The following is a 72,089-nucleotide window of genomic DNA, read 5'->3' as shown; positions in this document are numbered from 1 at the left end:
GATTCAATGCCATCCCCATCAAGCTACCAATGAGTTTCTTCACAGAATTGGAAAAAACTGCTTTAAAGTTCATATGGAACCAAAAAAGAGCCCGCATCTCCAAGACAATCCTAAGTCAAAAGAACAAAGCTGGAGGCATCACGCTACCTGACTTCAAACTATACTACAAGGCTACAGTAACCAAAACAGCATGGTACTGGTACCAAAACAGAGATATAGACCAATGGAACAGAACAGAGTCCTCAGAAATAATACCACACATCTACAGCCGTCTGATCTTTGACAAACCTGAGAGAAACAAGAAATGGGGAAAGGATTCCCTATTTAATAAATGGTGCTGGGAAAATTGGCTAGCCATAAGTAGAAAGCTGAAACTGGATCCTTTCCTTACTCCTTATACAAAAATTAATTCAAGATGGATTAGAGACTTAAATGTTAGACCTAATACCATAAAAATCCTAGAGGAAAACCTAGGTAGTACCATTCAGGACATAGGCATGGGCAAAGACTTCATGTCTAAAACACCAAAAGCAACGGCAGCAAAAGCCAAAATTGACAAATGGGATCTCATTAAACTAAAGAGCTTCTGCACAGCAAAAGAAACTACCATCAGAGTGAACAGGCAACCTACAGAATGGGAGAACATTTTTGCAATCTACTCATCTGACAAAGGGCTAATATCCAGAACCTACAAAGAACTCAAACAAATTTACAAGAAAAAAACAAACAACCCCATCAAAAAGTGGGCAAAAGATATGAACAGACATTTCTCAAAAGAAGACATTCATACAGCCAACAGGACACATGAAAAAATGCTCATCATCACTGGCCATCAGAGAAATGCAAATCAAAACCACAATGAGATACCATCTCACACCAGTTAGAATGGCGATCATTAAAAAGTCAGGAAACAACAGGTGCTGGAGAGGATGTGGAGAAATAGGAACACTTTTACACTGTTGGTGGGATTGTAAACTAGTTCAACCATTATGGAAAACAGTATGGCGATTCCTCAAGGATCTAGAACTAGATGTACCATATGACCCAGCCATCCCATTACTGGGTATATACCCAAAGGATTAGAAATCATGCTGCTATAAAGACACATGCACACGTATGTTTATTGCGGCACTATTCACAATAGCAAAGACTTGGAATCAACCCAAATGTCCATCAGTGACAGACTGGATTAAGAAAATGTGGCACATATACACCATGGAATACTATGCAGTCATAAAAAAGGATGAGTTTGTGTCCTTTGTAGGGACATGGATGCAGCTGAAAACCATCATTCTTAGCAAACTATCACAAGAACAGAAAACCAAACGCCGCATGTTCTCACTCATAGATGGGAACTGAACAATGAGATCACTTGGACTCGGGAAGTGGGACATCACACACCGGGGCCTATCATGGGGAAGGGGGAGGGGGGAGGGATTGCATTGGGAGTTATACCTGATGTAAATGACGAGTTGATGGGTGCTGACGCGTTGATGGGTGACTTGATGGGAGTTTAACACTCCTCTGTGGGTACACAGTACAGTCAGAGCATAATTCTAATCCAGATGAATATGTTGTACCCTAGAAAACTAAGAAAATACTAATGTTAATGTTCTGAAGAGCTAAGAACATGCATAAATGTAGACATAGGAGGCAACTGTCTATAAAGCGTGATTTGAAAAAGGCCCTGCCACAAAATCCTTCCAGTTCCTTCAGTTTCCTTCTTTTCCTTCCTTCTCTTTCCAAGGTCTTTAGTCCTACTGCTATTACTTCATTCTACAGGTTAAGCATTACTCTCTTTAGACTCTTGGAAGGAATAGCATCTCAGCATGAATGAGTTTATCACATTAATACTAACAGGCATTATTTGAAGAAAGGAATCCCCAAATGTGAACCATTTTCCTTAGGGCAGCTCTGATATAGTGCACTCCATTCAGGAAACCTGATCTAACCTGTATTCTCCATCTCAATTCGGAAGCAGCAAGTTTAGGGTAACTGACATAGGCCTAGATTCACATCACAGCGTTGCCACTTCCTAGCCACATGACTTTGGGCAAATCACTGATTCTGTTTCCCTATCTATAAAATGGGGCTAACAATATTTCTAGTTTAGAGAGCTGTAATGATTAAATGATTTGATGCACACAAAGGGTTTACTGCAGTTCTTGACACCTGACAAGTATTTAAGCAACACTAGCTGTTTTATTCTAGCTTCTGTTGACTTCAGTGAAGGATAAGACCTAGCTTCTCACTCGCTCAATGGGAGCTTTATCAGTGTGGTAAAAAATAATCATAATCATAACCATACCATTAACATTTATACAGCTTTAACTTTTTAATAAGAACTTCATAAATATTTTTGGTACTCCATAATTGAGGTAAACAAATAGCTTATATTCTCTACTTCATGTATGATGAAACTGAGGCCCTTTGTCAAAGGTTTAATGACTTATCCAAGATCACATCTTCAGTGAGCAAAAGCACAGACTAGGTCTAGATATTCTGGCTCATGACTTTTCCATTCAACTAAATTAACTCTAAGGGACCTAGATCTGAACTCTCATAATTGTCTAGTTCTTTTGCTTGCAGCCTTTACCTCTTATGTACTTTTTCTTCCTCTGCTAATGGCCTTCCCTTTTCTTTCCTCAATACAATCACCTTGTCTTTTCTATTTTAAGAAAAACACATAAGTGACTTAGGCTTGCCAGTAACTTTTTTATGTTCAGCATAATGTGCAATCACAAATATGATTTAATTCATTGTTATCCATTTCTTGATCAATTTCAAGTACTTGATACATAGCATGAACACTATGCATACAAAAGTATCCTTCACCAATGTGGAAATAGAAAGCCTGTCCAGGAAGGAAATGGCTCATAATTTTCAATTGATAAAACTGAGTAGCAGAAAATGACTAAAAAGTAAAGGTTTTCCATTGTCCGCTTTTTTTTTCCTGTTTTTTTTATTCTTTTTCACCTTTTTTCATTTTCTTTCATTTGTTCTTTTTACTCTCAGAACACCAGATTAGGAAAGAAAGTCAGGGCTAGCCTTGGGTTTCAATTGTCCTGTTAATAGCATCTGGGCCTTGTTACATAGTTTTCCTTTATGGCACATAGAATCATATTGCAATGTAATAGGGGTCACAGTACTATTTTTTCCTTAATTTTTTATTTTCTTGAAGGTGAGGTCAAGGAGTGCTGATAAGTAATTCACATAGGAAAGAGCCAAAGACAGAAAAGTTTAGGATCATCAGTTATCAAGGAGGGAAATAGAATATGATCATTTTCTTTCTCCCACTTTCCCCCACATCAGTGGAACTAAAGCAGGCAGATGTTGTCCTTCACTGGTCTCTGCTAGACAGATTTCATGACTGTACGACTTTGCTATGTCTCACTTTTAATCAACCAACCAACATTAATCAAACTTTTGGAAGCATCCTTATCAGTGCTGCATAATCCAGCTCTGTGATTTACTGATTCTTTCAGCTCCTGTTTGTCTCTTGTTTGGCTTTCATGTAGGGGAGCAGAGATCAGTCACTCTAGGAGATATGAGTTGTCCCTCCAGCTCCCATGTATTGCTGTCACTCCACCCTGCTGCCTGTCCCCACATACCTGCAAGATGTGTTTCTATTAACCAACACTGAGAGAGTAATTGATTTGCAGGAACCCATTCTTCAGTTCCATTTAGGTCACCTAATCTGTCTGCTGTTCACTGTCCAAGGGAATTAATTTAACATACACAAGTGTGACAAACTCCCCAACATTCAATATAGTTACTAGCTGTCTTGAAGTTTTTGGGGCATTCAGTCATTGGCTACCCAAGGAGATCCAAGAACAATGAGAGAACTCTTCCAAGTTGTTTTGTTTTCTCCTTTCCCATCTCTCATATTTTTAAAATAACCTGATGGGAAAGTATTTAATTTGTGTGTCTGAGAACTATGCATTATTATGATCAAAGGGAGATAATATAGAGTTCCGATTTAAATCAAAAGCAAACCTTTAATGAATGCCACATTATTATGGAATTATGAACTAAACAGTGTGTGCCTTAACAGTGGCTGGCATATTTCATGCTTTGTGTTTGCTGCAAAAAACATTTTGTAAATTTGTAGCTTTTTCTGATTCCCAAGGTTCTCTACAAAGAATCACAGTGATATATATTTGTAATGTGTCCAATTAGGTTTTCCAATAATATTTTATTTGGAAGATATTCCCAAATTAAATATATACTCTGTCTATGTATGCCTGAGATTCTCAATGCTCCCTTACTGGACATTGTTCAAACAACAATCTGTTTATTTTATATGAGGGTGAATGCAATAATGTTTCTTAAGAGAAAAAAATAAAGACAAAACAAGTAAATTGTGATTCACTCAGTTCCCTAAAGCAGACACACCATGTTTTGACAGTCCCTGTCTGGCAACATCTGGCATCTCATGTATAGTAAAGAGTAGCAAGATGCACTGTGAATTAGCTTAAAGAGGAAATTATATTTGTTTCATTTGCTTGAGGCATTTAGCAAAGTCTTCATCTGCATTATTTTGTCAACAAAATTTGAGTTTAAAGAGAAATATACCAACAATATTTTCACCCCAATTTTAGGATTCATTTTCTATAGGTCACAAATGAAAAGAAATTTCTTAAACTTAGATGTCATCACACCCACTTTTAAACAATAGAATAAGAGGCAGGAACCATAGGTTTCTGTTCCAGCTCTGTCAGTTTCCAGCTGTAAGGCCTGGGGCAAGAAAATGTGGCTTTTTTTGCTACAGCCAGTGGCTTCAGTCAAATACAGAAAACTGATGCCTTTTTACTTTCAAATTATACAAAATCTTTCTCTTAAAAAATAATTATTGCTCTTTTGTTTTTCCTACTGAATCATTTAAGAGTAAATTGCAAAAATTATGACTCTTCACTTCTAAATATTTCAGTGTGTATTTCCAAACAACAAGCACAGATTTTTACATGATAATGGTACAATAATCAAATTCAGACATTTAACATTGTCCCTTTGTTCTTGCCCTTCTTGCTACCGGGAATACCCTTCCTTTCCTCCGACATTCATCTTGCAAGGTCCATTTTCTTCACAAAGCCCTCTCAGATTCCTCAATGCCACACCGAAGAATAATGAAGTTTTAAAACATTGAAGCAAGAAAGAGAGTTTACTCCTTTGCTTCTGTCATTTTCTAGCTGCATGATTTTAGGAAAATAATCTTATCTCTCCAAGGCTATGTTTCTTTATCAATTAAATAAAAATAAATATTTACTGACTTAGGCTTACCTGGAGATTAAATGAGATCATGTATATACAATATTTAGCATAGGTACACAAGAAATCGTACTTCTATATTTTTATTAGAATTTCTCTTTTCCCTGAAATCATGTAGGAGTGAATACTTTCTACTTTGTATTTCAAGCATTGGTGAAATTATTTATCTCCTTACTTATCTCCCTTATCTCTGACAATAATCACTTATGTGTGAGTCAGAATTTTCCATGTGCAATTGGTAGAAACCTAACTCAAATTGGCTTTAGAAATAAAGGGAATTAATTCATAATTGAAAACTCTAGGAGAATCCAGGGTCTCAAAAATGTCAAAAGGAGTTGGTCTCTATTTTTCTTTCTGTGTATGTATGACTGGGCATGCGGGTTGCCTTCAGTAGCTCTATTCCTATATCTGACTAACTACAAATCCAGTGGAATGAAATGGATTCTTTCCGATAGATCTAGCAAAAATTATGGAGTTAATTCCTAGACCAATTTGCCCATCCCTAAACTAAATATCTATGATTTAGGTGGCAGGGATTCTGGTTGGTCAGATCTGGGTCACGTGACAACTCTGCTTGTTTCAGAGTGATGTCATCCCTGCCAGACCCACACAGACGGAGACTGAAAAGGGGATCTTTACCAGAAAAAATCAGTATGTGGTTACTATAAAAAGAAGGAATAGATGTTGGTAAAAAAAATAATAATAATATTATGGCATTTTGTAAGCCATACTCTACCTTATAAATATAGAAGGTATCATAGCCAATATCCTTAGTCTCCTGCAATCAGTCTCATCCTAAGTGGCCTTCAAGACCACACACATGCTGAAGTCAAAATCCTGTATAACCATGGAGGGAAATACTGCAAAGCAGCTATCTTGAATATCAGATCACATTCAGTTTCCTCATCTTCCATATCTGGTCAAAATGGAGTAAGGGAGACCCGATTCACTCTCCGGCCTGAAACAACCAAGAAAGTCAAATAAAATATATGAAGTGCAAATTTTTAAGACACTGGATTTCAGGCAAAAAATGACAGTGATCCCTGAAAGATGGCAAAGAAATGAGATGAGCCCTATGATTGTCCAGGTTACTGTCATGAGACGGTTTCCAGGCCACAAAATAGGGAAACGAAACTCTGGTAGAACATAATCTCTGTGTTGAGGAAAGAAAGCTGAGCGTCCAAGGAGAACAAATTGGTGGAGTCTGCAAAACAAAATACCAGAGAGGAGAGAGCTGCAGAGAAAGAACTTTGGGGAACTGCAGAAGATACCCTCTGAATATTCAGTAGAGTACTCAGCAGTGTATGCATATAAGGAAATTACTAGAGAAAAAAAGATTAAATAAAACAGTGTTCATAGATGGCTAGAATTAGTTCCTGTTACCACCAGATTGGAAAACTTCACAATTCACAGTCAATAAGGTACTTACTGACGACTGAGCTTGACTTATTGACTTATTGAGCTTGCCTCAGTTGTAGGGAATAATGAGACTTGAATCTAGACTACAAATTAAATGTCGCTCTGGTTCCCTAATAAATCTTACAACAAATACCTGGAATAATAAAAATCATTCCAAGTAATTTAATTATGGCCCAGAATAAAACTTAAGAATATCTATAGAAATTCAAAAATATACAGCATCCAAAAAGGTAAAATTCACATTTGACATCTAACCAAAAATTAGCAGTCATGAAAATAAGAAAATACATGCCCTAAGAAGAAATCAACCAATCAAAAGTAATACAAAATTGAAACAAGTGTTAGAATTAGCATACAGGGATGTTAAAACAGTTTCTATAACTGTATTACATATATTAAGTAAGCTAAGTAGAGACATGAAATATATAAAAAGGCCCAGGTCAAACTTCCGAAGATGAAATCTACAATGCTTCAGATTTAAAATTCACTGGCTGGGATTAGCAGCAAATTACAAAATTACAAATCTCATAACAAAAAGTTAGTGAACTTGAAGACAGAGTAATATGAAAAATTCAAAATGAAACTCATACAGGAATAAATAATTTGAAAGAGTGAAAAGAAACATCAGCTACCTCTGGGACAACTTCAAAAGACCTAATATATGTGTAGTTACAGTATTCAAGAGAGGAGAGGCAGAACAATATTTGAAGACACAATGGCTAAAAATTTTCTATAGCTGATGAAAATTATAAATTCACAGATCCATGCAAGAAGTTCAATGACACCCAAATATAAGAAACATGAAGAAAACTAACTACATTGAAATATACCCTAATCTAATTGCAAAAAAAAAAAAAAAAAAAAAAAAAAAAAAAAAAAAAAAAAAAAAAAACACAAAAAAAGTGATACAGAGAAAATCTCAAACTCGCCAAGAGAAAAAAAACACACAATACATACAGAGGAACAAAGATGACAATGACAGCATTTTTCTTCTCAGGAATGATGAAAGCAGAAGACATTGGAGTAACATCTTTAAAGCACAGAAAGAAAAAAAAAAAAAAAAACAGCAATCAAGCTTGTTTGGATGTGTATCCCCACCCAAGTCTCACGTTGAATTGTAATCTTCAATTTTTGTACAAGGGCCTGGTGGGAGGTGACTGAATCATTGGGGAAGACTTCCTCCTTACTGTTCTTGTGATAGTGAGTTCTCATGAGATCTGGTTGTTTAAAAGTGTACAGCACCTGCCCCTTCTCTCTCTTCCTCCTGCTCTAGCCATGTAACATATGCTGCTTCCCCTTCACTTTTCACCATGATTACAAGTTTCTTCAGGCCTCCCCAGAATCAGAAGGCTGTACAGCTGGCAGAACCATCAGTCAACTAAACCTCTTTTTAAAATATAAATTACATAGTTTCAGGTATTTCTTTATAGCAGTATGAGAATAGATGAATACAGAAAATTGGTCCCTAGGAGTGGGACACTGCTATAAAGATACCTGAAAATGTGGAACTAAATTTGGAACTGGGTCATGGGAAGAGGTTGGAACAGTTTGGAGGACTCAGAAAGACAGAAAGATGAGGCAACATTTTGAAATTCCTAGAGACTTATTGAATGGTTTTAACCAAAATGCTGATAGTGATATCGACAGAGATAGGCAGGCTGATGAGGTCTCAGATGAAGATGAGGCATTTATTGGGAACTGAAGGTCACTCTTGCTATGCTTTAGCAAATGGACTGCTATCTTTGTGCCCCTGCCCTAGGGATCTGTGGAACTTTAAACTTGAGAATGACGATTTAGGGTATCTGGCGGAAAACATTTCTAAACAGCGAAACATTCAAGATTTAACCTGGCTGCTTCTAACAGTGTACGCACATATGCAGGAGCAAAAAGATGATCTGAAACTGGAACTTATATTTAAAAGGAAAGCAGAGCATACAGTTTTGGAATATGTGCTGCCTGACCATATGGCAGAAAAGTAAAATTCATTTTCTTGGGAGGAATTCAAGAAAACTACAGAAATTTTCATAAGAGGAGCCAAATGTTAATAGCCAAGACAATGGGGGAAATGCCTCCAAGCCATTTCAGAGATCTTCGTGGCAGCCCCTCCCATCACATTCCCAGAGGCACAGGAGGGAAGAATGGTTTTATTGGCCATGCCCAGGGTGCTGCTGCCCTGTGCAACTTTGGGACATTGCTCCCTGTGTCCCAGACACTCCAGCTCTAGCCATGGCTAAAAGGGCCCCAGATATGTCTCAGGCTGCTGCTCCAGAGGGTACAACCCATAAGCCTTGGTAGCTTCTATGTGGTGCTAAGCCTGCAGGTGTGCAGACAGCAAGAGTTGAGTCTTGGAAGCCTCCAGCTGGATTCCAGAAGATGTATGGAAACATCTGGATGCCCAGGCAGAAGTCTGCTGTAGGGGCAGAGTACTCAGGGATAACCTCTACTGGAATAGTAAGGAGGGAAAATGTGGAGTTGGAGCCTCCACACAGAGTCCCCACTGGGACACTTCCTAGTGGAGCTGTGAATAGTAGATCCTTGAATAGTAGATCCACCGATGGCTTGCACTGTGTACGTGGAAAAGCCACAGGCATTCAACACCAGCTGTTGAGTGCAGCCATAGGAGATAAGCCCTGCAGAGACATAGTTGCAGAGCTGCCCAAGGCCTTGGGAGCCCACCTCTTGTATCAGTGTGGCCTGGATATAAGACATGGAGTCAAAGATTATTTTGGAGCTTTAAGATTTAATGACTGTCCCAATGGGTTATGGACTTGCATGGAGCCTGCAGCCCCTTTGTTTTGGCCAATTTCTCCCTTTTAGATCGGGGTATTTAGCCAATGCCTGTACCCCCATTGTGTTTTGGAAGTCACTAACTTGTTTTTTATTTTACAGGCTCACAGGTGGAAGGGACTTGCCTTGTCTCAGATGAGACTTTGGAGTGTGGCCTGTTGAGTTAATGTTGAAATAGATTAAGACTTTGGGAACTGTTGAGAAGTGATTATTATGTTTTACAGTGTGAGAAGGACATGAGATTTGGGAGGGGCAAAAGGTAGAAAGATATGGTTTGGATTTGTGCCTCCCCACCCAAATCTCATGTTGAATTGTAATCCCCAGTGTTGGATGAGGGACCTGGTGGCAGGTGACTGGATCATGGGGGAGGACTTCCATGGTTTGGACTTGTATCCTCGCCCCAATCTCATGCTGAATTGTAATTCCCAATGTTGGATGAGGGGCCTGGTGGGAGGTGTGACTGGATCATGGGAGAGGACTTCCACCTTTCTGTTCTTGTGAGAGTGAGTTATCATGAGAGCTGGTTGTTTATACGTGTATGACACCTCCCCGCTTCTCTCTGTTCCTCCTACTCCAGCCACATAAGACCCGTGCCTGCACCCCCTTTGCCTTCCACCATGATTGTAAGTTTCGGGAGGCATCCCCAGAAACAGAAGCCTGTACAGCCTGCAGAACCATGAGCCAATTAAAACTATCTTCTTTATAAATTACCCAATTTCAAGTATGTATTTGTAGTATGCAAGAATGCACAAATACAAAGCCATAATACTATACTAAATAAAATGTTTTTCAAAAATGAAATAAAGGCTTCTTAACATATATAAAAGTTGAAAGAATTCATCACCATCAGACTTGAGCTATCAGCAACATCAAAGGAAATGATTTGGGCAGAAGGAAAACAATACCAGATGGAAATATGTACCTATATAATGGAATATAGAGCAGTGATAATGGTAACAACATGAAAATATATATACACACATATGTACATATATATACGTATATATACACACATATGTACATATATATACGTATATATACACACATATCTTATTTAAATGTCTTTAAAAGATAACTATCTTTAGACAAAATAATTAAAATGTAATGTGTTATCGAAAACATATGTAGAAGTAAAATATATGACAATAGCAATAAGGCTGGGAGAGAGAAAAATGAAAGTAAACAAAGGCAAAGTTCCTATACTGTACATGAACTAATACATATTTTAAGGTAGACTGTGATAAATTATAGCTAATAAGGCAACAAAAGAGGAAAAATGCCATCACAAAAATGCTCAATCCAAATGAAGGCAGAAAAAAGTGAAAATGTACAATTAAGAGATGGGACAAATGAAATACAAACTAGAAGGTAGATTTAAGCCTAACTGTATCATTAGAAACATTAAATGAGAATAGTCTAGTCTTTTAATGCTCCAATTAGTCATAGTCTTTTAATACTCCAATTAAAAAGCAGAGGTTGTCATGCTGGATAAAGAAAAACAATACCCGAGGATATACTTACAAGAAGTTCACTGCAAATATAAAGCCATAAATAAGTTAAAATGTAAAAGGATGGAAATCGGTATACAATGCTATAATTAATCAAGTGAAAACTGGAGTGATTAATACCACACAATCGATGCTGGGAAAGGAAGTAAAAATGTTATTTTCACAATGTTTGCTTGTATATATCAGTAAACAAATGAACATGTTGAATCCATGCAGAAGCTAATAAAATTTTACAACTGAGTCTCTGAAAATAAATAAAATGAAAAAGTTGATGTGTTGTTGTGTGTGTGCTCCCACCATAGCCATTTTCAAGCTGCCTGATGTCAACCAGCTCACATTTTTTGAAAATTTAAACATAGAACATCATGAGCCAGTCCTATTTACCACTGATTCCAGGCTATCAAAATGTGAGCCTATAGTCATCATATCCTGCCAACTTGCTCTCCTTTGAAGCAACTATATTTAGAACTTAGAATACAGTTGCTTCAAAAATGAGTTGTTTAGAATTTAAACACTGAAACATTAAAAAGTACACAAATGATCCATGGGCTTTGAATGTATATGGCCTAAATAAAATAGGATTTCTAACAGCATTCTCCACCCTTCCTCCTTATTAAATAATTCAGCCATTCTTTTGGCCTCAATAAATCTAGATACCTGCTGCACAAATCAGTAGAAATCAGGACATTAACATTTCATCATGGAAACTATGTAGGCCTGCAGAAGATGAGAGGACAGGCCTTTGCGGATGTTCAAAGTGATTCTATTTGTTAACTTCTTAAGAAGAAGTTAGTGTGAACGTCGTAAATTTTATTAATTTGCAGGTCATATCAATTCCTTTTGGTCTTTTATAACAGACTGAAACTAATTTGTAACACAGATGGAGGGCAATTTAAGGGTTCTCATGATTAATTGTAAAGGAAATCTTTACAGATGCTTTTAAATCATGTATTTATTATTTTTAATTTTTTAGTGTATGGGACAGAGAGGGAGAAAGGAGATGCAGGTAGATTTAGTTTTTGCTCTTTAAAAATTATTGGAAGATAGGTGCAGAGCACTTCCACACATGGAATCCCATGTACAAAATGGGGTAGTGACAATAAACAAATAGTTGTGGGATTTCAGGTACCATACCTTAAATATCAATGAGATAGTTTCTCATAAGTGAAACTTTTAAGCTACCACACATAACGTGGCATGGGAAGTCAATTCCTCTGCCCTATCTGGCATAAGTCTGGCCTTAACTTTAAGACTAAACACACCATCCTCCCCTCAGCCCACCTCTAACCATCAAATAACAATTTTTTTAGACCATCATCAAATCTGACCAGAAATAAAAACTATCATGTCTTATCTGGAAACTAGATAAGGAAGGGGAGATATATCCTGTTCAATATATGCAAGTTTCCTGTTTAGTGTGTTAGGGAGGCCAGAGCAGTGTGTACTAGTTGAGTGAGGTCCAAAAGTACAGACCATTAGAAATATGCCACCTTCACTTCTCAGTTCAGAAGGATCCCTAAGTTCCTGACTCACACAGTCTTTGCTTTACACAGCCTGTGAGGGGGAATCTTAATCACATTAATTCCATGGACTCTAAAAAGAAGCAGTCCTGGTGTTTAATGATGCACGGCAGGTCAGCCTGTGTTTATAGTTCAGGATATGAAGAGCAGGGCTTGGGAGCTGGGGTGGTGTGGGAGGAAGGCAGACAGGGACAAAATGAAGTAGAGAATGTGAAATAGTTGCAAAAGCTTAGGACCTAGCATCAGCAATACTGGAATCTCCCCTGAGCTGTGCCACTAATTTCTGGTGACCTGGACAAGTCCCTCTTCCTCCCTGAATTCCATTTGTATCATCTGAACAATGAAGGTGTAGAACTAGTGATTTCTAAAGGCTTTTTTTTTTTTGCCCCAAGAGTCAGTGACTTTAGGGACTCCTTTAACCTGTCTGGCAATGACTCTTTTTGTCTGCCTTAAGGGAAATGGTAAGAACTCATAACCTCTAATAGGTATAAGGCCTAGTTCAGTTTACAAAGTCCCCTTCACATACATATGTTCTTTGATCCATCCTAGCAATAGCCTTCTGAGATAGGCAGAGTGGGTGCGTTCATCCCCAGTTGATAGATAAAGAAACTGAGGCTCAGAGGCTAACACTTAGTGAACCCTTACACTTCTATGTGCTAAGCATGTTACATCAATCATCTCCCTTAGTCCATACAATGACCCTCTGAAGAGTTTTATAGTAGGTAATATATTATTTACATTTTACAGATGAAGACACTGAGGGACAAAGAGGATCCCTAATTTGCCCATGGTCACTCAGGTGGCAAATGCCTATGTTTCAGAGCCTTGCACTTAACATTTATACTATATACTGCTTATTTTGTAAGGACCAAATGGAGTCTTGCATTTAGGAATAGGGGGTAAGGATAGAAGAAACACCCATAATTACAGAAAGCATAAACTTGCTTTGGGCAGGCATGCCCTTGGCAACACTGTGAATACAGTTTGCCTTTGCTGCCTTTTGACATCTCTGTTCCCATCAGGCGTCCAGTACCAATCAAGATTTATTTCCATAGGCCATATTCTCTAAAGCCCATAGAGGTGGTAAAGCATTATCTAGAGCAAAGGTTCCCAATTCTCACTGGCCAGCTGGGAATCTTTAGCCTCATTTTAGAGAATTAGATTCAAATAGTTTAATTTAGCGTCAAGATTTAAGCTTTTCAGGTGGTTCTAATGTGCAGTCGGGGTACAGAACAAATGTTGTTCTCAGTCTTGGCTGCATATTAAAATCATCTGGAGAGATTTCAAAAGTTAACAAAGTGCACAACCACCAGAAATGCTGATGTAATTGTTTTGGGGTATAAACTTGATCTGGAGATTTTTATAAGCTCTCAAGTGATATTAATGTAGATACAAGGTTGAAAATCACTTATCTATCCAGAAGGCCTATGATCTACTATATAGGCTTCACCGCTCACTAGCTAAATAAACTTGGGTAAGTAACTTAATCTCAGACATAGTTTTTTCATCTTAAACATAAAGAAAATAATAATATTCACATTGTGAGGTTATTCTGAGAATTAAATAATGTTTGTAAAGGGCTAGTATCTGGCATGTAGTAAGTGCTAAAAAAACTAGCTATAATGATAAATTACTATGCAGGATAAAAAGTATCTGATAAACAAAATCTTACTAAGGCAATGGTTCTCAAACTTTAGCATCCATCAGAATCACTTGAAGGCTTATTAAAGCACAGATTGCCTCTCTCTACCTATACTTTACGTCTGGGGTGAAACCAATAATATGCACTTGTAACAAATTCCCAGATGATACTGATGCAACTAGTTTGAACATTGTAGTTTGAGAAGCTCCATAACAAAATATTAGCTTCAGTTTCAGATTCCCCTCCAAATGAGGTTTTTGTTTGTTTGTTTGTGTTTGTTTTTGTTTTTGTTTTTTGAAACAGAGTCTCACTCTGTTGTCCAGGCTGGCATGCACTGGCGATCTCAGCTCACTGCAACCTCTCCCTCTCGGGTTCAACCGATTCTCCTGCCTCAGCCTCACAAGTAGCTGGGATTACAGGAATGTGCTACCACACCCAGCTAATTTTTGTATTTTCAGTAGAGACAGGGTTTCACCATGTTGGTCACACTGGTCTTGAACTCCTAATCTCAAATGACCTGCCCATCTCAGCCTCCCAAAGTGCTGGGATTACAGGTGTGATCCCTCAACTGAGTATTGATAACATTCAAAAACCCCAAGGATGTTATTATGGTGGAACTTAAGATACTTCAGTTGACAAATAGTGGAGAAGTATTTGGGGACAAGCGATATCCTTGTAAAAAGTTGACTACACTTAATTTTAAAGTGAGTCCATGTCAGCTTCCCTGGGCTATTTTCCAAAGCAGGAGACAGCACAGAGGCTGCTCTAAATGAGATTTTGTAACAGAGTAGAGGAAGCTTCATATTTTTTGCTTTTTCTTTTCAGCACCATTTAATGAGAGCTGCCCTTTCCCCTCCTTCAGTCTCTCTTCTAATTTAAAAAAGATGCCACTAAAGTGGCACGTCTTCACAGAAGGGTTAAATTCCTGTTTAAATGTATTCCAAGGCTTATAAAACACATTAAGATTGACGGGAATGTGATTGTTTCCTACCAAAAAGTGTCACAGAAATAAGGATGTTTTCCAGTGTCTGGAGAGGTTCTGACAAATAGACTAAGGCTGACAAATTTCTCCCCCAACCCTGACAGCTACTGAAGTAATCAATTGTGGAAGGGATAAGGCTGGCTGCAAGCCCAATAAGGAGGCTGGCAAATGTATTTGCAGCATATTTTCTACTTTTTTGTGTCCCTGTCAAGCACTCCCCTCCAGCATTGGATTTGGCGCCTTTCTTCATCCTCTGTTTCTGGGCAGCCAGATGTGTCATTGTCCAACCTCCACCCCAATCAAAGTCTATTTGGACTTTTTAATTCTCTATTATCTGACCAAGGCTAGGCAGTTGACTTGCTGAATTCAGATATATAAATACACACTGGCCGGGCGTGGTGCCTCACACCCCTAGTCCCAGCACTTTGGAGGCCAAAGTGGTGGATGGCTAAGTTCAGAAGTTTGAGGAGCAAGATGGCGAATAAGACTCCAGTCTCCAACTCCATGGCCCCACAGAAGACGGTGATTTCTGCATTTCAACTGAGGTACTGGGTTCATCTCACTGGGAGTGCGGACGATCAGTACTGGTGCTTCTGCAGCCCGACCAGCGAGAGCTGAAAGCACAGAGCTGACGCCAGCCTCACACCTGAGAGGCGCAAAGGGGAAGGAGAATCCCTTTTCCCTAGCCAGAGGGAACTGAGACACACAACACCTGGAAAATGGTCCAACTCCCACCCCAATATTGCACTTCCGGCAAGCGGGCACACCAGGAGATCATATCCCACACAGGCGGGGAGGGTCCCACTCCCATGAACCTCCCTCATTGCTAGCACAGCAGTCTGTGATATCCCAGCAAGGCAGCTTGGGAGGCTGGGAGATAGTCGCCATTGCTGAGGCTTAGTAGGTAAACAAAGCTGCTGGGCTTCCAACTGGGTGGAGCTCACGGCAACTCAAAAACTCTACCTGTCTCTGTAGACTCCACCTCTGGGGACAGGGCACAGCTACACAACAACAACAACAACAATAAAAAAGCATAGAAACCTCTGCAGACTTCAGCGACTCTGTCTGACAGCTTTGAGAGGCAGTGGATCTCCCAACCTGGAGGTTGAGATCTGAGAAGGGACAGACTGCCTGCTCAAGTGGGTCCCTGACCCCTGAGTAGCCTAACTGGGGCTGTCCCCCACTGAGGGGCAGTCTGACACCCCACACCTCACAGGGGTGGAGTACACCCTGAGAGGAAGCTTCAAAACAAGAATCAGACAGCTACACTCAGCTGTTCAAAATATCTTCTGCAGCCTCTGCTGCTGATACCCAGGCAAACAGGGTCTGGAGTGGACCTCAAGCAATCTCAACAGACCTACAGCTGAGGGTCCTGACTGTTAGAAGGAAAACTATCAAACAGGAAGGTTACCTACCAAGCACAATAAATTGATCTACCATCATCTCAAGACCAGAGGCAGATAAAACCACAAGATGGGGAAAAACAGAACACAGCTGGAAATTCAAAATAAAGAGCACATCTCCCCAGCAAGGCTCTGTGGGATCAAAGCTGGATGGAGAATGACTTTGGCCGAGATGAGAGAGAGGCTTCAGTCCATCAAATTTCTCAGAGCTAAAAAGGAGGTACGGTACTCAAGCGCCAAGAAACTAAAATCTTGAAAAAATTGAAGAATTGAGTAATTAATGCAGAAGGTCATAGCGAAATGAAAGAGATGAAAAGCATAATACGAGAAATACTTGACAAATGCACAAGCCAGTAAGCCATTCGATCAACTGGAAGAAAAGAGTATCCAGCGATTGGATCAAATGAATGAAAATGAAAGCGAAAAGAGAAACAAAAGAAAAAAGAAAGAAAAGAAATAGACAAAAGCCTGCAAGAGTATGGGATTATCTTAAAAGACCAAATCGATCTGATTAGGGGTGCCACAGAAAGTGAGGGGGAAAATGGAACCAAGTTGGAAACCTCTTCGGGAGGATATCATCCAGGAGAACTTACGGCTAAACAGGGCAGGCCAACATTCAATCCAGGAAATACAGAGAGCGCCACAAAGATACTCCTCGAGAAGAGCAACTCCAAGATTTTATAATTGCCAGATTCACCAAAGTTGAAATGAAGGAAAAATCTTAAGGGCAGCCAGAGAAAGGTCCGGGTTACCCACAAAGGGAAGCCCATCAGACTCCGGCAGGTGATCTCGGCTCCAACCAGAAAGAGAGTGGGGGCCAATATTCAACATTCTTAAAGAAAAGAATTTTAAACCCAAATTTCATATCAGCCAAACTAAGTTTCATAAGTGAAGGGAGAAATAAAATCTACGAATGGCAAATGCTTAGAATTTTGTCTACATCAGGCCTGCCTTACAAGAGACCCTGAAGGAAGCACTCAACATGGAAAGGAACAACGGTAGCCGGCTGCAAAAACTATGCCAAAATGTAAGACCATCGAGGCTAGGAAGAAACTGCATCAACTAATGAGCAAAATAGCCAGTTAATATCATGTAGGATCAAGTTCACACATAACAATCTTAACCTTAATGTAATGGACTAAATGCTCAATGAAAGAAAAGACACAGACTGGCAAACTGGATAAAGAGTCAAGACCCATCAGTCTGCTGTATTCCAGGAGACCCATCTCACCACTTAGAGACATACATAGGCTCAAAATAAAGGGATGGAGGAAGATTTACCAAGCAAATGGAGAACAAAAAAAAGCAGGGGTTGCAATACTAGTCTCTGATAAAACAGACTTTAAACCATCAAAGATCAAAAGAGACAAAGAAGGCCATTACACTTGTGGGTCCAGGGATCAAGGTCAACAGGAAGAGCTAACTATCCTAATATATATGCACCTATCTAGAGGAGCACCCAGATTCATAAGCAAGTCCTTAGAGACTTACAAAGAGACTTAGACTCCCCATACAATAATAATGGGAGACTTCAACCTCCACTGTCAACATTGAATAGATCAACAAGACAGAAAGTTAACAAGGATATCCAGGGTGAACTCATCTCTGCAGCAAGCAGACCTAATGGAACATCTAGTGGGCTCCTTTAAAATCAACAAGAATATACACTTCTTCTCAGCACCATGTACTTACTCCAAAATTGACCATATAATTGGAAATTACAAAAGCACTCCTCAGCAAATGTACAAGAACAGAAATTATAACAAAACTGTCTCTCAGACCACAGTGCAATCAAACTAGAACTCAGGACTAAGAAACTCAAAATCAAAACAGCTCAACTACATGGAAACTGAACAACCTGCTCCTGAATGACTACTGGGTACATCCACGAAATGAAGGCAGAAATAAAAAGATATTCTTTAAGTAGAACAAAGATACAACATACCAGAATCTCTGGGACACATTTAAAAGCAGTGTGTAGAGAAGAATTGCTGCTACTAAAATGCCCACAAGAGAAAGCAGGAGAGATCAAAATTGACACTCTGTATAAAGTGAACTAGAAGCAAGAGCAAACACATTCCAAAGCTAGCAGAGCGACAAGAAATAACTAAGATCAGAGCAGAACTGAAGGAGATAGAGACACAAAAAACCCTCAAAAAATCAATGAATCCAGGAGTTGGTTTTTGAGAAAAGATCTTTCAGAAATTGACAGACCGCTATGAACTAATAAAGAAGAAAAAGAGAGAATGCGTGAGCCCATGATTAAAAATGATAAGGGGATATCACCACCGACCCAGAAATACAACGCTACCATCAGGAGATACTATAAACACCTCATGAAATAAACTGGAAGCCTAGAAGAATGAATAATTTCCTGGACACACACTCTTCCAAGACTAAACCAGGAAAGAAGTTGAATCCCTGAATAGCCAATAGTAGGCTCTGAAGTGAGGCAATAATTAATAGCCTACCAACCAAAAAAGTCCAGGACCAGATGGATTACAGCTGAATTCTACCAGAGGCAGGAGGTGCACTACATTCCTTCAAACTATTCCAATCAATAGAAAAGAGTCACTAAACGATGAGGCCAACATCATCCTGATACCAAAAGCCTGGCAGAGACACAACAAAAAGAAATTTTTAGACCAATATCCCTGATGAACATGATGCAAAATCCTCAATAAAGTACTGGCAAACGGATTCAACAACACATCAAAAGCTTATCCACCATGATCAAAGTGGGCTTCATCCCTGGGATGCAAGGCTGGTTCAACGATAAAATCAATAAACATAATCCAGCATATAAACAGACCAAAGACCACATGATTATCTCCAATAGATGCAGAAAAGGCTTTTGACAAAATTCAACAGCGCTAAATTTTTAAGCATCAATAAATTCGATTTATTGATGAGGCGTGCCTCCATCATAAGAGCTACATGACAAACCCACAGCCAATATCATACTGAATGGGAAAAACTGGAAGAATTTCCCTTTGGCTAACAGGAACCGGGATGCCCTCTCTACCTCCTATTCAACATAGTGTTGGAAGTTCTGGCTAGGGCAATTAGGCAAGAGAAAGGAAATCCAGGAATTCCCAGTTAGGAAAAGAAGAAGTCAAGTGTCCCTGTTTGCAGATGACTTGTGATTGTATATTTAAACCCAATATATAAACTGAAATCATAGCTGATAACAACTTCAGCAAAGTCTCGGATACAAAATTAATGTGCAAAAATCACAGAAGCATTCATATATACACAAGCAACAGGGCAAACACAGAGCCAAATCATGGTGAACTTCCATTCTAGTGCTTCAAGAGAATCAAATACCTAGGAATCCAACTTACAAAGGATGCAAGGACCTCTTCAGAGGAACTACAAACCACTGCTCAGTGAAATAAAGAGGACACAAACAAATGGGAAGAACATACCATGCTCATGGATAGGAAGAGGTAATATGTGAAAATGTGCATACTGCCAAAGGTAATTTATAGATTCAATGCCATCCCATCAAGCTACCAATGAGTTTCTTCACAGAATTGGAAAAAACTGCTTTAAAGTTCATATGGAACCAAAAAGAGCCATCTCCAAGACAATCCTAAGTCAAAAGAACAAAGCTGGAGCATCCATACATGACTTCAAACTATACAGGCTACAGTAAGAGCAAACAGCATGGTACTGAATTTTAAAAAAACAGAAGATATAGACCAATGGAGACAGAACAGAGTCCTCAGAAATAATACCACACATCTACAGCCATCTTGTCTTTGACAAACCTAGAGAAAAACAAGAGAAATGGGGAAAGGATTCCTATTTAATAAATGGTGCTGGGAAAATTATTTCAGCCATAAGTGAAAGCTGAAACTGGATCCTTTCCTTACTCCTTATACAAAATTAATTCAAGATGGACTAGAGACTTAAATGTTAGACCTAATACCATAAAAATCCTAGAAGAGAAAAACCCTAGAGTAGTACCATTCAGGACATAGGCATGGGCAAAGACTTCATGTCTAAAACATACCAAAAAGGAACAGCAAAAAGCTAAAATTGACAAATGGGATCTAATTAAACTAAAAGAGCTTCTGCACAGCAAAGAAACTACCATCAGAGTGAACAGGCAGCCTACAGAATGGGAGAAAATTTTTTGCAATCTACTCTCATCTGACAAAGGGCTGAATATCCAGAACCACAAAGAACTCAACAAATTTTAAAGAAAAAACAAACAACCCCATCAAAAGTGGGCCAAAGGATATGAACAGACATTTTTTTCAAAGAAGACATTCATGCAGCCAACAGACATATGAAAAATACATATCATCACTGGCCATCAGAGAAGTGCAAATCAAAACCACAATGAGATACCATCTCACACCAGTTAGAATGGCGATCATTAAAAAATCAAGAAACAACAGATTGCTGGAAGGATGTGGAGAAATAGGAACACTTTTACACTGTTGGTGGGTTATACAAACTAGTTCAACCATGCCAGAAAAACAATATGGCGATTCCTCGGGATCTAGAACTAGATGTACCATATATTTGTATCCCCAGCCTGGGTATATACCCAAAGTTATAAATTATGCTGCTATAAAGACACATGCACGTATGTTTGTGCAGCACTATTCTAATAGCAAAGACTTGGAATCAACCCAAATGTCCATCAGTGACAGATTAGGATTAAAAATGTATACTATGGAATACTATGCAATATAAAAAAGATGAGTTTCGTCCTTTGTAGGAGGACATGGATGCAGCTGAAACCATCATTCTTAGCAAACTATCACAAGAACAGAAAACCAAACACGCATGTTCTCTACTCATAGGTGGGAACTGAACAATGAGATCCACTTGAATCCAGGAAGGGAACATCACACACCGAGGACTATCATGGGGAGAGGAGGGAGGATTTTACATTGGGAGTTATACCTGATGTAAGCTGTGAGAGTTGATGGGTGCAGCAGACCAACATGGCACAAGAAATATACATGTAACAAACCTACCGTTGTACATGCCCACCTACAACTTAGTATAATAATAATAAAATAAATTAAAAAAAAAAGAAAGGTTTGAGACCAGCCTGACCAACATGGGAGGCAAAGAACCCTGTCCTACTAAAACTAAAAGTAGCTAGGCATGGTGGTGCATGCCGGTTAATCCCAGCTACTCAGGAGGCTGACGCAGGAGAATCGCTTTAGTGGAGGTTGCAGTGAGCCGAGATTGTGCCATTGTACTCCAGTCTGGGAAACAAGAGTGAAACTCTGTCTCAAAAAAAGAAAAAAAATCAGCTGGGTGCGGTGCCTCACGCATGTAATCCCAGCACTATGGGAGGCTGAGGCCGGCGGATCACCTGAGGTTGGGAGTTCCAGACTAGCCTGACCAACATGGAGAAACCCCATCTCTACTAAAAATACAAAATTAGCCGGTCATGGTGGCGGGCACCTGTAATCCCAGCTACCCGGGAGGCTGAGGCAGGAGAATAGCTTGAACCCAGAAGGCAGAGGTTGCAGTGAGCCAAGATCGCGACATTGCACTCCAGCCTGGGCAACAAGACCAAAACACCATCTCAAAAAAGTAAATAAATAAATAAAAATCACATTGAGGCTGAGCGTGGTGGCTCATGCCTGTAATCACAGCACTTTGGGAGGCCGAGGTGGGTGGATCACGAGGTCAGGAGTTCGAGACCAGCCTGGCCAACACGGTGAAACCCTGTTTCTACTAAAAATCCAAAAAAATTAGTTGGGCATGGTGGTGGCACCTGTAATCCCAGCTACTCGGGAGGCTGAGGCAGGAGAATTGTTTAAAACTGGAAGGCAGAGGTTGCAGTGAGCCGTGATCGTGCCATGGCACTCCAGCCTGGGCAACAAGAGCAAAACTCTGTCTCAAGGAAAAAAAAAAAAAAAATCACATTGAATGTGTGAGTGGTAAGTACTGCTTAATGGGATATTTTTTTTCCAAGGAATTTGTAGCAAAAGCAGCAGCTCAAAAGAATGAGTCTCAAATAATGGAAAGCCAGGCAATGCGGCTGGTGGCATAGTTATTAAAATAATTTGGTTGCTAGGGTGGCATTTGGGCAAAGCATGCCAATATTCTCTGGAGCAGATAAAGTGGGGAGACTCCTAGAAACTTAGTTCCACAGGTGGATGGGTTTGACGTTGGAGCAATCGCTCAATATCTTTATCTCCTGACATTCATCTATAAAACGAGGTTAATAATATCCTGTCTGGCCTCCCTCTTTTGAGTTGTGAAACTGAATTTTCATGGCATATGTGAAGGCATGCTGTAAATTAGTAGGTGTTAGAGAAATTCAAGTTTTTGAATAATAGTAATGCCAATGATGACGATGATGAAATAAATGATAAATCCTTAGTCACATGAGAAAAATAGGTTGAAGGTTAGTAAAGTTTCACACACCAGAAAAGATCTACTGAATAAAAAGCACTCTTTGCTAGGCGCAGTGACTCACGCCTGTAATTCTAGCACTTTGAGAGGCAGAGATGGGAGGATTGCCTGAGGTCAGGAGTTTAAGACCAAGCTGGCCAACACGGCGAAACCCCGTCTCTACTAAAAATACAAAAATGACCCAGGCATGGTGGCGCGTGCCTGTAACCCCAGCTACTCAGAGGCTGAGACAGGAGAATCGCTTGAACCCAAAGGCAGAGATTGAAGTCAGCCGGGATTGCACCACTGCACTCCAGCCTTGGCAACAGAACGAGACTCTGTCTCAAAAAAAAAAAAAAGGTACTGTTGATGTTGTCAAATTAAATATTACCATACCTCATATCTTGGAGCCATGAAAATCCATTGATTTGATGTGGATAGAGCATATTTATCAGGCATGTCCTTCTGTGGGTCTCAATGTCCTCATCAGTTCCATGAGGGAGTAGGAGGCCTGGATAGTCACAAATAACACCATTTTCTGGGTAGTCATAGGGAGGAAAGAAGTCACCAAGGAAGCTGGCTGCCACTGCTTCCTCCTCTCCTGTTCAGAGGGGATAGCCCAAGAGCCAGAGAAGAAACAGTAACATTTTGTAGGGATGTATACATTGGAGGCTTCTTGGAGGACCCTGAGTGGCCCACTGCTGTTCCCTCCTAGTGAGCTGCTTTCAGTGGAAGATTTACAAGTACTCGAGACCCTTCAGGACACTAAGACGCTGGTCTACACTAGCATAGCTCCACGTCATAAGCAGAAAATGATAGCTCAGTCAATAGCAAATACTCCAAGGACTTTAAATGATCTGAGGCCACTTCTCTTTGAATCATTCTACTGTAGAGAAGCAGTTAACTTACAGGCTCTTGATGTATTTGCCCTAGTAATGGCAACCCTCAGCCCCCACCTCTCAGTAGTAATTTACATGAGCAGAGCCTGCTCATGCAGAGAAGGCTTAAAACAATAAAACTGTGTGTTCGACCCCAAAGACCCTAACAGTCTGCCATCCTCAGAAAAGCAGTGACTCCTAACTGGTCAGACCCAGCACCCATGGTTATCCAGCACTATTTGCTCCAGGAGAAAAAGCAAAGGACTGTAATGAGGAGATTAACATCCCTGCATAAGGTGGGTATCAAGTCATTTCATAGTTGCACTGGGGCTTAAAGATTGGGGTTGCCGTGGTGGGTAACAGACAGCGTTTCTGATATGTTTATCTCCACAAAGAAGAGAACCTCAGACAGAGATCACCCTATAAATAGAAGCATTACAATCTCTCACTTAAAAAAAAATCTTATAAACCTGGCCATTATGCCTCAAATTCTACTGGTAGTGAGTGTTTAAGTATTGCTGTTTTCTGAGGCCTTCAAATGGGAAACAGTACATCTAATGATTAAGAGCCAAGGCTCCAATAAGGGCTGGGCTATGTACTAAGTCTTCATCATAGTCAAGTTGCTTAATTTTTCTAAAGTTTAGTTTCCTCATGCGTAAAAAAGGGTAAGCAATAATACCTTCACCAGAATTGTGATTAGCAATAACATTTAGTAACTGCTTAACACAGTGTTCAGTACATAAGAAATGCTGGGGAAAAAAGGTAGCTGCTATTACTACCTAAAATCCAAACTGTCCTGCAGAATAAATCTCCATTAGCGAATTTGGCAGACGCCTCTCTTTCAGAGACAATTTGGCAGAGTGTAAACATTATGGGCTTTGGATCCAAACAGACTTGGTTTTAAATTCAGCCTTTTTCAATCTCTACGTCTGAGAACACTGTATTGTTATGAACCTCAGGTCCAGCCTATTATAAAGAGGGAATAATATCTTACCTTGTGGGATTGTTAGGAGAATTACGACACAAAAGTTTGTGACACACCTGTACACAGTAAGCACCCAACAAACATTCGTTTTTTTCTCAGGAAAGCATGTAGACTTATGTCCTGTGGCCCTGATCTACGAGGTGGAAAATTTACTGAGTTAATGGAAATGATGTAAGAATCCAGCGCCACAGATATGTTAGTACACCATAATAAAAATGGGCTCGGGGGATCAATGTTCAAGCCAGGACATTCAAGATTTCTTCCATGCTCACTGTACCCTCCTGAGGTGTTCTTAGATGACCATCCCACATCTGCAGACACATAATGGGCTTTTTGACTGGCTTTGAGACAGTCTAGCATAAGAACTTTACCCAGTAGGTGGGCTGCGGGGTCACTGATGGAATAATCCCATTGGAACCTGTCTCATAGAGTTTAAAAGAAAGACTGGTTATGTCAATAATGGGTGCTGACTGGAGAAGAAACAGAGTAAGTTGATGATGGTGATCATTACATCACCACAAAGCTGTAATTCTAGAGGCAGAAGCAACAGACATCAGCTTCTGAGGGGAACATTTATTAGAATTATTAATAATCCAGATCTTGTCAAACTGCTAGAGCAGTCTGTTTTTGCAGTTAGTAAAATGGTGTACCACCCTCTGTGACACCTGTTTGCGCAGTTAGCAAAATGGTGTACCACCCTCTGTGCTTCTCCATATATCTTTATAATAAATCATTTTTAGCAGAGGTGACCTGAGTATATCTAGGTTCCTAAGAACATAGAAATATTTGGGTGCAAATTTCAGCCCTGCCACTTACTAGTTTTCTCATATGTAAAATGGGAAGTGTGAGGATTGAGCTGGTACATGCAAAACATTTAGACTAGTGTTTGGCACATGGTAAGTGTTCAAAAATTGTTACCTATTCAAGTAACAGCTTCTGAGTCTGTTTTCTTATCTGTGAAATGGTATTATATTCACCTCCTGAAGCATTTGGGAGGATTAGATGAAGTAACACAGGTAAAATAGTGCATAGCTACATATCTGGTACTTCACATATGTTGACTATCATTTTCCTTCCCTTAAAAACAAAATCTTTAAATATTTTGAATTATGAAATACTCTTCTAGGCAGAATAGTAAAAATAACTTTGAGTTTTGTGCATTGTAGGTGCTGAATACATAGATATTGTGAAAAGTTTCCACTTCAATGAGTGTTGCCACTGTGAACTTCTCTCTCACCCTCTACCCTTATATACCCAGGTTCAGAAGAATTGGGATGGCTCAGGTATGGTTTTATTTGGAGATTTATATCAAAAATCTTTATGTATGGCTAGGCCTTCCTGGTGAGTTAAAAGGAAGCAAGATAATGTCTAGTCTCTTACAGTGGGATGATGTCACTATCCTCACCCTAGCTAAGCAATGCTCATTCTCTATGAGGCTTACAATAAGTGTCACGCATAGAAACAAAAAAAAATTTAGCTTCAGATTCAAAATTATTTATTCTGTAAATGGGCATTTCCAACTGGAGGGTCTCAAAAAAGCATATTAAGCTAGCAAATCTCAATAGATTATAACAATTTGAAATTTTTCTTTTCCCCCCTTTACCTAGAAAAGCATCCTCCATCACTGCTTTCTCCTTTTCATTTAACCCCAGATTTGTTCTTAGACTTTATGTCTGATTGAATCTAAACAATATTCAAAATTCCACAGAGAAAACCCTTGTTGATTACTACTTCAACAGCCAAATCCCTTTAAGTGGCAAAATCACCATGCTATGGTTTTTTTAATGTTTTTATCTTTTCCTCACAATTATTTCATGTCATTTTGATAAATTTAAAGCTAAACATAGCAAGTTCCAGCACGATCAAGTTTGAGCAAGATTTCTAAGAAATATGTATACAGAGTTCATCTTATGAACCTTCATTTGGAATATGGGACCTAACTTTAATGACCAAGCAACATATTAAATGGAAGAATTTTTTTCTTCCCTTACAAAATTTAAGAACCTTAATGACCAACCAACATATTAAACGAAGAATTTTTTTTCTTCCCTTACAAAATGTAAGAACATAAAACAGTCCAGGTAATACATTTTACACGAATAAATGTCCCTTTAACATTCAATTTGGACTTTTCTAACTGAAGTTGGAAGGCTTTCAGCTGTCTGGTAGACAAAATGGATTAGCAGTTAATGTCTAAACTACTTATTAAGTACCACGGGCACTTTAGTCATTTATTTGTAGCAAGGCACTTTCAACAACTTTGTACCTACTACAGTAAGGAAGCAGTATATTTACAAGAATATAGGCAATAACAATATATTTCATTTTGGAAATTTCAGTTGAATTATTTTACCAATAAATCTTCCTGCTTGAGAGCATTTTCCAGTGTGGAAAATGAAAAGCTTGAGTATGAATACAACTTAGTTAACTTTGTAACAAATTGATTCCATTTGTTAACTTGTGGAAAAACTGCTGTGATTTCCAAGGAAGGAAAGTCTTATTTTTCTGACAATTCACAAGGTGGAAAAAAGAACCGATCTTCACCTTGAAACATTCTGCTAAATACTTGCTTGTCTCTGGATGAACTACCTTCAATCAATCATTTTACTAGTAGTTTTCAGTGTCTGTCTCAGCAAAAAAATTAGCACATGATACACTTCGAATAGCATTATGGATGAGGATTAAGACAAGGTGTGATATAGATTTGAAATGAGACATAGCTGTGATCAAATCCCAGCTGTTTCTTAGCTGTATGAATCCATGCCATCTACTTAAATTGTCAGCCTATTTCCCGTTCTCTAAAAATCAAAATAACAATCACTCCACCTTGCACACAGGATTCTTTTGATGATTAAATAAACTATAATATATCAAAGTCCAGATCAGTTCCTAACATAAATAGGTGCTCAATTAATGTGGTGGATCCAAATCTCTCTGTTGTTCACTCTCCTCTTCTGTAAAATGGGAGGTGGGGTTAAACTAGATAGTTTCTATGTCTTTGGAGAAAGAAAAATGCAAAGGTCCATAACACCGTAATACCAAATTTAGAATTCTTGTGGTGGTAATGGTAGTGAGTTTTGGGGTACGTGCAGTGTTTCACTAGTTCAGTGCATTCCCTTCATTCTTTTCTATTACTATTTGGGGTAATGCAACCAATGTACTCTGAAAAGATCTGCAGAAAGGGGATGTAAGGCCCAGAAATGGGTAAAGTATTATCCAAGTTAGAAGTTAGTATCAGAGCTAGGTCTACACTTTACATGAAATTATTGTAAGTCAGAACCAGGACTTTTTCCTCTACAGTCTACACAAGAGCCAATTTAGACTTTATTTTGAAACTGTTATCTACTAGCTTCATTTAATCTATAGCAAATTAAGCTCAGTTTTTTTGTTTTTTGTTTTTTTTTTTTTTTTGTTATTTTCTTTGCATCCTAGCAATCTTAGGTTCTTACTTTATCCATAGATAGCTAGTACCCTTAAATTTCTGTTCAGATAGTCCAGATGATCCTTTCCTATAACTTTCTAAACTATAAAGCAAACTCATCTCTGATCATAATTACTTGTTCCATCTCCTACTCCTGTTTCCTCTCTGTAGCAACCATTGGTAATAAGTTAACCAGGCAAAATAATCCAGCCCAGAAAGTTTACCTAAAATGGTTCACTGGAAGGTGGAAGATTTCAGGTATATAAGCATATGAGTAGGGAAGTAATTTTTGTCAGCCACATTGTCTAAAGGATGAAGGTACAGCAACATTTTTCTGAGCATTTGACCTTATATATTGAAATAAATGACACAATCAAATACATAAGAAAAAAAATCAGGAGAAAATAAGATTGATGGGGAACTAAAACAAGGTAAATGAAAGGTGCTATGATGTCTGTTTTTCATGACAGTATAGTCTGACATGTACTACTTTTCAATTATTAAATCAATTATCAAATTAGAAATGTAATTATACTAAAAACATAAGAGGTCACAGGTTGTGGTGCTATTGGTTTAAGACCAAATTCTAAGAAAGGAATTTTTGTTACATTTGTAAGATATTAGGTGCATCTAAAAGTAAAACTTGGTGTCTATCAATATTTTTTAAAAGACAAGTATGACAGGACTATAAACTAAAAGCATGAGCAGTTATCTTTAGATCAAAATCATGTACATTTAAGTAAGTGGTATTGACAATTTAACAATGTTTATTAAAGTCAAAAGAACAGAAACTACACAATTTCTAACAATGGAAAGTAAGAAAACTCTATATTCCATAGAAATTTTAGCGTGCCATAATCTCTTCTATGGCTAAAACAAAAACAAACTTACCCTTTAAGTAGAAAGGACAAAGCATCAATTATAAACAAAATAGCAGATTCCAGCATGGAGGTCACAATCATTCAGTAATCATATTTAAATAGTAATCATATTTAAATCAAACATATTTAAATAGGTTTAACCCAAATTTCTAAAAGTATAATTTCTCATTTCATTAATCAGTGAATATAGTCTTCACTCATACATGTTCTCATACATGGTGGGAAACACCATATATGAATAGTGAACAATTAGCAAAGACCTTTCTCTGCAATTGCACTTTGAAGGCCTTCATGACTTACAACGAAAAGATTTTCTAAACAGATCTGCTCTTCAATAGAACTTCACAAACTATTGGAATTTGTTCATGGATCAATCTTGCAGTAAATAAGAAAAAACATCTAACTTACTTAACCTAGATTAGTAGCAGCATACTTGCTAAAATAAAACTTCATCACTTCTCCACATTTGAGAATGTTATATCAGAAAATTGCATACTCATGTGAATTTGTTAATTTTATCTGGGTAAAATATAGGTATTCCTGAGGAGATGACAAGTAACACAACTGGTCATTTTGTTTTCAAACTCAAGGATCCTGGCCTTCCAGAATTTGTTCTTCTTTACAGTCTTATAACTTTTGTGTCCCCACAATAACCCCATGTTATGCTCCCAACTTCCATTGAGCTGGATGTAATTCACATGTCTGAGCAAAACATTTAAGGTATTTATTGTCCACTTCATTTTTTCCAGTTATTAAAGAGTTGTTTTAAAAGAATGAACACATTTAACCAGGAATTCTAGTACATGTAACTTGAGTTGATTCAGTTTTGTTCTCATTGTTATTTTGTCACTTGGTTTAAAAACACAGGTTAAGAGTCATGGAAATCAATAATCTTATGAAAAAATGTGTATGATAAGTAAATTATATTAATACCATATGAATTAACCTCCTTTTAAAATACAGGTCGGGTGTGGTGGCTCACACTTGTAATCCCAGCAATTTGGGAGGCCGAGGCATAAGGATCGCTTGAGGTCAGTAGTGCGAGACCAGCCTGGCCAACATTGTGAGACCCCATCTCTACTAAAAATAAAATAAAATACAAATACAGCATGATAAGGGTTGAGTAGAAATAGGATAATCATTAAAATGTGTTTCACAATTTCATTCGAAGTATGAAAAGTTACATTTTGGGGAAAGTCTTAACAATGATATTTAGCAAATAGAAAATTGTAAAACTGAACAAACCTTAATTTCTCTGGTTTAATGTTGCATATTTCTTTCTAGTTAAGTAGGAACATTATCAATGGAACTGTCTTTAATTTAAGGAATTTAAATAGTCATTACATTACTGGTTGAAAATTCTAAAACTAATTTAAATTTAAAAGCTGATAAATACAGATTAAAGTCGACTGCATTTCTGCTTGGATAACAGAAACATAAAACACAAAACAAAAATACGTCATACCCATTGTATGACACTAAATGAGGTGATTTTGACTATGTAAACATTAAATAAACATGTTTCCATGCCTTTATTTTTATGTATCACATCTCACTGCAGACAGATTTAAAACTACTTTGAATTTTTAAAATCCCAAAACTTTTATTCTGTACTCCATTCTGTATGAAGTACTTTGTAACACTTTGGTGCTGAATTTTTTATCTAACTTTTGAGGAAGATGGTTAATATACAAGAAGCTAATTCTAGCTCTGTCAAAAATACATCCCTCATACTTTTACATATAATATATAGAACTATATATAAAATCTGTCAAGATGGAAACTCCCTGGAATTTCTTAATGTATTGAAAAGTATAGCAAGGCAAAAGAAAGCATTATATATAAACAGTGTTTAGGCAAAAAAGCATTCTGACATATATAGTATTCTTAGTGTAAATGGAGTATAACTTATCTATACAAACAAAGAATGTTTCAGAAGCAAGTGAAGCAAACAGAAGCAGTAGCTCTTTAAATCACATTCAATCATGGAAAAGAGCAAGTCTCTGTGATAGTTCATCCTAGAGAAAGCAAATTTTACAAGTCACCAAAGCAGTGAAAAATATGTAACACTGTTGAAGGCCGAAAGAATGAGGGTCGCGATCAACTCAGTACACCAATGGAGGCTATATGAAAAAACAGCAAACTATTTACTCATGAAAGCAGGATATTGGCAAATTGCCAAACTGCATCTGCCACCCAGAAGGAATGCTGAGGCCAGTCACCACCCAGGCACAAGTGTTTCTTGTGAATAGGCATATCTGAAGCGTGTTAGCAATAATGTGAACCTGTGATCAATCAAACAACTGATCAATTGTTACCTCCTCCTCCCTGTTCTTTCTACCCAATAAACACGAAGGGCAGCTGGCAAGGTGGCTCACGCCTGTTGTCCCAGCACTTTGGGAGGCCAAGATGGGTGGATCACGAGGTCAGGAAATCGAGACCATTCCGGCTAACATGGTAAAACCCCGTCTCTACTAAAAATACAAAAAATTAGCCAGGCGTGGTGGTGGGCACCTGTAGTCCCAGCTACTCGGGAGGCTGAGGCAGGAGAATGGCGTGAACCCAGGAGGTGGAGTTTGCAATGAGCCGAGATCGTGCCACTGTGCTCCAGCCTGGGCGACAGAGTGAGACTCTGTCTCAATAAATAAATAAATAAATAAGAAGGACTGTAGAAGCTCAGGGCTGCCTTTGCTCACTAGAAGCAAGGAGCCCCCAACCCCTTCTTTAAAACAAATCCTTTCATCTTTGTTTTCATTTCTGCATTCGTCCCCCTTCGTTCAGTCCCATAGTAACCATCACGTAACACTAATATTTTAAATAGTTCACATTTTAAATATGATTTAAAATCCTGCCTCAAATATTCACACTAAAATCAACATTAGGAGTTTAATTTTTTAAACTTTTCAGAAAAAAATGAAGCTCTTAATAGAGCAGAAGCTATGAAGGGGAGCAAATTCTATATCCAAACAAAATGTGCATGCAAATAGAAAATTCCCATTATTACAGAGCTAAAGGCTGATCATATTTTTCTGATTTATGATATATTACAGTAGAAAAATACTCTATAAAAGGTGAATATATACTTATATTTAATTTATACAACATGTTTAAATTATATACAATGTATTTTATATATATATGTATATATCCTAAATTACTTCAATACACATCAAACACACAACAGCAAAGATAAAATCCAACCTCTACTTGTTCCATGGCAGTAACATTTGTGCCAAGAGAATCTATGTGACCCTGTGGTAGTTCCATATTGAGATCAAGGCTACAACTTAAAAATAATTAGCGGTTGGTCGCTGGCAAGATGGCCAAATAGGAACAGCTCCAGTCTGCAGCTCCTAGCAAGATCAATGCAGAAGGTGGGTGATTTCTGCATTTCCAACTGAGGTAACCAGTTCATCTCAGTGGGACTGGTTAGAGTGGGTGCAGCCCATGGAGAGTGAGCCAAAGCAGGGTGGGGTACCACCTCACCTGGGAAGTGCAAGGGGTCGGGGAACTCCCTACCCTAGCCAAAGGAAGTCTTGAGGGACTGTGCCGTGAGGGATGCTGCAATCCAGCCCCAGATACGACGCTTTTCCCATGGTCTTTGCAACCCGCAGACCTGGAGATTCCCTTGGGTGTCTATGCCAGCAGGGTCCTGGGATTCAAGCACAAACCTGGGTGGCCGTTTGGACAGACACCGAGCTAGCTGCAGGAGTTTTTTTTTCATACCTCAGTGGCGCCTGGAATGCCAGCAAGACAGAACCATTCACTGTGCTGGAAAGGGGGCTGAAGCCAGGGAGTCACGTGGTCTAGCTCAATGGATCCCATCCCCATGGAGCCCAGCAAGCTAAGAACCACTAGCTTGAAATTCTAGCTGCCAGCACAGCAGTATGAAGTGGACCTGTGACAGTGGAGCTTGGTTGGGGGAGGGGTGTCCACCACTGCTGAGGCTTGAGTAGGCAGTTTTCCACTCACAGTGCAAATAAAGCTGCCTGGAAGTTCAAACTGGGTGGAGCCCACTGCAGCTCCGCAAAGCCGTTGTAGCCAGACTGCCTCTCTAGATACTTCCTCTCTGGGCAGGGCATCTCTGAAAGAAAGGCAGCAGCCCTAGTAAGGGGCTTATAGATAAAACTCCCATCTCCCTGGGGCAGAGCACCAGGGGGAAGGGGCTGTGGGCACAGCTGTAGCAGAGTTAAAAGTTCCTGCCTACTGGCTCTGAAGAGAGCAGCAGGTCTCCCAGAACAGTGGTCGAGCTCTGCTAAGGGAGAGACTGCCACCTCAAGTCGGTCTCTGACCCCCGTGCCTCCAGATTGGGAGACACCTCCCAGCAGGGGTCTCATACAGGAGAGCTCCAGCTGACATCTGGTGGGTGCCCCTCTGGAATGAAGCTTCCAGAGGAAGAAACAGGCAGCAATATTTGCTGTTCTGCAGCCTCCACTCATGAAAACCAGGCAAACAGGGTCTGGAGTGAACTTCCAGCAAACTCCAGCAGACCAGCAGGAGAAGAGCCTGACTGTTAGAAGGAAAACTAATGAACAGAAAGGAACAGCATCAACATCAACAAAAAGAATGTCCACACAGAAACACCATCTAAAAGTCACCAGCATCAAAGACCAAAGGTAGATAAATCCATGAAGAACAGGTAAAACCACTGCAAAAATGCTGAAAATTCCAAAAACCAGAATGCCTCTTCTCCAAAGGATCACAACTCCTTGCCAGAAAGGGAGAAAAACAGGATGGAGAATGAGTTTGATGAATTGACAGAAGTAGGCTTCAGAAGGTGGGTAATAACAAACTCCTCCGAGCTAAAGGAGCATGTTCTAACCCAATGCAAGGAAGCTAAGAACCTTGAAAAAAGGGTAGAGGAATTGCTAACTATAATACCCAGGTTAGAGAAAAACATAAATGTCATGATGGAGATGAAAAACAGAGCAGAAGAACTTTGTGAAGCACACACAAGTATCAATAGCCAAATCGGTCAAGCAGGAGAAAGGATATCAGAGATTGAAGATCGACTTAATGAAGTAAAGCATGAAGACAAGACTAGAGAAAAAAAGAATGAAATGGAATGAACAAAGCATCCAAGTAATATGGGACTACATGAAAATACCAAACCTACATTTTATTGGAACACCTAAAAGTGACGTGGAGAAAGTAACCAAGTTGGAAAACACTCTTCAGGATATTATCCAGGAGAACATCCCCAACCTAGCAAGACAGGCTAACATTCAAATTCAGGAAATATAGAGAACACCATAAAGATACTCCTCAAGAAGAGAAACCCCAAGTCAGATTCACCAAGGTAGAAATGAAGGAAAAAATGTTAAGGGCAGCCAGAGAGAAAGGTCAGGTTACCCACAAAGGGAAGCCCATCAGACTAACAGCAGATCTTTCTGCAGAAACCCTAAAAGCCAGAAGAGAGTGGGGGCCAATATTCAACAATATTAGAGAAAAGAATTTTCAACCCAGAATTTCATATCCAGCAAAATTAAGCTTCATAAGCAAAGGAGAAATAAACTCCTTTACAGACAAGCAAATGCTTAGAAATTTTGTCACCACCAGGCCTGCCTTACAAGAGCTCCTGAAGGAAGCACTAAACATGAAAAAAACAAAAAACCAGTACTAGCCACCACAAAAATACACCAAATTGTAAAGACCATTGACACTATGAAGAAACAGCATCAACTAACAGGCAAAATAACCAGCAAGCATCATAATGACAGGATCAAATTCACAATTAACAATATTAACTTTAAATGCAAACGGCCTGAATGCCCCAATTAAAAGATACAGACTGGAAAATTGGATAAAAGTCAAGACCTACCGGTGTGCTGTATTCAGGAGACCATCTCACATACAAAGATATACATAGGCTCAAAATAAAGGGATGGAGGAATATGTACCAAGCAAACAGAAAGAAAAAAAAAAAAAAAAAAAAACAAGCATTGTAAAAATAAACTCTTATAAAAAAAACTTTAAAAAAAAAAAAAAAAAAAAAAAAAAAAAAAAGATGGTCATTATATAATGGTAAAGGGATCAATGCAACAAGAAGAGCTAACTATCCTAAATATATCTGCACCCAATATAGGAGCACCCAGATTCATAAAGCAAGTTGAGACCTACAAAGAGACTTAGACTCCCATACAATAATAGTGGGAGACTTCAACACTCCACTGTCAATATTAGACAGATCAATGAGACGGAAAATTAAAAAAGATATTCAGGACTTGAACTCAGCTCTGGACCAAGCAGACCTAATAGACATCTACAGAACTCTCCACCACAAATCAATAGAATATACATTCTTCTCAGAACTACACCACACTTACTCTAAACTTGAGCACATAATACAAAGTAAAACACTCCTCAGCAAATGCAAAAGAACAGAAATCATAACAAACAGTTTCTCATACCAAAGTGCAATCAAATTAGAACTCAGGATTAAGAAACTCATTCAAAACCACACAACTACATGGAAGCTGAACAACCTGCTCCTGAATGACTACTGGGTGAATAATGAAATTAAATCAGAAATAAATAAGCTATTTGAAACCAATGAGAACAAAGACACAATGTACCAGAATATCAGGGACACAGCTAAAGCAGTGTTCAGAGGGAAACTTATAGCACTAAATGCCACGGGAGAAAGCAGGAATGATCTAAAATCAACACCCTAATATAACAATTAAAAGAACTAGAGAAGTAAGAGCAAACAAATGCAAAAGCTAGCAGAAGACAAGAAATAACTAAGATCAGAGCAGAACTGAAGGAGATAGAGACATGAAAACCCTTCAAAAAATCAATGAATCCAGGAGCTGGTGTGCTGAAGAGATCAACAAAATAGAAAGACTGCTAGCCAGAATAATAAAGAAGGAAAGAGAGAAGAAACAAATGACACAACAAAAAGTGATAAAGGGGATATCACCACTGATCCCACAGAAATACAAACTACCATCAGAGAATACAATAAACACCTCTACACAAATAAACTAGAAAATTTAGAAGAAATGGATAAATTGCTGAACACACACACCTTCTCAAGACTAAAGTAGGAAGAAGTTGAATCCCTGAATAGACCAATAACAAGTTCTGAAATTCAGGTAGTAATTAACAGCCTACCAACCAAAAAAAGCCCAGAACCAGACAGATTAACAGCCAAATTCTACCAGAGGTACAAAGAGAAGCTGATACCGTTCCTTCTGAAATTATTCCAAACAACAGAAAAAGAGGGACTCCTCCCTAACTCATTTTACAAGGCCAGCATCATCCTGATTCCAAAACCTGGCAAAGACACAACAAAAAAAGAAAATTTCAGGCCAATATCCCTGATGAATGTCGATTCAAATTCCTCAATAAAGTATTGACAAGCCAAATCCAGCAGCACATCAAAAAGCTTATCCACCATGATCAAGTTGGCTTCATCCCTGGGATGCAAGGATGGTTCAACATATGCAACTCAATAAACGTAATCCATCACATAAACAGAACCAATGACAAAAATCACATGATTATCTCAATAGATGGAGAAAAGGCCTTTGATAAAATGCAACACACCTTCATGCTAAAAACTCTCAATAAACTAGGTATTGATGGAACATATCTCAAAATAATAAGAGCTATTTATGATAAACCCACAGTCAATGTCATACTGAATGGGCAAAAGCTGGAAGCATTCCCTTTGAAAATCAGCACAAGACAAGGATGCTTTCTTTTACCACAGTATTGGAAATTCTGGCCAGGGCAATCAGACAAGAGAAAGAAATAATGGGTATTCAAATAGAAAGAGAGGAAGTCAAATTGTCTCTGTTTGCAGATGACATGATTGTATATTTAGAAAACCCCATCATCTCAGCCCCAAATCTCCTTAAGCTGATAAGCAACTTCAGCAAAGTCTCAGGATACAAAATCAATGTGCAAAAATCACAAGCATTCCTATACACCAATAATACACAAGCAGAGAGCCAAATTATGAGTGAACTCCCATTCACAAATGCTACCAAGAGAATAAAATACCTAGGAATCCAACTTACAAGAGATATGAAGGACCTCTTCAAGGTGAACTACAAACCACTGCTCAAGGAAATACAACAGGAAACAAATGGAAAGACATTCCATGGTCATGGGTAGGAAGAATCAATATCATGAAAATGGCCATACTGCCCAAAGTAATTTATAGATTCAATGCTATCCCCATCAAGCTACCACTGACTTTCTTCACAGAATTGGAAAAAGCTACTTTAAATTTCATGTGGAACCAAAAAAGAGCCCGCATAGCCAAGACAATCCTAAGCAAAAAGAACAAAGCTGGAGGCATCATGCTACCTGACTTAAAACTATACTACAAGGCTACAGTAACCAAAACAGCATGGTACTGGTACCAAAATAGATATATAGACCAATGGAACAGAACAGAGGCCTCAGAAATAACATCACACGTCTACAACCATCTGATCTTTGACAAACATGACAAAAACAAGCAATGGGGAAAGTATTTCCTATTTAATAAATGGTGTTGGGAAAACTGGCTAGACCTATGCAGAAAACTGAGACTGGACCCCTTCCTTACACTTTATACAAAAATTAACTCAAGATGGATTTAAGGCTTAAATGTTAGACCTAAAACCATAAAAACCCTGGAAAGTTTTACCATTTACCTAGGCAATACCATTCAGGACATAGGCATGGGCAAAGACTTCATGACTAAAACACCAAAAGCAATGGCAACAAAAGCCAAAGCAGACAAATGGGATCTAATTAAAGTAAACAGCTTCTGCTCAGCAAAAGAAACTATCATCAGAGTGAACAGGCAACCTACAGGATGGGAGAAAAGTTTTGCAATCTATCCATCACAACAAAGGGCTGATATCCAGAATCTACAAAAAACTTAAATTAAAACACAAACACACACACACACAGACACACACACACACACACAGAGGACATCAAAAAGTAGGTGAAGGAAATATCAAAAAGTAGGTGAAGGATATGAACGGACACTTCTCAAAAGAAGACATTTATGTGACCAACAAACATGAAAAAAAGCTCATCATCACTGGTCATTAGAGAAATGCAAATCAAAACCACAATAAGATACCATCTCACATCAGTTAGAATGGCGATCACTAAAAAGTTAGGAAACAACAGATGCTGGAGAGGATGTGGAGAAATAGGGATGCTTTTACACTGTTGGTGGGAGTGTAAATTACTTCAACCATTGTGGAGGACAGTGTGACTATGCCTCAAGGATCTAGAACCAGAAATACCATTTGACCCAGCGATCCCATTACTGGGTATATACCCAAAGGTTTATAAATCATTCTACTATAAAGACACATGCACACATATGTTTACTGCAGTACTGTTCACAATAGCAAAGACTTGGAACCAACACAAATGTCCACCAGTGATATACTAGATAAAGAAAATGTGGCATATATATACCATGGAATACTATGCAGCCATAAAAAAAGGATGAGTTCATGTCATTTGGAGGGACATGGATGAAGCTGGAAACGTTCATTCTCAGTAAACTAACACAAAAACAGAAAACCAAACACCACATTTTCACTCATAAGTGGGAGTTGAACAATGAGAACACATGGACTCTGAGAGGTGAACATCACATACCAGGGCCTGTCAGGGGATGGGAGGCTAGGGGAGGGATAGCATTAGGAGAAATACCTAATGTAGATAATGGGTTGATGGGTGTAGCAAACCACCATGGCACGTATACCTATATAACAAACCTGCATATTCTACACATGTATCCTAGAACTTAAAGTATAATAAACTTAAATAAATAATAATTAGCATATGAATGTAATACAGGCATTTTTCTTCTTTACTTAATATGTATTGTAAATCTGAATATTCCATCTTCCATTTTACCTTCATTTACATAAAAATAAAACATGTTCAATTTTATAAATATTAACTGAGCTTAAATATCTTCTGAATATCTACCTTAAGATAATGAATTTACTAATTTTAAAGTACTTTTGTTGAGTTCTAAAAGTGATCCACGTGGAAGGTACTTAAGATATAAAAGATAATAATACTGGGAAATGATCTGGTCTTCAGAACAAAAGGCTAAACTAATGGTTATCCAATATATTAGATGTACTGTAGATTACTCCGCTTCCTACTGTGAAGGAAAATTAATATGCTAAAAAAGATAAAACAGGCTAGATAACTCTAGCCTCAGGATCTATACCTAATATTTGAATTAACTTCAATTTCAGTTTTTAGCTCCTGGGCTACCCTTAGCAAGAATCATTATTTGCATCCAACCATACAACTGAGTTTCAGAAAAGTTAAGTATACTTGTCTGAGATCATTCTAGTGATAGACATAGGATTTTAATCTAGGTTTGACTGTCTCCAAAGCCCATGATTTTAATCTCCACTGCACCACTCCTCTAGTATATAAACTATCCTTTCTGCTTGTCTCTAAATCATTGGAGTGTATGCCAACTTCAGTATGAAAATACTACAGAGAATATAATATCATGACATTAAGTCATTATGAGTTTTGTTTTTTTTTTTTTTTTTTTTTTTTTGAGACAGAGTCTCATTTTGTCACCCAGGCTGGAGTGTAGTGGCATGCTTTCGGCTCACTGCAACCACTGCCTCCTGGGTGGGTTCAAGCAATTCTCCTGTCTCAGCCTCTAGAGTAGTTGGGATTATATCCATGTACCAACACACTCGACTAATTTTTGTATTTTTAGTAGAGATGGGGTTTTGCCATGTTGGCCAGGCTGGTCTTGAACTCCTGACCTCAGGTGATCCACCCACCTCAGCCTCCCAAGTGCTGGGGATTATAGATGTGACCACTGTGCTATTATTATGAGATTCTGAACAGATTTCTATTGAAAAGTTAAACTACCTTAGAAATTTAGTTGGGGGAATCACTAACTCAATCAGCAATTAGATAGTTAAACATCTTTAAAGATGGGCATTGGTATTTCTACATCAGTGGTTATACCTGTTTCTACTGCCAGTCATCACACATTGACATAATTAGTCTCTTGATTTTTCAGTCACTACCCCAAGGAACATCTGGAAATGTCTGGAGACACGCTTGGCTGTCACAACTGTAGGGAGGGGTGCCATTGGTATCTAGTGGGTAGAGGCCAAAGATGCGGCTAAACATTCTGCAATGCACATGACAGCCCCCAGGATTATCCATCCCAAAATGTCAATAGTATCGAGGTTGTAAAATCCTGCTCTAAACCTTATCAAAAAGTTGCCTACTGATTTCATTTACCACTGAGGGTCAGTAAGGCCATAACGTGGCAGCATTCATTTTATAAGACTTCCCTTGTTGCATTTTCAAGCCAAATCGTCTAATTTAGTCTTTAGCAGAAACTAAACAAGTCCTTAGTCCCTTATAAAGACTATCTTTAGAAGACGGAGTCTTCTGACACACAATGCCTTTGTTATAATATTTAATGAAAACCACCTTTCTTGTTCCCCTCCATATATGGGCTACTTTAGGATACTAACAAAACAAAATAGCACACAACTTAACCCACAGCCCTGTTCTCGAACACTACTAACCTGATTTTTAATTTATTAATCTCGATTTTAATTCTTTAGTAATATATTAGTGATCGAAAGTGTTGATAAACTTAACTGTTTATTCTAATCAGGTATTAGCTTAGATAAGAGAGTAGTATTTATCTACTCTGTTTTCCAGATGTCTTCAAATCTTCTCTTCCCAGGAGAAAAGAACAAAATAAGACTAAGCCTCGTTTCAAACTAGTTCTCTACCTTTGAAAATAAATTATAAAACATTAGCATCAATTTTTATTTTTTACTACTACATTATCTTGAAGCAAACATTACACCAGAGAATAATGATACAACATGACCTCTATAGCAAAGATATCATAGATAAGTCATTCTACCATGACATGAAGGGCCTGAAATAAACAGCTTGTATTATACACCCTATTTCCAAAAACAATATCACAAAAGGGTATGAACTATTTACTTAAAAGAAACAACCAAATCATTATGTGTAATACTGCTGTCTTTTGAGCCCTTTGCACATTTTGCACATATTGCTCAGTTTGCAGTACTCAAACTAGACTTATGACTCAATGGCCTAATCACAGCAGAATTATTTTGGAAGGTCCTTTTTTTAAAAAAAAAAAAAAACAACACACCATATATTTCATATATGCAGCGAACAGTAGGTATTGAGCAAATGTTCAAACATTCCTGGTTCCTTTGATCACCTTTGCCTATTTCTTTACACACACTAAATGAGTCTATTTCCAGAAATTTTTAAGAAAATACTAAGATGATTGAAACACAGTCAAATTTTTATGAGCATGGCAAGGAATTAGATGACTGTTTAAAATCCCTTGAAACACTAAATTCTAGGGTCACAAACCTAACTCTGGCAATTCGTGGAAAAGAGAAATATTTTCATCTATATCACAGAATTTTAGAACCTCTAGATACTAAATCAAGATTTTCCACAATCACCTGGATAACTTCTTACCTAGCTTCATCTGGCATTTCCTGAAGCAGCATATCCATTTGGTTCTAGGATAAGACAATGAGGATTGCTATTAAGCATTTGCTTTTTGCATGGTTTTTGGTTTTCTCTTAAAAGAGGGAAACTAGTCTCTAATTTTTTAAAAGAAAGCATTAAAAAAATATATTTTGTACCACCAGAGGGAGCTGCATAATTTCAAAATGTATTTTTTTTTTTTTTTCTGAATAATACTAAATTCTAAAACTTAAAACTATGAGGTTATGGAAAAATATTAGCAGTGAGGTTCACATATAATTTAAATCTGAGGAATACAGATCTCTCCAAGTGAACCAATTTACAAAAGCTCCATTCTAACCCACTTCACTTTTACTGTGTGTCATAGATTTAAATTTTAGATTACAATAATCAGAACTGTTCTTTCAGCCAGTTGATGTAAATCTGATACCAAGGATAACTTTTTCAAATGTCAGAGATGAATAAATTATAAGTATTGAGATATTTACTAAGGTACAGACATTCTCAGGCAATAGAGTCTGATTAATAATTTTTAAAACTCTTCTAGTTTTTAACTAAGTTATTGACAATATTTTTAATATACAGTTGGGAATTCTAAGATATGGTCCCAGCTCTACCATTAACAATGAGTATGATTTTAAGCAAATCGCTAAGTTTGCTGTTGGGCCTTAGTTCTTATTCTCTCATTCACTTTTAAAATATTTCCTAAATACCGAAAAAGTTCATGAAATAGCAGATTCCTATGTGCATTAACATTTTGGTTTTAATTCATATCTAAAATATCATTATTCGTGTTATGAGAATTTACTTAAATTGTATTATACAATGATTTTATTCCATAACTTCCTTTCCTCATTCAACCTGGTAAGATTATATTGAGATCCAGCTCTAGTTCATTCACTTTAAACTACTGTATGATGTTGCAACACAGAAATAGACTAAATTTTATTTATCCATTGTATTTTTGAATTTGATTTTTCTTTTTTTAATTTATTTATTATTATTATACTTTAAGTTGTAGGGTACATGCATAACGGCATGGCTTGTTTTCATATGTATACTTGTACATGTTGGTCTGCTGCACCCATCAACTCGTCATTTACATCAGGTATAACTCCCAATGCAACTCTCCCCTCCCATGATAGGCCCCGTGTGTGATGTTCCCCTTCCCGAAATCCAAGTGATCTCATTGTTCAGTTCCCACCTATGAGTGAGAACATGTGTTTGGTTTTCTGTTCTTGTGATAGTTTGCTACACGATGGTTTCCAGCTGCATCCATAAACCCTGCCAGCCGACCTGTAAACACATCCTTTTTTATGGCTGCATAGTATTCCATGGTGTATATGTGCCACATTTTCTTAATCCAATCTGTCACTGATGGACATTTGGGTTGATTCTGCCTGTTGATAGGAATAGTGCTGCAATAAACATACCGCAGTGCATGTGTCTTTATAGCAGCATAATTTATAACTTTTGGGTATATACCCAGTAATGGGATGGTTGGGTCATATGGTACATCTAGTTCTAGATCCTTGAGTGAACTCCCATACCGTTTTCCACAATTTTGCTGAACTAGTTTACAATCCCACCAACAGTGGAAAAGTGTTCATTTCTCCACATCCCTCCAAGCAGCACCTGTTGTTTCCTGACTTTGAATGATCGCCATTCTAACTGGTGTGAGATGGTATCTCATTGTGGTTTTGATTTGCATTTGATGGCCAGTGATGATGAGCATTTTTTCATGTGTCTGTTGGCTGTATGAATGTCTTCTTTACGCAAAGGATATGAACGGAATTTTGATTTTTCTTAATTTCTCCCTATTACAGAAAATGGTGCAATAAAGATTTTCGTGTATGTGTTTGTGTGTGTGTGGTGTGTAGACAAGGCCAAGAGAGCGAGAGAAAGAGACTGATCTATATATATATATATTTGTCTACACATGTAGGGGCTGCTTTGTGTAAAAATTTGGAAGTGAAAATACTAGGTTACATACACTTCATATACTGTGATTTATTCAACAATATTCAAAAATTTTGAACATCTACTTTATGCCAGATATTTTACATGCTAGGGAGGCATCAATGATGCCCTCCTTAAGCTTAAATTCTAGTGTGTACTAGAGAAGAGAGGGCAAACACATTTTTTAAGCAGTATATGGTATGTTAGAAAGCGATATATACCATAGAGAACAATAAAGCAGGGAAGGCAGAGAATAGGAGGCATGGTAGGTACACTGTTGATGCAATTTTAAGTAGGATGGTCAGGAAAAACCTCAGTATAAAAATGACTTAAAGACCTAAAGGAGGTAAGATAGTAAGCAACGAGGATGTCCAGAGAAAGAACACTCAAGGGAGAAGAAACTACAAGTGGAATAGCTGTCAGGCAGAAATATACTTGGTGTGTTTGACAAATAACAACAAATCCAGGTGCCTGAGTAGACTGATGAACAACAACATGTTAGGACAGATCAGGGTAAGGCAGGTCATGTAGAACTTTATGGACCTTTGGAAACAATCTGGCTTTTACTGAGGAAAACATTGAACCACTTGAAAGTTTTGAGAGGAATGACGTGATCTGACTTGTACTAACAGGATTGCTCTCGTTGCTATGTTGAGAACAGACTGTAGATATTATCAAATTGCTTTTCCAACGGGGATGTGCCAGTTTGAATTCTAATTACTACTCATTAGCAGAGTGTGAGAATTTGGGCAACTAAGTGTGTTCAGCCAGATCTCTCTCAATTTCTGCTGTAAATTTTGGTTAAGTTTTTATGACTAATGTTTTATATATATATATATATATATATATATATATATATATATATATATGAATGTCTCCAGCACCTGGCACAATACCTGAAACAGGAGAAGGTGCTCAGTGAATGTCAGGTGAATGAGCTGAGAGGCACTTCAGATATCATTAAATCCAACTCCTACATTTTACAGTTATGAAAACTGAGGCCTGGGGTAGTCAGTATCTGAGTCAAGGTTCCAAAGTTAATTAGAAGCAGAGTGATGACTAGAAATCAAAGTAACCAAGATAGTGAAACAGAACCTTATAGCAATCACACCCCCTGCAGGAACATCAAATTGAACAACTATCCATGCCAAACAAAAACAACAAACAACAACAACAACAAAAACATCTTCACAAGAGCTAAAGAAACCAGGTGAATGGTCACAGTACCTGGTTTTAGAATAATCACAAGAAAAGATGCAACGAAGAGGGTGGACAGTTTCACATTGCCTATATTACCCTTCCTGCAACTGTAGGCAGCACAGCATGGAGACAGAATCTGTCTGCTTGTGGGAGGGAGAGGGAAGTGTGTATGGGACTTTGCCTTGGAATCAGTACCAGCCTGCCATAGTAAAACACAGCACCAAGCAGAACGCTAAGGCCCCTCATTCTAGGCTTGTGCCCAAGGATGGAGCTCCTACATCTGCCACAGGCCAGATGGGAATCTGTGGTCCCAACATGATGAACCCAAGTTACAGCCTGCTTCACCAACAGCTGACAAAAGTAGCCTTAGGCTCGGAATAAATTTCAGTGGCAGGAAGGCTATCACAACTGCAGTCCTTGACTGAGCCCTGGTGATGCACTGGTCTGGGGCTTTTGGTTTGACACACTGTTACATCAGCTGCAGAGGACACAGACTATCCACTTCACCCCTCCCCCAACCTCAGGCAGTATAGCATGGATAAAGACTCTTTCCACTTGGAGAGAAAAGAAGTGAGTGAGGGACTTTGCCCATGGAACTCTCCCTGAATTTTCTCAAGTCCATTAGGGCTGGAGGCCTCAAAGCCCTCAAGAGAGTGGCAGCAAACCTAAGCTTAGGGCACCCTCTAGTGCTGAAACTGCTGCAGTGCACACAAGCTTGGTGAATTCAAAAGTCAGCCAGGTTTATTTGAACTTCTGGAAAGCCTTCTGAAGAAGGATGAGGACATACAAGGCCAGACTGCAAAGACTGGAATAAATACATAATTTTTCAGTGCCCAGACATCAATGCACATTCACAAGAATCAAGAACATTAAGGGCAATATGACCTCACCAAACAGACTAAAATAACAGTGAACAACTCTGGAGAGATGGAGATGTGTGCATTCTCAGACAGAAAACTCAAAACAGGTGTTTTCAGTAAGCTTAACAAACTTCACAAAAGCAAAGAGAAGCAATTCAGAAATATATCAGAGAAATTTTACAAAGGGATTGAAAAAATCAAACAGTAATCCTGGAGCTGAAAAATACAGTGAATGAGATTTAAGAAATGCATTTGTGTCTTATTAGGAGAATTAATCAAGCAAAACAAAGGACAAGTGAACTTAACAACAGTCTGTTTGAAAATAAACAAAGGAAAAAAAGAAAAAGCAATGAAAATGTTCATGAAATCTATTGGTTAGCATCAAAAGGGCAAATGTATGAGTCACTGGCCTTCAAGATGGGGTAAAGAAAGAGAAAGGGGTAGGAAGCTTATTCAAAGAAAAAATAACAGAAAACATTCTAAACCTAGAGAAATATATAAATATCCAAATACAGGTAGGTCAAAGATTACCAAGCAGATTTAATCCAAGTAAAGACAACGTCAGACAAAAATAATCAAATTCTCAAAGGTCAAGGAGAAAGAGAGGATCCTGTAAGCAGTGAGACAAAAGAATCAAATAATATACAAAGGCACTGGAATAGGTTGGGTGGCAGACTTAGCAAAAACCTTATAGGCCATGAGAAAATGGGATGAAATACTTGAAGTACTGAAGAAAAAATGCCTGCCAATTGAGACTACTGTATCCAGCAAACTTATCCTTGAAACATCAAGGAGAGAGAGAGATTTTCCCAGAAGCAGAAAAAAAAAGACAATCTTCAAATTCATATGGAAATGCAAAAGACCCCGGATAGTTAAAGCAATCATGAGCAAAATGTACCAAGCTAAGGGAATTATACACTTAACTTTAAAATACACCACAAAGCTATAGTAACCCAAACAGCATGTTATTGGCCTAACAACAAACACACAGACAAATAGAACAGAATAGATAAACCAGAAATCAATCCACATGTTTACAGCCAATGTGTATTTGACAAAGGCACCAAGAACATACACTGGGGAAAGAACAGTTTCTTCAATAAATGGTGCTGGGAAAACTAGACAACCATATGTAGAAGAATAAAACAGACTCCTATCTCTTACCATATAGAAAAATCAACTCTAAATGGATTAAAGACCTAAATGTAAAACCTTAAATTATGAAAGTAATAAAATAGAACATAGGGAAAATGCTTCATAAAATTGGATCAGACAAGGATTTTTTGAATAAGATATCAAAAGCACAGGTCTATTTGTGTGACGGTTGCACTGAAAGCTCAGACACTGCTGCTATGCTGCATATCCAGGTAACAAAACTGCATCTGTACCCCCAAATATCGTTTTTTAAAAAGTACCTTTGGGATGCTGAGGTGGGAGAATCGCTTGAGGCCAGGAGTTCAAGACCAGACTGGGCAACATAGCGAGACCCGCCATCTATACCAAAAAAAAAGAAACTGGCTGGGTGCAGGCGCATATTCATGTAGTCCGAGCTACTTGGGAGGCCAAAGCATGAGGACTGCTTGAGCCCAGGAGTTCGAAGTCACAGTGACCTATAATCATGCCATGCACTCCAGCCTGGGTGACCAAGCAAGACCCCGTCTCAAAAACAAACCAAAAAGCACAGGCAGCAAAAGTAAAAGTAGATAAATCATATCAAATTAAAAAGCTTCTGCACAGGAAAAAAACAAATACATACAGTGAAGAGAGTACCTACAGAAAGGGAGAAAGTAGTTGCAAAAGACCTGAATAGACATTTTTCAAAAGACATACAAATGGCCAACAGGTATGTGAAAATGCTCAACATCAGTAATCATCAGGGAAATGTGAGTCAAAACCACAGTGAAATATCACCTCACTTCAGTGAGAATGTCTCTTATCAAAAAGACAAAAAATAACAATTGCTTGTGAGGATATGGAGAAAGGAGAATTCTTATGCACTGTTCGTAAGGATGTTAATTTAGTACAGATATTATGGAAAGGAATATGTAGTTTCCTCAAAAATTTAAAAAATAGAACTTCCATATGATCCAGCAATCCCCTTCCTTGGTATATATTCAAATAAAATGAAATTAGTATGTCAAAGAGATACCTGCAATCCCATGTTTATTACAACACTATTCACAATAGTCAAAATATGGGATCAATTTGGTTCATCTAAAGATGAAGAAAATGTGGTACATAATACAACACACTACTCAGCCATAACACAAAATAAAATCCTGTCATTTGCTCAAAATGGATAAACTTGCAGGCTATAAGGTTAAGTGAAAGAAACATGGCACAGAAAGACAAATATTGCATGATCTTACGCATCTGTGGAATTCAAAAAAGTTGATTTCGTGGAAGTAGAGAGTAGAATAGTGGTTACCAGGGGCTGGGGATGGAAAAGAGCTGGTAAAAGGAGGGACAAGCAGAAATTTGTCAATGGGTACGGAGTTAGTTTGGCAGAAAGGATAAGTCCTGGTGTTACACAGTAGGGTGGCTATAACTGATAACACCGTAGTGTATATTTTAAGATAGTTAGACGAGAAGATTTTGAATGTTACACCGCAAAGTGATAAACATGTAAAATTATGGATATGACAATGTTAACTTAATTACTATACAATGTATGCATGCACTGACACTGTACTCCATACTTATGTACAATTATCTGTCAATTACAGATTTTTTAAAAAATTAATAAATCCAAGTGTCCTGACTTCAAGTCACTTTTCAAATACAGTTGGGTTTTCTTAACTTGACTGATCATAAAATCACCTCAGGATTCCTAAGGTAACCGAATAAAAATCAGAAACTCTAGGACAGTGCTTCTCAAACTCTGTGCATACAAATCACGTCAGAATCTGGTTAAAATGAAGATTCTGATTCAATATATCTGGGGGTGGGGTTCTGAAATTTTATATTCCTAATGAGCTTCCAGGGTGTAAGAGTGTGCCTGAATCTTGTCCTACACACTTTAGGGAACAAAGCTCTAGGGGAGGGTATAAAAGAATGGTTAAATATCTCCTCACTTTAAGATATACACATATATTCTTTCTTCTTAACTCTAACCCCTGAGTATAAGCCTGTTCTTTCATTGTTCACCTTTTTGTGAAAAGAGCTGTTTGTGGTAAAATGTTGATGGACAGTTGTCGATTTCTTCTTAATCGACTTTGTAAATCATGTTTTTTCCATATTAGCCTCCAAAATAGTAATAACAAGTTCTCTTTGCATTTGGCTAACTACATGATAGGTGCTGGGATCAAAGAGAAGAGTGATAATGAAATAAATTTTCTATCTGAATATTTAAATTTTACAAAACTTTGTTTCTGACATGTGTCACACACAAACTAGTTTCAAATTTTAATTTTCTTCGTTGGAGGTCTCTGTCCAGGTTCCAGGTTTAGAAAATATCCCAGTTTTCTGAAAATTAATTTATCTTGTATTTTCTATTTGGTTCACCTCTGACTCATGCATACATAAAACACTTAAAGAGTAGGCAGGCAACATAAGAAAATTTGCAATGAGATGAACTAGCTGAGGCATGGGATAATATCTAATACCAACAGGCCTCAGTGAGCCTCTAGTGCTATGGCCTTCATCAGTAAGTACCACTGGCAGTCAGATAGAACCAGGATCTAGACTCTAGACATGCAACTCAGTACAATTCCCAGAACTTCAAACCAAGCTAGGGAAAATACCTCCTCAGCAATCTAGGGGATGAGCAGTAACTTCCTCCCATCATTATAAAGATACACCATGTTTATTTAGCATTCTAGAGATCATTTAGGCTCACAATACCATTATAATTTGAAGTGGGATAATTTTAAAAAGTAATTCTAAGTAGAGAAGCTATACTTACTTGTGGTGTTGTTAGGGTTGTAGAGTTACTCATTTTATCCTCCATTTGTTGTGTTTGAATATCCAATATTTCAAACTGGTGTTCGAATTTGTTCATCAAGGCTGAAGTCTGTAAAAATAAATATAGTTATTAGAAAAATTTACACTGAAAAGATGCTATCTGAGCATAATTCTTTTTTTTTTTTTTTTTTTTTTTTTTTTTTTTTTTTTTTTTACCTTTTCAAGGTTCTACTCCTCAATGAAGCACCCACAGACTTAACTATGCCTCATATGGACTTGTTACCTATTTGGAGGATACAAACAAACAGCATCCTATGATATACACAGTCTCAAAACTTTTGTAGTCTCCTAAATATATTACTTACAAATCAACTTATGAAACTTGTCTACCTTTTCTTTAACAGTAAATATACAATGTTATGCATTTATAGTCTAGGCACTGGCTATCTTATTTCTTTGACTTTCACTTCATTAAAAGACAACTAATTCAACCATTGTTGAAGACAGTGTGGTGATTCCTCAAAGACCTAGAGACAGAAATAGCACTCGACCCAGCAATCTCATTACTGGGTATATACCCAAAGTAATATATATCATTCTACTACAAAGACACATGCACACATATGTTTATTGCAGTACTATTCACAATAGTAAAGATATGGAATCAACCTAAATGCTCATCAATGACAGACTGGATAAAGAAAATGTGGTATATATACACCATAGAATACTATGTAGCCATTAAAAAGAATAAGACCATGTCCTTGACAGGGACATAGATGGAGCTGGAAGCCATTATACTTAGCAAACTAATGCAGAAACAGAAAACCAAACACCGCATGTTCTCATTTATAAGTGGGAGCAAAATGATGAGAACACAAGGACACATAGAGGGGAACAATGTGCACTGGGACCTACTGGAGGGTGAAGGGTGGGAGGAGGGAGAGGATCAGGAAAAATAACTAATGGATACTATGCTTAATACCTGGGTGATGAAATAATCTGTAAAACAAACCCCCGTGGCACACATTTACCTATGTAACAAACCTATACATCCTGTACATGTATCCCTGAACTTAAAATAAAAGTTTTTTAAAAGACAATTAAATCTTAGTTCAAAATCCACTGCCAAAATCACTTTCCTCACCAAGTACTTTGAATATGTTGCACCTTTACCAGCACCCTGCAGCACCCTGCAACAAATTTAGAGTTCTGATAACTCAATACTCTTACTAAACTTAAATCAAGAGTTCTTATTATTTATAGATCTCAAGTCTTACCCTGCCCATTGTTACTGCATTTTGAACTCTGGCTGCCACAGCATCAACTCTAGCACTCACTCTTAAGAAATCAATTGCTTGCTTTTTCTGGTGGATTGTATTTTCAGCATGTATTCTTAGAGCTTGCTTATTGCCTTTCTGAATGGCCTGTTTTAAACAGAGCAAAAGTAAATAAAGGCAAAAACAAAGATCAAAAGTAAATATTGGCAAAGACAGAGAGCAAAAGTACACATATTTTAAAAAGAGGAAAATAATCCCAAATTAACCTATAATCTGTAAGAGCTTATAATTAGCTTTTCAGGAAATAATTATGCCCTTAATTATTAAGAGAATGTATAGTCCTATAATTTTTAATCTTATGATTAGAAAATATATGTTCATTGATAGTTTAAGAAATTAGAACACAGGCCGGGCATGGTGGCTCACGCTTGTAATCCCAGCACTCTGGGAGGCCAAGGCAGGCGGGTCATGAGGTCATGAGTTCGAGACCAGCCTGACCAACATGGTGTAACCCCGTCTCTACTAAAAATACAAAAATTATCCGGGTGTGGTGACACGTGTCTGTAATCCCAGCTACTCAGGAGGCTGAGATAAGAGAATCACTTGAACCCGGGAGGTGGAGGTTGCAGTGAACCAAGATCACGCCACTGCACTCCAGCCTGGGCAACACAGACTCTGTTGAAAAGAAGGGACGGGGAGGGGAGGGGAGGGGCGAACATAAAACTGTAAAAAATTGCCCATAATAACATCACTGAGCCATTACCACTGTTAATATTTTAGCATAGGGCATTTCAAGTACGTAAATATATTTATTATCATATAAATATATTACAAAAGTACATACATAGAGCATATTGTTTTGGAACTTGCTTTTTCATGTTTTTTATATATATATATATTTTTAAATGTTTTAAAGTCAAAAATATATAACTACATCATTATTTCTAAAGGCTGAACTGTAAGGATGTACCATTAACCAGGGTTTTCATGTGCTGCAAACACTACTTATGGTACAGTAAATGATATTACATGTTATATAGATGTAAGTTTCTTTTCTATGCATTTATTTAAATGTGTATATGAAAATAATGTTAACTAACATAAATCCATGTTTTTTTTTTTCTGGCATAAAAATTTAGGACAGGGCTAAAGTTAAGTCAATTTAAAAGAAAAGTAAATGAATAGCTCACACGGTCCTCCAATATGGCAAAACCAAGAAGGTAATTAGATTGTTTGCAACTCAAGGGATAAATGCTTGAGAGGATGGATACCCCATTCTCCTTGATGTGCTTATTTCATATTGCATGTCTGTATCAAAACATCTCATGTGCCTCATAAATACATACACCTACTATGTACCCACAAAAATAAAAAAAAATTAAAAGTGACTGCAATTTGACAATGAAGATTGGATCCCTGATTATTAGATATTTTTTTCAATTCTTCAATAATATAAACAGCAATGTGATAACCACACTAGTACATGCAACCCTACACCCTTTCCAAGAATCTTTATAAGTTCCCAGATTCAGAATTACTGGATGCAGAGGTATGCACAATTTTAATTGTCCCACACCGAACTCTGGTAGGGACTTACATCTCTTCCAGCAGTATAAGAGAGTTTCTGTTTCTCTTGCATAGTTATCAATATGTGGTATTATGAGATATATCTGAGAGGTGAAAAGTGGTAGATATTTGTATTTCTTTGCTTAAAAGTGAGGTTAAACTTTTTATGCTTAACCATTTGTACTTCTTCTTTCTTGAGTCATTTGTGTCTTTGTCCACCTTTCCTGGGCTTTTTCTTATTGATTTGCAAGAACATTTCATACGAAAATTACTTCTTGTTAAATATGGCCTTTTCTAGGATTGTTGGATGAACTTCTATTTTGTGTATGTTGGATAGGATATAAAAATGTCTAATTCTTTTATGGTCAGATATTTCCTTTATGGTTGTTTACTATGTTCAGAACATCCATCTGCATCTCAAGGTAATTTTGGCATTTTAATCTTTTATTTACTAAATTTAGCATTTATTTTGGTGAAAAGTATAATGTAGTGATCTATAGTTTTCTTTTTTTTTTTTTTTTTTAGACGGAGTCTCGCTCTGTCGCCCAGGCTGGAGTGCAGTGGCCGGATCTCAGCTCACTGCAAGCTCCGCCTCCCAGGTTCACGCCATTCTCCTGCCTCAGCCTCCCGATTAGCTGGGACTACAGGCGCCCACCACCTCGCCCGGCTAGTTTTTTGTATTTTTTTAGTAGAGACGGGGTTTCACCGTGTCAGCCAGGATGGTCTCGATCTCCTGACCTCGTGATCCGCCCGTCTCGGCCTCCCAAAGTGCTGGGATTACAGGCTTGAGCCTAGTTTTCTAATGCCATTTACTGAAGTATTCCCTCGTTTCCTCCTTAAATATATTTAAAATATTCTTGTCTGGTGCCTAATTTTATTTTAGCTAGTTTTAAAATTAACATTATAAAAGAAATGCATGCACATGGGTACAGTATTCAAGTAGAAAGGAGCACATAGTTAATAATCGGGTTTTCCTCCTACCCCAGTTGCCCTGTCTCATATCCTAGAGGTAACTGTCTTAATATACATACATTCATTTATTCAAATATTTATTGAGCATCTAGCAAATGCCAGATAGTATTCTAGGCACATGGAATTCAGTAGTGAACAAAAAAACACACAAAAAAACCCTGTTGTTATGGAGCTTATATTTTGGCTAAAGAATCTGACAATAAACCAGATAATTAAAATATATAGTATGTTAAGTAGTGGCAGGTATCAGAAAGTAAAAATAGAGCAGGGAATGAAGATAAGAAGAGTTAGGATTGGGGTTGTTGAAATTTTACAGAAGACAGCCCAGAAAGGCTTACTGTGAAGGTGACATCTAAGTAAATACCTGAAAGAAAAATGGTTTTCTCTCTGCTGAAGGAAGATAAGAAGCTAGACATATGGATATTCAGTACAGCAGCAAGAAAAAGAGCAAAAAAGGGAAACTTATGCAAGCATGTGTCACTTACACAGTAGTACAATGTGTCTGAAGCAGAGTGAATGAAGGGGAGAAGAGGAGATAGAGTCAGATAGGTAATGGTCAGATCATATATGTCTTTATAAGCCATTTTAAGACTCTGGCTTTACTTGGAGTAGGATGAGACCAATAAACAATTTTGAACAGACGAGTGACATGATCTGGCTTCTGTTTTTAAAATGCTGTCTCTGGCTGCTGTGTTAAGATAATACTTAGGGGACAAAAGTTAGGAACATGGAGACAAATTAGAAGTTCACTGTACTAACTGAGGAAAGATATAATGATTGCTTGGGTCAAGGTAGGTGCATTAGAGATTAGATAAGAAATGATTAGATTTTGAATATATTTTAAAGGTAGAAATGATAAGATTTGCTGATAGATCAGATGTAGAGTATGAAAAATCAGAGGGCTTAAACATGACTGTACTCTAATAATATTTGGTTCTGATTTTGTCTAACATAATTACCTTTAACTGATTAAAAAAAAAAAAACATATTGGAAAGGACGCCACATAAGGGCTTCAGTTTTAAGTTTGGTTTGCTCCTTGGACATCCTGGAGTTCAAGGGAAAAGGCTAGGCTAGAGATGTACATTGGGAAGTCATATTGCGACAAAAGCTAGTGGTAGATCAACTGACCATTAAACCAAAGTAAAAGCTTCAATATTAGTGAATGGTGGTGGTATAACTCTAAATGGATTGAGTACAGCAGAGAATGAAAGGAGAGGAATTAGAAAGAATTAATAAATATAGACGACTCTTTCATACAGTTTTGTTAGAAAGACAAAGAGAAGGAAGGATAGCAAGAGGTTAAAATGGAGTCAGGAGACAGTTTTTTTGTTTGTTCGTTTGTTTTTGTTTTTGTTTCAAGATGGAGTTTCACTCTTGTTGCCCAGGCTGGAGTACAATGGTGCAATCTTGGCTCACTGCAACCTCTGCTTCCTGGGTTCAAGTGATTCTCCTGCCTCACCCTCCTGAGTAGCTGGGATTACAGGCATGTGCCACCACACCCAGTTAATTTTGTATTTTCAGTAGAGATGAGGTATCTCCATGTTGGTCAGGCTGGTGGCGAACTCCCAACCTCAGGTGACCTGCCCACCTCAGCCTCCCAAAGTGCTGATATTACAGGCGTGAGCCACCACGCCCAGCTGTCAGGAGACAGCTTTTAAAGATTTAAGGATGTTTGTATGCTGATAGGATTGATTCAGGAGAAAAGTAACTGGTGACGCAGGAGAGAGAACTTCTAGGGCAGTAACATCTGGTAGGAGAGAGGGACGGAACCTAGTACACAAAGGGAGAAGTTGGCCTTTGCTAGGAGTATGGACAGTTCATGTATCATATGAAGGGAAGGGAAAGTTTCCGGGCAGAGATGCAGGTAGGTATAGGAGTCAGAGATTTCTCAATGAAATAGAAAGCATGGTCATTAGCTGAAAGTGAGAGTGGGAGAGGAGTTTTTTGAGGTTTAAAAAAGAGAAGAAAAAACATAAAATTGCCATTTTAGAGAGAGGAAGAATAAATGGATTATGGAAATATCACCAAGTCACATGGATTCTCTTCCCTTTTAAACTGAACAACTTCACAAGATGTAAATAACAATCAAAACATACTCTCTGACCCAGCAATTTTACTTCTAGGAACTCATACTAAGGACACAATCAAATTAACATAAAGATTTATAACTCCATCTCTAAAAAAAAAAAAAAAAAAAAAACTTAGTTGGGCATGGTGATGTGTGCCTGTAGTCCTGGCTATGAGGGAGGCTGGGCTGGGAGGATCACCTGAGCCTGGGAAGTTGAGAATAGAGTGAGCTGTGATCACGCCACTGCACTACAGCCAGGGCTGGAGACCCTGTCTCAAAAAAACAAAACAAAACAAAAAAACAAACAACAAAAAGATGCTTATACTGAAAACTACAAAACACTAAGAAAAATTAAAGAATTCTCAATAAATGGAAGGACAGATCATGCTCGTAGATTGGAAAGCTTGACATTATAAAGATATCAATTCTCCCCAAATTTGTCTATAGGTTCCATGTAACCCCAAACAAAATCTTAACACTACATAGAAGGGAGATTGAAGAAATTGCAATTATGCTTAACAATATGAATGAATCTCACATATATGCTGAGCAAAAGGAAGCCAGACACAAAAGGGTCCATGCCATGTAAATCCACTTATATAAAAGTTCAGAAAAAGACAAAAGTAATCCGTGGTGTTTGAAAGTCAGGAGGGAGTTTACTCTCAGTGGAGTAGTGCCTGTTAAGGGAGGATAAGGAGACTTATATTCTGGTAAGTTCTGTTTTCTCATCTAAATGCTTATATCATTTGTGAAAATTCATCAAGAAGCTGTACTTGTATGATTTCTGCATGTTACCTCAATTAAATTTCTACTTTTAAAAAATGCAAAAAAAAAAGAATGTTCACTTATGGTGCTATTTAAAGTAACAAAAAATAGGTTAGCTATCACTTATATGTCCAATAATAAAAGGAAAATTAAGTAACTTACATTAATATGATAGAATACTGTTTTATTAATCTAAAAAGTCAAGTTTCAAACAATAGCTAATCACAATATAAATAATATGCAAAGGGGGTAGGCAGGTCCCTTCATCCATTTTTATATCTACTAACACTCATTGAAAGCCTATTATGTATCAGGCACTGGGGATACAAAACTGAGTAGGACAAGGTCTCTACTGGTAGAAAGAGACCCCCTCCCAAAAAAAAAAAAAAAAGGAAAAAAAAAGGCAACTATATTAGTAGCAAGTCCTTTATTGAGAATAAAACAGGACAATACGGTAGGGTAACAGAGTAGATGGGCCACTTTAGGCTGGGTAGTTAGGAAAGGTAACTTGAGGGAAATAACATTAAGGTTGAAAACTGAATGGCCAGAAGGAAACAGCCCTGCAAAACTCTGAAGGGAAAAAAATCTGTTCAGGTAGAGGAAATGCTTAATGCAAAGTCAAGACAAGGTTAAGGGAGATGTGTTCCAGGAAAAATGTGAAGTCCACTGTGTGCTGGAGTAGTGTGACTGAAGGGGAGAGTAGTAAGAGATGAGGTTGGAGTTGCATGCAGGGCCAGATCATTTAGAGCTTTGATGGTAAAGATTTTGGATTTTGTTCTGGTGCATTGGGAAGACACTGAAGGGCTCTAAGCAGCACAATGACATGATCACGCTCTACTGTTAAATGACCACTCTGGCTATTGAGGAAATAATTGGCCATAGGGGGCAATGGTAGATGCAGAGAGACCAGCTGAGAGCTCAGGGCAGTAGGGCAGACAAAAAATGATGTGATTTGGCTTAGGACATTAGCAATGGAGGTGGTGAGACCTAGTCAGCTTCAGGATATATTCTGAAGGTAGACTTGCTATGAACTGGATGTGGGATAAAAGAGTAAGTAATGATGACTCCCTGGCTTCTGGCTTAAACAAATGAGTGCAGAGTTGTCATTGACTAAAATGGAAAATACTGCAGCAGAACAGTAATGATTATGCTTTAGTGTAAACAGGGGTAGAAGTCAAGCATTCTAGTTTTTGAAAATACTAGGTTTGTGATGCCTGTTAGATACCCAAGGAGAGATGGCAAAATGATTGCCAGATATGAGAGTCTATAGTACAAGGAAGAAATAAGGGCGATGAGGGTATCTATCTTCCCATTCTTACCTCTCATTCATACCTCAACTTGCTGTAACCTGGATTTTGCCTCCTTCACTCTACTGAAATTGCTCTTCCTAAGGTCTTCCCTGTCATTCTACTGGCTGTATTCTAACCTTCTTACTTGCTAGATTTTGTCCTGCCAACCATTCATTCTCTCCTTGAATCTCCCTTCTCCCCAGGCTTCCAATATACCTCTTTTACTCCTGGTTCTGCTTCCTACTTCTCTGGTTGTTCCTTTTTGAACTTTTTTGGTTCTTCTTTTCCCACCTTCCATCCCCAATCCCATTTAATATTGATGTTTACCATATAGGCTTCTTCAACCTGATGTAGTCCTCACTCCTTACCCTCATCTCCCTGATCAATCCCATCCATGTGGATTTATTTCTGGGCTCTTTATTCTGTTCCATTGATCTACGTGTCTGCTTTTAAAGGGATCACTGTTTTCATGATCATAAAATTTATAACTCTCAAATTAGTTTTAAAAAATGAACAAAAAAAGACACAAAGGTTATGAACAAGTAGGTCACAAATAAAAATGCCCAACCATGAAAAGATGCTCAAACTTATTCACAAGAAATACAAACTGAAACAACGAAATACCTTATTTTACCAATCATATTGGCATAAGACTAGTTTTTTAATATCTAACGCTGGCAAGAGAGTAGAGAAACTGGCATTGTTGAATAGATGGAGAACTGTTCACCTTGCTTTTCTCATTAGCAGTATTCTGTTTCAATATACATGCTTATCTCAGTCTTTTCAATGTCTCTGTAGTACTCTATTATAAGACAGTTTCATAATATAATGAGCAAGAAGGTTGTATTTATTTTTATTTATTTTCTGTTTATGGCAAATGATGCTATACAGATGAAATCTGGCATGTCCACAAACATATGCAAATATGTCTTCAGGAAAAAGTCCTAGAAATAGCATTACTATATCAAAAAGTACATGAATTTACATTTTGGAGATATATTGCCAAACTGCCTTCCAAAATTATAATAATTTTCATTCTCATCGAAGTATTATGTGCCTGTTTCCCCATGTCTTTGATAACAAAACATATTAGCAAACTTTCTGGTATTTCTAAGCCTGAAAAATACTATTTTAATTATATTTTACTTAATTTTTATAATTTTTATTTTTAGTGGGTACATTGTAGGTGTACATATTTATGGGGTACATGAGAGGCTTTGATACAGGCATGCAATATGAAATAAATACATCATGAAGAAAGGGTTATCCATCCCCTCAAATATTTATCCAATGAGTTGCAAATAATCCAATTACACTTTTTATTTTTAAACATATGGTTATTATTGACTATAGCCACTCTATTGTGGTATCAAGTAGTAGGTTGTGTTCATGATTTCTAACTATTTTTGTACCCATTAAGCATTCCCACATCTGTTCCAGCCCCACATTACCATTCCCAGCCTCTGGTAACCATCCTACTACACTATATGTCCATGAATTCAATTGTTTTTATGTTTAGATCCCACAAATAAGTGAGAACATGTGATTTTTGTCTTTCTGTGCCTGACTTATTTCACTTAACGCAATGATCTCCAGTTCCATCCATGTTGTTGCAAATGACTGGATCTCATTCTTTTTATGGCTGAATAGTAGTTCTCCATTGTGTATATGTAAATTTTCTTTATCCATTCATCCGATGATGAATACTTAAGGTGCTACCAAATCTTAGCTGTTGTAAACAGTGCTGCAACAAACATAGGAGTGCACATCTCTCTTCGATATACTGATTTGCTTTCTTTATGGTATATACTCAACAGTGGGACTGCTAGATCATATGGTAGTTCTATTTTTAGTTTTTTGAGGAACTTCCAAACTGTTCTTCATAGTGGATGTACTAACTTATATTCCCATCTAAAGTATACAAGAGTTCCCTTTTCTCCACATCCTCGCATTTGTTCTTGCCTGCCTTTTGGACACAAACCATTTTAACTGAACTGAGACGATTTCCCATTGTAGTTTTGACTTACATTTCTCTGATGATCAATGATGTTTATAGCACCTTTGTTTGCCATGTGTATGTCTTCTTTGGAGAAAGGTCTATTCAAATCTTTTGGCCATCTTGTGATCAGATTATTAGATTTTTTTTTCTATAGAGTTGTTTGAACTCCTTATATATTCTGGTTATTAATCTCTTGTCAGATGAGTAATTTGCAAATATTTTCTATCTTTCTGGAGGTTGTCTCTTTACTTTGTGAATTGTTTCCTTTGCTATGCAGAAGCTTTTTAACTTGATGTGATCCCATTTGTTCACTTTTGCTTCGGTTGCCTGGACTTGTACAGTATTGCTCAAGGAGTTTTTTGCCCAGATAAATGTCCAGATTTACCCAAATGTTTTATTGTAATAGTTACACAATTTGAGGTCTTAGATTTAAGTCCTTAATCTATTTTGATTTGATTTTTTTTGTATATGGAAAAAGATAATGGTCTAGTTTCATTCTTCTGGATATGAATATCCAGTTTTCCCAGCACCATTTAATGTAGAGACCGTCTTTTCTCTAGTGTACATTCTTGGCGCCGTTGTGGAAAATAAATTTGACAAAAATGTGTGGATTTGTTTCTGGGTTCTCTATTCTGATCCACTGGTCCATGTGTCTGTTTTTATACTGGTATCCTGCTGTTTTGGTTACTATACCTCTAGTATATATAATTTGAAGTCAGGTAATGTAATTCTTCCAGTATTGTTCTTTTTGTTTAACATAGCTTTGACTATTCTTGATCTTCTGTGGTTCTCCATACATATTAAGATTGTTTTTTCTATTTCTATAAAGAATGTCATTGGTATTTTGACAGGATTACGCTGAATCTGTATACTGTTTTGGGTAGTATGGACATTTTAACAATATTTATTCTTCCAATCCATGAACATGGAATATTTTTCCTTTTTTTTTTTTGTTTTTTGTTTTTTGTTTTTTGGTCCTCTTCATTTTTTTAAATCAAGGTTTTATAGTTTTCATTATAGAGATCTTTCACTTCTTTGGTTAATTCCTAGGTATTTAATTTTCTGTGTGGCTATTGTAAATGGGATTACCTTTTAAATTTCTTTTTCACATTGTTCACTGTTGGCACAGAGAAATGCTACTGATTTTTGTATGTTGATTTTGTATCCTGCAACTTTACTGAGTTTCCTGATCAGTTCTAACAGTTTCCTTGTGGAATCTTTTGGATTTTTCCAATATCACCTGCAAACAAGGATAATTTGAATTCTTCCTTTCCAACTTGGATGCCCTTTGTATCTTTCTACTGTCTGATTGCTCTAACTAGGACTTCCAGTACTATGTTGAATAACAATTGTAAAAATAGGAATCCTTGTCGTGTTCCAGATCGAGGAAAGGCTTTCAGTTTTTTCCTCACTAAGTATACTAGCCGTGGGTCTGTCCTATATGGCATTTATGATGTTGAGGTATGTTCCTTCTATACCCAGTTTTTTGAGGGTTTTTTTTTTTTTATCATGAATGGATGTTGAATTTTATCAAGTTTTTTTCAGCATCAATTTAAATCATCATATGATTTTTGTCCTACATTCTGTTGATATAATGTATCACATGGGTTGATTTGTGTTTGTTGAACCATTCTTGTATCCCAGGGATAAATCCCACTTAGTCATGATGCATGCCGTTTCTAATTTACTGTTGAATTTGATTTGCTAGTATTTTGTTGAGGATTTTTGCATCAATATTCATGAGTGATGCCAGCCCGTAGTTGTGTGTGTGTGTGTGTTTGCTTTTTTGTTTTGTTTTTTTGTTTTTGGATGTGTCTTTGTCTGGTTTTAGTAGCAGGGTAATACTGGCCACAAAGAATGAGTTTGAAAGTGTTCCCTCCACCTCCGTTTTCCCAAATAATTTGAGTAGGATTGGTATTATTAGTTCTTTAAATGTTCGGTATAATTCAGCAGCGAAGCCATCATGTCCCAGGATTTTCTTTACTGGGAGAATTTTTGTTACGATTTCTATCTTGTTACTTGTTATTGGTGTGTTCAGGTTTTGGATTTCTTCCTGGTTCAATCTTAGTAGGCTGTATACATCTAGGAATTTGTCCATTTCTTCTAGATTTTTCCCATTTATTGGCATATTGTTGCTCACAGTAGTAACTAATGATCGTTTGCATTTCTGCAGTATCAGTTGTAATATCTCCTTTTTCATTTCTTATTTTACTTAGATATTCTCTGTTTTTTTTATTCTGGCTAAACGTTTGACAATTTTGTTTAACTTTTCATAAAACCAACTTTTCATTGATCTTTTGTCCTTTTTTATTTCAATTGCATTTCTTTCTGCTCTGACCTTTATTATTTCTTCTCTTCTACTGTTTTTGTTTGGTTTACTCTTGCTTTTCTGGTTCTTTAAGAGGCACCGTTAAATTGTTTATATAGTTTTCCCTGTTTTTTGTTGTAGGCACTTAGAGCTATACATTTCCCTCTTAGTATTGCTTTTGCTGTATCCCACCAGTTTTGGTATGTTTCCATTATCATTTATTTCAATAAATATTTCAATTTCCTTCTTAATCTCTTCGTTGACCTACTGATCATTTGGGAGCATTTCCATGTAGGTGTAGAACTTCCAAAACTCCTTGTTATTAATTTCTAGTTTTATTCCATTGTGGTCAAAGAGGATGCTTTATTCCATTGTGGTCAGAGAAGATGCTTCATATTATTTCAGTGTTGTTTTTTTTTTTTTTTTTTTTTAACGTTTTAAGATTTGTTTTGTGGCCTAACATACGGTCTGTCCTTAAGAATGATCATGTTCTGAGAAAGAGAATGTGTATTCTGCAGTTCTTGTACGAAATGTCCAGTAAATATCTATTAGAACCTTTTGGTCAATAGTGAATATTTAAGTATAATGTTCCTTTGCTGATTTTCCTCTGGGAAGATTGATCAAATTCTGAAAGTGGACTGTTAAAGTATCTAGCTTTTATTGTGTTGGGGCCAGTCTATCTCTTTAGCTCTAATAATATTTCCTTTATATATCTGGGTGCTCCAGTGTTGGGTGCATATATGTTTTTTAAATTGTTATACCTTCTTGATGAATTGACCCCTTTTTACCATTATATAGTAACATTCTTTGTCTCTTCTTATAGTTTTTGTCTTGATATCTATTTTGTTTTATGTAACTATAGCTACTCCTGCTCTTTTCTGGTTTCCATTGGCATGGAATATCTTTTTCCATTCCTTTTTTTTTTTTTTTTTCAGTCTATGTGTGTCTTTATAGGTGAAGTGTGTTTTTTGTAGGCAACAGATGAATAAATGGGTCTTGTTTTCATCCATACAGCCAAACTATGTCTTTTGATTGGAGGGTTTAGTCTATTTACATTCAATGTTATCATTGATAAGTAAACACTTACTCTTGCAATTTTGTTATTTGTTTTTTGGTTCTTTTGTAATCTTCTCTTTCTTCTTTCATTCCTGTCATCCTCTAGTGAAGATGATTTTTCTCTGGTGACAATTTAGTTTTTTGCTTTTCATTTTTTGTGTATCCACTGTGTTTTTTGGTTTGAGGTTACCATGAGGCTTGCAAATACTGTCTTGTAACTCATTATGTTAACCTGATAACAACTTAACACTATTTGCATAAACAAACAAGTGAAAAGAAAACTAATAAAAACTTTACCTTAACTTCGTCCCTCACTTTTTAACTTTCTATTGTTTCTATGTATATCTTATTGTACTATGTCTTGAAAAGTTGTTGTAGTTATTATTTTCAATTGGCTAATCTTTAAGTCTTTCTACTTAGGATAAGAGTAGTTTATACACCACAGTTACAGTGTTATATTATTTTGTGGTTTTCTGTGTACTTACTATTACCAGTTACTTTTGTGCCTTCAGATGATTATCTGTTGCTCATTAATATCCTTTACTTTCTGATTGAGGTACTCCCTTTAGCATTTCTTGAAGGACAGGTCTGGTAGAAGTTCCTCAGCTTTTGTTTGTCTGGGAAGGTCTTTATTTCTCCTTCATGTTTGAAGGATATTTTTGCCAAATACACTATTCTAGAATAAAAGGTTTTATCCTTCAGCACTTTAAATATGTCATTCCACTCTCTCTGGGTCTGTAAGGTTTCCACTGAAAGATTTGTTGGCAGATGTATTGGAGCTCCATTGTATGTTATTTATTTCTTTTCTCTTGATGCTTTTAGGATCCTTTCTTTATCCTTGACCTTTAGGAGTTTGATTATTAAATGCCTTGAGGTAGTCTGCTTTTGATGAAATTGGCTTGGTGTTCTATAACCTTCTTGTACTTGGATATTGATATTATTCTCTAGGTTTGTGAAGTTCTCTATTAGTATCCCTTTCAATGAACTTTCTACCCCTATCTCTTTCTTGACCTCCCCTTTAAGGCCAATACCTCTGATATTTGCCCTTTTGAGGGAATTTCTCTAGATCCTATAGTCATGCTTCATTTTTTCATTCTTTTTTTTCCTTTAGTCTCCTTTGACTGTGTATTTTCAAACAGATTGCCTTCAAGCTCACTGATTCTTTCTTCTACTAGATCCATTCTGCTATTAAAGAACTCTGATGCATTTTTCAGTATGTGAATTGTATTTTTAAGCTCTCGAATTTCTGCTTCTTTGTACTTATTTCAATCTCTCTTAAATTTATCTGATAGAATTCTAAATTTATTCCCTGTGTTATCCTGAATTTCTTTGAATTTCCTCAACACAGCTATTTTGAATTATCTGTCTGAAAAGTCACATATCTCTGTTTCTCCAGGATTGGTCCCTGGTATCTTATTTAGTTCATTTGTTGAGGTCATGTTTTGTTGGATGGTGTTAATGCCTGTAGATGTTCTTTGCTGTCTGGGCACTGAAGAATATGGTATTTATTGTAGTTTTCACTGTATGGCCTTATCTATAGCCATCCTTCTTGATAATGCTTTCTAGATATTTGAAAAGACTTGAGTGTTGTGATCTAATCTGTTTCTGCTTTAAGAGGCACCCCAAGCTCCATAACCCTGTGGTGCTTGCAGACTCATAGAGGTACCATCTTGATGGCCTTAAACAAGATCCAGGAGAATTCTCTGAATTACCAGGCAGAGACTTTTGTTCTCTTCCCTTACATTCTTCCAGACATACAGAGTTTCTTTCTCTCTCTCTCTGTTCTGAGCCACCTACATCTGGGGTCAGAGTGACACAAGCAACACTGTGTCATACCACCAGTATGACTGCATGGGGCCAGAGCTGATGCCAGCACAGCCTTGGTTGTTATCCAAGTCCTGCTATAACCACTCCCTGACTACTGCTTATGTTTTCTCAAGGTCCTGGGGCTCTACGATCAGCTGTTGGAAAAGCCAGCCAGGCCTATATCCTTCCCTTCAGTGAGGCAAGGTCCTCCAGGCCCCATGTGAGTTCAAAAGTGCTGTCCAGGAATCAGGAACTTCAGTCAAAAACCTTAGAAGTCTACCTGGTATTCTACTGTAATGTGGCTGAGCTGGCACTCAAACCACAAGACACAGTCCTTGTCAGTCTTCCTTCCCCTTTCCAAAGACAGAGGAGCCTCACCCCATAGCCAGAGCCACACCTGGCCAGGAGGAGTACTGTCAGGCTATCACTGATGTTTGCTTAAGGCTTAAGGTCTCCTAAGACAGGCTGTGATGAATACTGCCTGGCCAGGGACTCACCCTTCAGGGTAGTGACCTCCCCTATGGCCCAGGACAGGTTCAGAAATGCTGTCCAAGAGTCAAGTCCTGACATAGGGGACCCCAAGAGCCCACTTGGTGCTCTAACCCCCATGGCAGTGTTGGTACGTGAAGCCAGCAAGTCTCAGAGGCTCAACAAGCCCTGAATGTAGCACCTGAGTATCACTGCTGGTTATTCAAGGCTATTATTCAAGGCTATTATTCAGTTATTCAGTTGGCAGGTGATGAATGCTGGCAGGACTGGGTCCTTTCCTTCCCGACAGTGAGTTCCCTCCTGATCTAGAGTGTGTCTAGAAATGTGGCCTGAGAGGTAGGGCCTGGAACAGGGGTTTCACGACTCTGACCAGTGCCCTATCCTGTGGTGGCTTAGCTGGCATCCAAGATGCAAGACAAAGTCTGTCCCACTCTTCCACTTCCTCTCCTCCAGCAAAAGGTGTTTCTTTTGGAGCCACCAGCTGTGCAGCCTGCGATTAACGGAAGGGTGATGCCAACACTCCCTTGACTGCCCCACGTGGTGTTTCAGTGTGTCGTGTGTCCCCACAGTCTACTGTCTCTGGGCCTAGTTTCGCCATAGGACTCACCCAAGAGGTTTTTTTTGTTTTTGTTTTTGTTTTTTGTTTTTTTGAGATGGAGTCTTACTCTATCATCTATCATCTAGGCTGGAGTGCAGTAGCATGATCTCGGCTCACTGCAACCTCTGCCCTCTGAGTTCAAGCGATTCTCCTGCCTCAGCCTCCTGAGTAGCTGGGATTACAGGTGCCGGCCACCACACCCGACTACTTTTTTGTATTTTTAGTAGAGACAGGGTTTCATCTTCTTGGCCAGGCTGGTCTTGAACTCCTGACCTCGTGATCCACCCTCCTTGGCCTCCCAAAGTGCTGGGATTACAGGCGTGAGCCACCGTGCCCAGCCGAGTTGCAATTCTTATGGCCGAGATTGCCTTTCAAGTTTACCTAGAAACCAAGAGCACTTTGGCCCTAAGTGGTGAGATTTGCAGGCACTCAAGTTCAGACCCCTAGGATTGGTAATTTCCCTCTGGCTAGGGATGGTTTAAATGCTCCCTGTGTGGGTGGGCATCAGCTGAGTTTGGTCTGAAATTCCTTTCTGCTTTAACAGAACAGCACTGAGTTCAATGCCTTATAACTGCTGTCCTCTCCCTCACCCAGTGCCCACAGATGCTCTCTGTACCAGGCTGCAGCCACCAGGGGTGGGAAAGGGGTAGTGTCGTAGATTCATAACTGCTTTTTCTATCTCTTCAGTGCCTCTTTCAGCAATATGAATTTAAAAACAGGTATTGTGAGTGTTCACCTGATTTTCGGTTCTATGAAGGTAATTTTTTCTGCATAATGTTAGTTGTTAACTGGTGTCCTTGTGGGGGTGGGGGAGTAGGGATGATTGGTACGCTTTCTATTCCACTATCTTGCTTCTCCTCTGTATCTTAATTTATATTTTAAAAGTAATGTATTTAAAGACTGAGTAAGGGTAAGTTCTTTTGTGTTTAAAAGACATTTTATTTTATATGCTTTGCCTAATTTTTAATAAATTGTTAGCCATTTTCTTATGGCCATACTGCCCAAGGTAATTTATAGATTCAATGCCATCCCCATCAAGCTACCAATGAGTTTCTTCACAGAATTGGAAAAAACTGCTTTAAAGTTCATATGGAACCAAAAAAGAGCCCGCATCTCCAAGACAATCCTAAGTCAAAAGAACCAAGCTGGAGGCATCACGCTACCTGACTTCAAACTATACTACAAGGCTACAGTAACCAAAACAGCATGGTACTGGTACCAAAACAGGGATATAGACCAATGGAACAGAACAGAGTCCTCAGAAATAATACCACACATCTACAGCCATCTGATCTTTGACAAACCTGAGAGAAACAAGAAATGGGGAAAGGATTCCCTATTTAATAAATGGTGCTGGGAAAATTGGCTAGCCATAAGTAGAAAGCTGAAACTGGATCCTTTCCTTACTCCTTATACGAAAATTAATTCAAGATGGATTAGAGACTTAAATGTTAGACCTAATACCATAAAAATCCTAGAGGAAAACCTAGGTAGTACCATTCAGGACATAGGCATGGGCAAAGACTTCATGTCTAAAACACCAAAAGCAACGGCAGCAAAAGCTAAAATTGACAAATGGGATCTAATTAAACTAAAGAGCTTCTGCACAGCAAAAGAAACTACCATCAGAGTGAACAGGCAACCTACAGAATGGGAGAAAATTTTTGCAATCTACTCATCTGACAAAGGGCTAATATCCAGAACCTACAAAGAACTCAAACAAATTTACAAGAAAAAAACAAACAACCCCATCAAAAAGTGGGCAAAGGATATGAACAGACATTTCTCAAAAGAAGACATTCATACAGCCAACAGACATATGAAAAAATGCTCATCATCACTGGCCATCAGAGAAATGCAAATCAAAACCACAATGAGATACCATCTCACACCAGTTAGAATGGCGATCATTAAAAAGTCAGGAAACAACAGGTGCTGGAGAGGATGTGGAGAAATAGGAACACTTTTACACTGTTGGTGGGATTGTAAACTAGTTCAACCATTATGGAAAACAGTATGGCGATTCCTCAAGGATCTAGAACTAGATGTACCATATGACCCAGCCATCCCATTACTGGGTATATACCCAAAGGATTATAAATTATGCTGCTATAAAGACACATGCACACGTATGTTTATTGCAGCACTATTCACAATAGCAAAGACTTGGAATCAACCCAAATGTCCATCAGTGACAGATTGGATTAAGAAAATGTGGCACATATACACCATGGAATACTATGCAGCCATAAAAAAGGATGAGTTTGCGTCCTTTGTAGGGACATGGATGCAGCTGGAAACCATCATTCTTAGCAAACTATCACAAGAACAGAAAACCAAACACCGCATGTTCTCACTCATAGGTGGGAACTGAACAATGAGATCACTTGGACTTGGGAAGGGGAACATCACACACCGGGGCCTATCATGGGGAGGGGGGAGGGGGGAGGGATTGCATTGGGAGTTATACCTGATGTAAATGACGAGTTGATGGGTGCAGCACACCAACAAGGCACAAGTATACATATGTAACAAACCTGCACGTTATGCACATGTACCCTACAACTTACAGTATAATAATAATAAATAAATTTAAAAAAATAAATAAATAAATAAAATAAATTGTTAGCCATTTTCTTATTAATTGGTTTAAGAGCTCTTTACATATTAAACAGATAAGCTTTAATATTTCTACAAATATTCATTCCCAGGTATTTTTCTTTTAATTACATTTTTAGATGTATAGAATTTTTTTCAACACAGTCAAATTTATCAGTCTTTCTTTTTTGGCTTCTGGGTTTTGTGTTTTGCAGCCCTTCCTCCAAGACTATAAAAAAACTCACCCCTCATTTTCTCTTCTAGTATGTATATGGTTTTATTTTTATGAATTTCTGTATTCGATCCACATAAAACATATGTTGTTACATGGATTTACACATTTTGAAGTCAAACCCTTTGTGAGTACATTTCAATGAAAAGTGACTTTAATATGTTTTAATAAAAAATGATTGTTGTAGGCCATGTGTTGGGAAGTTTGGAAAAATTAACAGTTAAAGGAGGATGAGGACTGAAAAACTAGAGGAAAAGTAAACTGCAAAGAAATGTTGCAAGAGTAGAACTGCAATGCACTAGACACATGCTAAGGAACCACTACTCCTTGTCAGTCAACTGCAAAATAGAAAAATAATTAGGATTGCATATGATGGAGTAAACTGCATGTTTTAATACTGCTGTGCTTGTCTGAGATTTGATACATTCCTTAATAATTTCTAAACTCCTCAGTATACAAAAACATTAGACCAGAAACCTTTTGGGGGTTTCTTTCTTTGCAATATTTGGCCCATGTTTTTAGAAAGGGATAATCCTAATACATCAACTTTAAGTTTACTTTTTCTGCAGACTTAGCCTAAAGACTTCCATATCCTTTTCTAGAAGTATTCCTCTCATAAAGTTTTCTCAACTGAGAGTATAGACAAAATAACCTAAGTGACTCAATTGACTCATTTTAAGGATTAGACATACACTATTATATATCTGAATATCTAAGGTAATAAACTAAAATAGATCTATGAATACACACTTACAGAAAAGAATTAGCATAGCATACCTTATGCTACTATCCTTAGGTAGGCCTACTTGAAGTTTGACACTTGGCTGGCATCTAGGAACTTGGATTTATAGAAGATTCCCAGAATTGATGAGTGACTCACTGTACCTAAACTGTTTGTGCAAATAATGGTGATTTATGCCAAACACCTGATTTCCTTCTAGGGATCTGGAATTTTGGTATGTGCTAGGCAGAATGTGCCCATGACTGACTACTGATAAAAAATGGTAACTCTTATGCCCAGGGGGACTTCCCTGGTAGACATTTCACATGTATCATGATAAGTAGCTGGAGGAAATAAGCTTGTTCCATGTGACTCCATTGGGAGAGGAATCTTGCCAGCTTGGACATGGATCCTCCAGACTTCACCCTATACACATTTTCCATTTGTTGATCCTGCTTTATATCCGTTTACTCTAATAAATCATAGGTATAAGTACAACTATACACTGAGTTCTGTGAATCCTCCTAGCAAATACACAAATCACAGTAAACATTAATGCAATGTTTAGATATAAACTTTAGAACCTGTAAAAATTCAAAAATTAGTAAAAAATGTTTAATACTCTTCTTAGATATAAGTTTTATACTTCAGAGTAAGTGGTTTTAGCTATAAATCAAAGGATAGTCTTTAGATGTACGTAACATAGCATAGTTGCAACTTAGCCTTGTGGGTCATAATTGTACATACAAATAGTGTGTGCAATTTAACACAGTAATAAAAAATCCATTATTAACTATGTAGGATAATAAGGAATTTATTTAAATGGATTCTTGGCTTAGAATGCTAAAGGTATTAATCTTTCTTCATATGAAATAAACTGTGTATAATTAATCATTGCTCCATGATTAATTGTGCTCATTTCATGAGTTAAAAAAGTAAATACATTAAAAGTGACTTACCTTTTAATCTTGGCCTTTTCAGCCTTTTCTTCTTCATCACATTTCTTGGCATTCCTATTAAGTTCTTTTGCAGCAAACTTCAAGTTAAATAACGGCTCTGAAAAGAGGCATTAAGGTTAAGGCTATTCAAAAAGTTATTTCCCCAACATAACTACCTGCAAAGAAGATGTTAAAATTGTAAAACATATGAGATAAGATTAGTATTAACCAACTAGTCACAATGCTTTTGAGGAACTGGAACAATTTCTTTATTCTACGCTTGTTCTATGTTAAAAAAACCAAATTAATAAAAACCATTGATTATAAGGGGAGAAATTACTGTGGAGAAACCTGGCAGATACCACTTAACCAAGGTTAACATCACCAGTGATAAAATATTTCAGTATAATTTACATTCTGAAATGATAAACTGAGAGGGGAATAGCATCATTTCTATGGCGTGGTTGCCAAAAACATAACTTTAATATACTCAAGAGAAAACATGAGACAATCCTGAACTGAGAGACATTTGATATAACAGACTAGCATACTTTTCAAGTGTCAAATTCATGAAAAGCAAGGAAAGACTGAAGAAGCAGTCACAGACTGGAGGAGACTAAGGAGATATGGCAACTAAATGCAATGTAGGATCCTGGAATAGAAAGAGGATGTTAATGGAAATACTGGTAAATCCAAATAAGATCTGTGGTTTAATTATTTATCTTGTAGAGATGCTGATTTCCTTATGTTGATAATTATACTATGGTTCTTTAAGACATTAACATTAGCAAAAGCTTGGTAGAAGGTATACAAGGACTTGCTGTACTATTTTTACAACTTTTCTTTAAATCTAAAATTATTTTAAAACTTTTTAATTAAGAAAAAATCATTTAAAAAACTACGAATAAAAGCACTCTCATAAATAAAACCAAAATGAATACCATAAATCTTTCATTTTCATGTCACAAACAAAAATAAATATGAAGTATATGCACATATATATGACAAAGTGCTGTGAATTATTAAAAAACCAACCAGATTATGTAATGACTAAATTACTAAGGTATTGGTTTAAAGGGCTGGCTTTTGAATTGATTGTATCATTATTAGAAAACAAGAATGGCTTGCTTAATTTACCAAAGCTAAATAATAAATTAAGCTATCTTGTTCATCTCTCAGTTGCTTCATGGCTCTAATTCAATTCCTAAAGATTCTATGTATTTTATGACCTCTGAAAAAAGGTAAATGACCTCTGAAAAAAGGTCAAATGTACTTTTTAAACTTTGTTTCTGTGTTTCTTTAGGACATTTACAAAAATGATGGAAGGTTCCTTTTTATTTATTTATTTTTTTTTTTGAAAGTGCAAACACATGATACAATTTAAAGAGGTTAACTTTTGGATTGATAATATTGCTATTAGAAAACAAGAATGGTTTCTTAATTTATCAAAACTGAAGTTATCTTGTTCATTTCTCACTGGCTTCATGGCTTTAATTCAATGCCTTATTTATGGATAATGACAGGAATAAATTTACTTCCCTGAGTAGTTTCCAGGCTATAAATTCTAGATATACCTAGAATTGTAAATAAAATAAGTGCATATGTATACATTTCTGGGTAATTTTAATATAAAATATAGCTTAAATTTGTAAGATTTAACAATTTCAGCTTGGTGGCTAAGTTATATGTCCTTATATATAAACACACATATATGTATATGTACACACACACACACGGTTTGCCAAGGTTTCTCAATTTGGGGCCAGATAATTCTCTGTGGGGCTGTCCTATAAATTCTAGGAAATTTAGCAGCATCCCTGGCCTTTATCCAGTAGATGTCAGAAGCACCTGCTCCTCTCAGTTGTAACAACCAATAACGTCTCCAAACATTGC

At 37.6% G+C, this 72,089-nt stretch overlaps 1 long non-coding RNA gene across 2 annotated transcripts; it reads right to left on the bottom strand.

Annotated features, from left to right (window-relative positions):
- Positions 1 to 39,928: 39,928 nt before the first annotated feature.
- LOC103880785 lies at positions 39,929 to 70,452 on the bottom strand. Of its 2 annotated transcripts, XR_002519643.2 has the most exons (3): positions 49,727 to 50,082; positions 49,512 to 49,619; positions 39,929 to 41,620 (listed from the first exon to the last, which is right to left on the bottom strand). It is a non-coding gene; the product is annotated as an uncharacterized LOC103880785 (long non-coding RNA). The 2 variants fall into 2 exon arrangements; XR_002519644.1 differs by lacking the exons at positions 39,929 to 41,620; positions 49,727 to 50,082 and adding an exon at positions 70,218 to 70,452.
- Positions 70,453 to 72,089: the final 1,637 nt, after the last annotated feature.

Source organism: Papio anubis, chromosome X (genome assembly GCF_008728515.1).
Source record: "Papio anubis isolate 15944 chromosome X, Panubis1.0, whole genome shotgun sequence".
Lineage (NCBI taxonomy): Eukaryota > Metazoa > Chordata > Mammalia > Primates > Cercopithecidae > Papio > Papio anubis.
Note: the sequence above shows the minus strand (reverse complement) of the source record. Positions and strands in the feature narration are given on the sequence as shown.